The 67,552-nt window shown below is 45.9% G+C and overlaps 1 protein-coding gene and 1 pseudogene across 1 annotated transcript; both read left to right on the forward strand.

The window, feature by feature from the left end:
• Window positions 1-18,387: 18,387 nt before the first annotated feature.
• On the forward strand, window positions 18,388-38,482 carry LOC101761832 (annotated as a pseudogene).
• A 2,261-nt stretch (window positions 38,483-40,743) lies between these two features.
• On the forward strand, window positions 40,744-47,817 carry LOC101762252 (ribonuclease TUDOR 2-like). Its single transcript, XM_022828490.1, has 18 exons — window positions 40,744-40,873; window positions 42,131-42,279; window positions 42,381-42,455; window positions 42,562-42,678; window positions 42,756-42,857; window positions 42,956-43,162; window positions 43,234-43,458; window positions 43,558-43,665; window positions 43,761-43,931; window positions 44,953-45,153; window positions 45,247-45,576; window positions 45,667-45,897; window positions 45,970-46,155; window positions 46,233-46,310; window positions 46,380-46,515; window positions 46,753-46,829; window positions 46,983-47,357; window positions 47,503-47,817. The coding sequence occupies exons 1-18, from the start codon at window positions 40,744-40,746 to the stop codon at window positions 47,815-47,817; spliced, it is 3,213 nt and encodes a 1,070-aa protein (XP_022684225.1).
• Window positions 47,818-67,552: the final 19,735 nt, after the last annotated feature.

Genomic DNA, 67,552 nt, shown 5'->3' on the forward strand with positions numbered 1-67,552 from the left:
GGGAAGCCGGTTGGGGAGGGAGCTAGGGAAAAGAAGGAAGGAGAGGGCCACCGGGGGAGGAGGGGGGGGACAGAGAGAGGTGATGGGGGTAGGCGAGCTGGGCGTGCGAGTGGAGAGAGATAGGTGGAAGGGAGGGGGCGGACTTGAGGGGAGGCACCAGATTCCAATTGATACAAATTTTGGGTCCGGTCCCCCCTTCATCACCGACGATTTGTTACATGAGCCCACCACCGGTTCCAACATTTACGACGTCCATCCATTTAAAAACTGGCGGTGATACTTTATCACTGTCGGTACACCCAAAACCGGCGTGATAGGACGGCTAGGATGGCGAATTCTGCAGTAGTTAGTTTTTCAACGAATATATCGCTAGTATGGCAATACATCGTATTAAAGTATTATTGGTACTAATGTAGCATCACTAGACTACTACTCAAAGTAGACTATTAAATCAATATGATTTTGCTTCTATAGCAGTACTGTGAGTAAAGGTTAACTCTCATATTGAGATGGTAACTGCACAGATCGACCATGTTTTCCTTTAAAAACGCGACATGTTTTTAGTTGCTCATTGGTTTGACTTGAATTTCCCTGAACCCAATACCATCGTTTATATTCTTCTGTAACACGTCCATGCCTTGAGGCACGTGGTGGTCGGCTGCGGCTCCGATCCAGGGGCAGATCCAGAAATCGGCCATAGCCTGGGCTCAACTAGTTTATGCTATCGGTGTCTCTGGGCAGAAAGATCAAATCGTGAAGGCAACGAGCCAGCAGACTTAACGTTTCGAGACTATTTTTCTTGAGTAAACATCACAGAGTTTATGGCCTCCACATGATTAGGCATGGGGGGCTCTATATATATAGGGGTTGGACTCTGAGCTGCAGCACACCCAGCATGGGTCCTGGATCCGGCCCTGCTCCGATCTGATCTCTGTCGATCTGCTCCGATCGATCCGTTCGTTACTTTTTCGATGTTGTGTGGTTGGCTGATTCTGAAGCTTGTGGTGTGCAGTGCTAAAATAATGGAGCGTGTCAAGAGCCATCGGAGCCATGGCTTTATGGGTTTAGTCGCTATGGTTAGTTGGTTACTTAAAATAATTATTAGTCACCGGTGTGTCACGAGCGTGGCTACTTGTTATATATGTTACGAATGGTTTGCTCCAGCATTATATCTTGCCTCACATATCTAATCAGTAGCACACTTCGTTACAAATATGTAAACGAGGTATATTATGCATGGGTGCTAACTCACTAATGAGTAGCTAGCAACTCCCGTTTGTCAGTGCGCTATGCCAGGTAAGTTTGATGCTTTCATTCTACTCTACACACTTTCGGACCATACCTGAATATATGTTCATCAGTTGGTGAAAGAAAACCGTGCATGAAGGGGGAAAACTCCGGAAGATTTTTTTTGATAATGGATAAATATCCAGCTTCACCCTCCTCTTTCGAGACGGATCAGTTCGCAATTATTACAAAACATAGCTTGTTGCTACGTTCACACTATGGTTTCACTAATCAAACCGACCCAGAAACGAATCCTCAAATTAAAAGACCATCCATTTGAATAAAAAAACGAAGTGCTACTATCTCCAAGGACCGACATGCTGAAATGAAGAAGTCCTTGTCACTTTCACTTCGCTGCAACCTAGCCTAATATCGGAGCCAGTACGCTCCCTTGAGTAGTACCTGCAAATAAGGTTTTGGTCAGCACTTGTCAGAAACCACCTCATTTCTGGTCATCCAAATTGCCCAACAAAAAGTTGCAGCCCCATCAGTAAGTATAAATTTGGTTTGTACCCTCCTTTCCTAGCCCAACCGTAAAACAAATCACACATATATATTAGAAGGTGGGGACATACCAAATACTATATAAACAGCACACCATGGAAATTTGGCAAGATGCATCCGAAGAAAAGATGGTTAATGGATTCTGCAGATCTACAAAAGATGGTTAATGGATTCTGCAGATCTACAGAAGCTGCAATATTTATCACCAATCCAATTTCTTCTAACAAGATTATCTTTTGTTAAGATTACTCCTTTTTTCAAGTACCACATGATCTTAATCTTTAATGGTAGTCTCAACTGCCAAATTTCTTGTGTAACTTTAGTACCAGTGCTGAGGAGATGATTATACATGGATTTAACAGAAAATACACCATTCTTGTGATGAGACCACACAAACGTATCTCTTCCTTCATGAAGATTTACATCTACAATTCTAGTCACTAGATTATACCACTCGAAAAGCTTAGCCCCTACTAAAGATCTTCTAAAAATATATTAAGTGGTGATGTACTAAAAACTTCAGCCACAGTGGCATGCTTCTTTTGAACTATGTTGTGCAAGTTTGGATACCGAGACTTTAATGTACGGTTTCCAAACAATATATCTTCCCATAATCTAATTTGTTGACCCGAGTGCACCACAATCTCCAAAATTTCAGAAATTCCTCTTTCACACCCATCAATCCCATCAAAAAATGTGAATCACCTGATTTCTTATAGACTTGACCCAACAACTTATTCTTAAGATATTTATTCCGTAGCAATTCCTGCCAAATCCCATCTTCATTGCAAAGTTTAAATAGCCATAAACATTTGTTCTGCAAAACCAAGTTTATAATCCCCAATTCTCCTTGGTCCATGGGCTGGCATAGAACCGTCCATTTTACTAGTCTATATTTTCTCTTCTGCTGATCATATTGCTAGAAAAATCTTGATCTAAAATGTTCAATCTTTTTGAGGACTCCCCTCGGGACCTTAAAAAATGAAAGCATGAACATCGGTAAGCTGGAAAGCACTAAGTTAATTAATACTAGTCTTCCCCCAACTGATAACATTTTACCTTTCCACCAAATCAACCTTTTTTCAATTCTTTTATCAATATCCCTCCAATCCTTATTACTCAGTTTTTTAAAGTCCATAGGAACACCTAGATATTAAAAAGGTAGGAGCCGAGTTTAGAACCAAATAAAAGTGAGCATGTAGACTCATGCTCTTTAGCTTGCCCAAAGCAGAAGATTTCACTCTTATTAAAATTAATTTTAAGACCAGATAGTTCAAACATACACAATAAAAGCTTCATATTGTTTCCTTGTTCAATATCATGGTCCAAAAAAATTACAGTATCAGCCGCATATTGCAGAATCGAGAGGCCATCTTCTACTAAATGAGGAACCACCCCTTTTAATTGTCCTTCATTCTTAGCCCTAGCAATGATGATTGCTAGCATGTCTACCACTATATTAAATAGTATAGGAGACAATGGATCACCTTGCCTAAGTCCCTTCTTTGTTTGGAAAAAAGGATCCATCTAGTCATTAACTTTAATACCCACATTTCCACCTTTGGTGAAAGCTCTTATCCATTCACACCATATTGATGAGAACCCTTCATTCTAAGAGTCTGCTAAAGGAAGTCTCATTTCACTTTATCATAGGCTTTCTCAAAGTCTATTTTAAACACAACTCCATTTTGTTTCTTTGTGTGTAATTCATGCAAGGTTTCATGTAAGATTACTGCACCCTCCATGATATTTCTCCCAGGCAAAAAGGCTGTTTGTGAGGGTCTAATTATCCTTTGGGCTACTTTTGATATTCTATTAGTGGCCACTTTTATGAAAATTTTAAAGCTAAAATTCAGTAAACAGATTGGTCTGTACTGATGAATTTGCTTCGCTTTACTACTTTTAGGTAGTAAAATAATTGTTTCAAAATTTAGGCTGTGCAAAGGTAAGGATCCCCTATGGAATTCCTCAAACAAAGCCATCAAGTCTTTCTTGATTAAATTCCAAAAGACTTGATAAAACTTAGGAGGGAATCCATCAGGTCCTAGTACTTTATTATATTCCATCTGAAAAATTATCTCTTGTACTTCAGCCTCTGCAAATTCCCGAGTTAAAACAACATCTTCCTCCTCAGTTACCTGGAGGATATCACTTATAAGTGATTCATCCAAAGACATATGGTTTGAATCTGGAGGCCCAAAAGGACTTTTATAGTATTTTGTAATGCACTTTTTAAGCTCATTGTCACCGGATCTTGCCACCTCGTCTTGTTCTAGTTAGAAAATATGCATTTTTCTATGTTTGCCATTAATTGTTTATGACGTTTTCGCGGACCTTATATCGTCACAAAACTACCGTGTAACAGTGAGTGACGTTTTCTTTTTGGTTTTGGTGGCAACTTTTACGATGTTCGATAATTTTGTCACTAAATTTGCTTGGATATGAAATTTTATAACGTTTTCAGTCAGAAACATCATAGATCTATGACGAGAACAAATGTGTCATAAAATTTTCGTCATAGATCAACACATTTCTTGTAGTGAATCCATGTCATCCACTTCCTGGAATCTCACCTTCTGGCTAATCCTATTTGTATTGCTCCTGCAAAAACCAAACAATGCTAAACCCCCAATCTAATAGACTCTGGATGCCAGGCGAAATGTTTCACCAACACACTTTAAGTCCCAAATTGTATTGTAGTTGACCAGAAATTTTGTTGTGAGTTGTTTACCAGATTTCAAGATCAGCACGACACCCCATATATACTACTGATACTGCAGGCTGTCTGAAGCCAACAAGGGAACCTAGAAGCCCCTCCAAACCATAAAACTTTAGAACTGTATGTGCTGTTCCATTAAAAAACAAAATGTACTGTGAACTATAAACTCGTATGGTAGTTGACTATAATAATTGCGATGTGAGTTATTTGCCAATTTTCAACACCACCAAGCCTCCATATATATTTGCCAAAACAGGCCATCTGTTTGAAGCCAAGGGCACAGGAACCTAAAACACCACTTCCAATAATCCTTAATACTTTAAGAATGGGGGAGTATACAGTGAAAAATTGTTTGGGTGTGTTGAGCTTCCTTTGGCATCATAATCGTCTAAGTAGGAAAGGAAGGCATCAAGAAGTCAAGTTTAACTTTGAGGGTGGCGATCCGTCGTTTGCAAACGAAGAATCGAAGAGAAACAAAGACTTCCTGTGTGTGATCAGAAAACAAAGACTTCCTGTGCAGTACATCACCAGTGTCTAAAATGTCATGCTGTGTGATTCCGTGGACTGATCGATCACTGCAGTACAGTACACCATTCGAGTAGAAGTGACTTGCTGCCATGCTCGAGTCTCTTTATCCCCTTTGGCTCCATGCACCGCAACATGATTGACAGCTTATTACGTAAATTATAGTTCAAGTGATTCGTTGAATATTATACTTGGAACTACATCTGGTCCTTGGTGCCTCCAGCTGAAATTAGTTGCTACTTTAACATGTCAGCCTTCCTTGGTTCGCATGTAGTTAGTGTGTACACACCAGTATATATATGTACAGCAGTACAGGGGTAAAAAGAAGTATATTTCTCACTGAGATAAATTTCACAAATAACACTGATTTGTTTCTCAAAGTGTACTAGTTTCTACATTTCGGTTCCAACAAGCAGATCTCTTAACTCTTGGATTTTTCTTCCATGCATGGGATAGCAAGCAAGAAGGGTAACATACGGGTTTATGCATCAAAAAACATTTTTCTACCAAGTAAACAAATTAATATAGGATTTTCATGCTTTTGGTCAACACCAGAGAAAACTGGGCGTATTTGGATGTTATAACCTACTAGGAGGCCACAATATTTGAAAATCATGAGTTTTTAGTTAGATGCAAGAAGTATTACAAATTATAAAAACCAACTAGAAAAATGTCATTTCACTCCCTATAAACCATGACTTTTCTGTTAACAAAAATCCTGATGTTTTCGATAGTGTGGCTAACGAAAATCATGGCCTTCCGATCCATGCCTTCCAGTTATTTTGGACCTAATGAAATTTACTGGGTTAGCTATTCAATTCCACGGAGTGTCACACCTTGCTCCTACAAAATCCGAAAAATGCTAAACGCCCAGCCTGATAGATCCAAATACTACAGTACCCATTTTTTGTGTCAGGCACCTATGGTGACTTGTGCCATTGACAAAAATTGACCTACTGTCACTTGTGTAATGCCTTCTTCAGCCGATGCTATACTTGCACTTTACCATGGTTCTTAGAGTTTTTAGTACAAACTGATGAACCCGGCCAATAATCAACAAAAAAGTATGTCATGTCTTTTGACCCTGACAAATTGGCAAGCGCCAAGGCTCAACTGGTAAAGCCATACAGGAGTACAACCAGCATATCATGTAAACAAGAGTGCACGCATGGATTTTTCTTCCTCCTCATAAAATGAAGTCATTGTCTCAATAATTTTTTGGCATCAGTTTATTAGCAGGCCTATACTGTAAACTGAAGCTGAAACTGTGCGCGGTCCTCACATTCAACATAGTGGTGTGGAGGACGCGTTATGCGCTGGGACTTGCACTTCATTGTCTCTGCTCGAGAGATGGTCTTTCCAAGTTTCAGCTGAGATATACAATTATGACTAATTTCGCAAGATCTAAAACTCCGCCCAATACTTTTCTTACTCAGGCGTGCTCTACCCACATCTAAAACAAGCACAGAGAGGTGGACCCACGGTCAACTTGAACCACGCCAGGTCATGGCCGGGTCAAAGCCGACCCTGCCGGCCTTGACCGGCGATTTCTCGCGGCGGCGAGGGGTCCAGCCTAGATTCGAGAACTGATCACACCCACACGGCTCTCATGCACAACACAAACTATTCGGGAAGAAGAACACTAGCACACAGAGTAGCTATTCGGTGCTGCACACCAGCACCTGCACTTGCACTTATATTCCCCTTGTGAACAAACGCTGATTACAAGTCTTTAAATAAACACACGCATGCACCACGGCCGGCTGCACAACTCGGGCGATCACTCCGTGCATAGCTTCACCACTAATCCACCCCCCTACATGCAAGCCACAACTACCTGCATGCTGGGCACCACTAACCAGCACGCTAACAACTTTCCCAACAGCAAGCACTGATCCAGTCCACCAACGATGCATGCGCCCATGCAACTTGACTGGTCTCCTCTTCTTGCTGCTGAACTAGTGCCACGACTTGACCAAGCACCTGGCCGCACATATATACCTTCACTCCCATCATGGCTGCCACTCCTGGCCACTACGCCATGCAGCATGATGAGCACGTACACAACTAGCACAAACTAATCCTAGACACCACTAACTCACACAAATGTAAAAGCTAGCAACAAGATTAATTCTAACAGGGTCTCCCCTAGCTCGACAGGGTGGTCATGGACAGCTGCAGTGGCTGCTCCTTGATGGCCCGCTGGTGTTCGTGCTTGGCGTGGCACGGCACAGCGTGGTGGAGCGCATCTCTTCATCGAGCTCCAGCTGGTGGTGCGAGCAACATCGGCATCACCACGGGAGGGAGGGAAGAAGGAGAGAGATTATATTATTTTATTATTATAGGCAGGTTATATGCTTATATATGGAAACCTGTAAGCATGGATTATTGCTACGTAGACTGTTTGCACAACGGTGAGTCAAGCCATATAACTTTATAAGGACTATTTTACTCCCCATTGTGGCTGCCCTAGGAGAAGGAAGGAGAGAAGTGGGCGAGCTCTGGCCGTGATCGTGGCGCCGGTGCAGAAGAACGGCCCCCGCATGTCGGCCTTGGCCTGACATCGGTCGGCCATGACCGATGCCGGAGCTGATTCAGTTAAGCTCGCGACTCAGCTCCAACTAGCCAAATTTGAGCGACGAAAACTCTAAAATCCTATGCATAACCCGTACTTCAACTTTATACTAAAGTCATAGACCAAACATTACCCTGCAACTTACAATAAGGGAGTCAGGTCCAAAAGTCTAAGGTATGAAAGCTACACAGGGTCGAAGTTTGGGAAAAACTTGAATTAACTGAACTTTTCAGAGGTTGGAAAGATGGGTTTTGGCCGATTTTGATCTTCAATTTGAGGGCCTAAATGTTGATTACAAGGTTCAAATTCGATGTACATGTCACTTTTGAACATAGTGCTACAAGTTGTAGAAGGAAGTTTAAAAAGTTTAGGTAGAAAACTTGGTGTCTTGGTGTCAACATTGAGCTTCTTTCCAAGACTTGACAATTTCTTGAAGCTGAAAACAGGGATTCGATCTGAGTTTGACAAGGTTTTTGAGCAATTAATATTTGTTTTCACTCGACCACAAGATACCTAGGTGAAACTTTGTACAGCAACTTTAATGTTGGTCAAAGGTCGAGTAATTAGCGAAAATAAATTTGAACTGTTAGTCAAACAGGGCTAAAACAGGATTTACCAACTCTAAGAGTTTTCAACCAAAGAGGTCGAAATGTGGAATTTCGAATTTGATTTAGCATTCAAACATGTTCCGGTTTTCAAATAGATTCATATGACATTTCCAACTATACTTGAGCATAAGTTTCATATTTCTCATATTTATACTTTCTAAGATCTTTTAAATGCACAAATAGCATAAACACTCCATAAAATGCATTTAAATGACAAAGGCATATAATAAGTGTTCAATTGCTACCAACAATCATTAAAAGTCAAATGCACATGTGAGATGCTAATGCTCATGTTATGCAAGTGATTAAGCTTAAACACAAAGGTTAAATTTATGTTCCTATTTTGATCAAAGAAGAAGAACGAACTGGCATGCTTCTTGATGAAATGCTACACAAAATTTGTTTTTGGGGCAGTTTTTTTTTTATCCTACACAAATGTGTTTGTAGCAACACATTTGTTCTGGAGCTTTGTCTCTCTGCTGGATATGAAGGTGGTTATTTGAATATATTTGTTCAAATTTTTTCAATTCACAAAATACATGTGTGGCCTTGGAAACACATATCGTGGTCATAATGAACTAATAATTCTATAATTGCTAATTGTGAATAAATATTGAAATTAGATAAAGATGTAGGAGGATGTATGGAGGATTAAGAAAAGGTACGCTTAACAAGATTGTAAACTAGTGGCAACACATTTTTTCTGGAGCTTTGACTCGCTGCTGGATATATATCAAGTGTTCAGTGCAGCAAAAAGTTTCAAAGGAGAATGCTGTCATGGGCTCCTGGCAGACGAAGATGAGATCACTATGAGATGGAAAGGAACATCATACTTAGCTACAGACATATATAAGAAAGCACCCCAATAACCCTGCACGACTTTTCAAAAATTTGGAAAACCTCGTTGTTATTTGATTGATCTGTGAACCTCAAGTATGGATTAAAAAAATGTGATTGATGATATGACTGACATGCTGCCATGAGAACTTTAATTTAAGCACAACTCCGATCCCAAACTTGAATAATCTACACTCTTAGAATTTATTTCATAATTCACCGATACATTATGTGATATATTGAGGAAAAGGATATATATGTTTGTGAAGCATTATAGCCTCGATCGACACGGAGAGGCTGCACGTTGAAGGTTGAATTGGTGGGGGCAATCATACGGCACCGGCCGTCGTCCAACTATGAGCTACTGCAATGCAATAATACGTACGTGCCGGTGGCCTGGCGACCATGTCGTCTCTCACGCTTTTCTCACCGCACGAATGGCCGACGCCGATCAACTGCGGCCGTCGGCCACGGCGAGCGCGTGAATGCGTGGTACGGTTTGCTGCGTCTCTGCTTCATCTTCGTGTGCGTGCGATTCTGTTTCTGCTGTCGTCGTTCTTGATTCGTCTCTGCTAGTTGTACAAGTTGATCGCCTCCTCCTCCTGCACGGGCAATGAAATTGTTGGCCAGCCGGACGAGCAGCTTGCTACCGCGAACGCACGATCGACACATCAGCAAGCAGCCCGAGATGAACATGAACATGAACATGAACATAGCGTGGCCTTGTCTGAGTCGTGTCATGTAACAGAAAGTTAAACGGCGACGTACACTTGGATGCAGTCGCCTTCTCCGATCCAGCGTGGGATTGATTCGATTCATGCGCTCGTCGGCTCCACGTCGATCGGCCGGTCACTGGGGATGGCCTTGCTTCTTCTTCGTCTTCCTATGATCCTCTCCTATGTAAGAGAGCGTGCACTGCAGTGGGTGTGTCCATCACAGCTTCTCACTTCATTCACAGCAAGCTAGATATAGCTTCCTTCGTTCACTGCTTCAGAACGAACGAGCCAACGCCGCGCTGCGCCCACCACTGATCGTCTAATCCAAAACCATCCTAGTGAGGTAGAGGTCAGTTCTACGACGACCTAGAGACTACGAAGCCAGCACGAATCCATGTCTCTCTCTCCGATCCTGGTCTCCCCTTTGTTCTTATAACTCGGTCCTGAATATTCAAAATAGTAATGAACTGTAGCAGTGAAATTAATGGTTCAAGGATGCACTTATATTTTCAGTGTGGAATAAAATCTAAAATATTTGCAGTTCATTGTGCACTAGCAAAACCACTCTGCTCTTCATCCTCCTCACATGTGCTTTGCTCTTAGATTGTTGACGCGGCCAGGATGCGGGCTCAGACGGGTGGTGATGGCGGCAATGGCCATCGCTTCTATCAGCACCCGAGCCCTATGACAGTTCGTTACGTCTACGCGGTGCTCTTCCTCCTTGCCAATATCCTCTTTGAGGGACAGCGCCGTAGCGGCTGTCACGGCGACCATGATTGCCTTGCAGCAGCGTGTTCCTACATGGAGCCACAGCTAGTGGGGGCGTACAGTGTGTTCCTATGCTTTGCAGCAATTACAAGGTAAAAATTAAAATATTCAAACTGAATTATATATGATTGATGTGGCTAGCCGCTAGCAATAATCTAGGTCAACCCCCGTTTGTTTCCCTTTGTATTTGAAATTTCGCCTCAACAGTGAGCCAGAGATAGACTGCTACAAGAAAGGAAAAGCCGTTGTAAATTGGAAAACCATGATAGTAAGTGCACTCTTTATGCTGCCATGGTTCCTATCTACAATACATACAGTGATATTTTATCAAATAATTTGATTGATATTTCAACATTGGCAGAGTTTTGTGTTTGAGCTCACCAGCACTGCTGCATCTGCTTTTTCAACAGGCAGTGACTACAAATGTATACAGGTATGAAGTTGTTCATTCCAACTGAACAAATTGTCAAACCAGTAAAACTTAGAAATAATGACTCGTAGCACTTAAATAAAAGAATTCTTCAAACATTTGCAGCTCAGGAACGTAGCAGAGTCGGAAGACGACGTACCATATGGTTACGGGTTAGTTTTTCCACTTTGTCTTTGCTATATGGGCTCCATGTACTTTGCTATAAGTTCATACAGAAAAGCTGATCGCAATGAAGAAATCGAAATAATGTGTTGGTTGATTCTTGGCTGCATATTTGATATTTTGCATGAATTCATGTCAGGTGGACGAGTGCATGGGTGCATATCGTCGTGGGCAGAGGGCCGACACCGTCGTCTTGGGCAGGAACAGGAATAGGAACAGGGAACCATGCAGATGCAGCAGGACCGTCATCAAGCAGCGCTGCTGCTGGCGCCCGCGCGGATTACTAGGAAAGTAGGGTAAGCAAGGACGCAGCTGGAGGATCACGCCTACAAGGAAAGTGATGTCATTTTGTTTGTGCGTGCAAGCAATCTTGATGATGGTCCTTTGCGTTATATGCTCCATCCATCCAGTGAATAATGAAATCATGCATTACGTACTCTCCTCAGTTGATTATTTGCATGTCCACCGGGCCTCTGATCGTGGACACGCCCAACGCCACTAAGGAGGACAGTAGTGAGCTATTTCCATGCATGCAAACGCCTTGCAACGGCAGACTGGATATCGATCTGCCCCGAGGACGTTGTGCGTGCATGATGCCAAGGTCATGTGAGGCCTAACTTCCTCTCATCTGATGATTATGATGTTGTTTTTCCTGATGTGTTATTTATTCTAGGGAAACATTATACTGTTGCACCTTCGGGAGGAGTAGAGTACATATATCTCTTTTTCAAGTATTAAGGGTGCGCTCAGTTCCTGGGCAAGTGTTGCCTCGATCGCCTCGCCTTGCTAGCCCAGGCGAGTGGAAATCCCTCTCCCTCATAAGCAAGCTGAAAGCTTACCGGCACAAACTTCGTGGGAAGCTTGACGGGAAACCCAACACTAGTTTTCTTGCTTGCTCAGCTAGGCAAAGTAAGGTGGGGCAAAGGATCCAAGCACCATCGCTAGTTTCATAGAGAGAGGTACAAGTAGTGCTCCACGTGGGCCAGCGTACATGGGCTTATCCAGCGCAACACAAAGGGCTCGCAGGCCCAAGTACTATCACAGTCAAGATGTTCTCGATCGAGGCACCAGATGGAAAATTACGCAGCTCCAGATACCCCTTGTCCCCATGATGTCTTCCCCAGCTAGCAGCAAGAGGTGGTGGACGAGAAGATCGAGATGGAAGAACCACAATCCTGGTGAATGGAAAATGGTCAAAATGTACTAGTGATCTTCATTCGTTTAAATTTGTTGCTTCTATGCATAGTCACCATCGATAGATCCTCCGGCGAATAATAATAAAATCATCACGTACGTGATCTTTTTCTTTTCTTTTTTTTTCTTCTTCTCTTTGCGGAACACTCAGTATCGTCATCTGCTCCGCTACTATAGTATAGTGCGTCTCCAATGGTTCGTACTGTGGTAGGAACGAAACTAAGGCCATGTTTAGTTCACCCCCAACTCCCAACTTTGGCACTATGCAAAAAGAAGATTCCCCATCACATCAAATTTGCGGTACATGCATGGAGTACTAAACGTAGACGAAATCAAAAACTAATTGCACAATTTTGTTGTACTTTGCGAGACGAATCTTTTAAGCCTAATTAGTCAATATTTGGACAATAATTCACAAATACAAACGAAACGCTACAGTGTTGCTACAGTAATTTGGGTGCACCCAAGTTGGGCAACTAAACAAGGCCTAAATGGTGCGTGTCCAATCGCTGTAGCAACTCCAACCGATTGATTTTCCCAATCCCTATACCCTATAGGGAATCATCTTTCACAATTCAAAGCTATTGGGGAGAGGTGCTACAGCATATTGATTTTCCACTTTTCCAATCCATCTCCCCAGCCATGTGGAGCTTACCTATCAATGACCTACTCCATCTTCTTCATCTTCTCTCCCTCTCATCAACCTTGCCTCTTGTCAATTTTTTTTATTTTTAACCTTTTTTCAAATTTATTTTTAAAAATAACCTCAGCTGAAGTTTATTTGCGGCGGGTAACCCTTTTGCCTGCGCCAGACCGCCAGGCACGGCAGGAAGCCTCTGCGCGCCACGTGCACTGGCACGGCGGACCCCTACCACGTTGGCGCGGCGCGGCGCCGGGCCAGGCGGGCGCTAACGTGGGCGGGCGCTTGATGCGCCAGCCCGCCTGGCGCGGCAGGGCTGCCGCGCCTAGCCAAGCGCGCCGGCTCCTTCTTCCTCCCTCCCTCCTTCCTTCTTCCTCCAAAACACCCGTGCCCAAGCTCCTCGCCGCCACCGCCCGCCACCCCACCCCAAATCCACCCAAAATATGGCGATTTCGGTGGGGGAAAGTTGAGGATTGGTGATCGCTTTGTGTGGAAGGTATCCCCTACTTTTTCCCTTGGTTTAGTGTTGCAATTGGTAGATCAGAGGATGTTTAGGTGACTTAGGGTTAGGTTTATGATTTCAATTTTGAATGAAATGCAAATTTGTTATGTGTTAGATGATGCGTAGTTCAGACGCAATTGAGTCTCTGCCCACGATATTGACATGTAGAACTTGTTTAATGCTTCGATTTAGGCATATGTTCACCAATTGTATAGTGTAAATGACATGTGTATTTTTTTTATTTGCAATATGTCCAATATGTTTAGTTTACAATATAGTTTATATGGTGAAGTGTTTGTATTGTGCAGATGGATTGTTTAATTTGTATGTTTGATGGTGGGATTGTATTTTTTTGTATGCAATTGTGTAGTGAACATGACATGGTGTACATGACGTTTTTTTTGCAACATGTTCAATTAATTTGTCTCATATTTTTGTTCCTTAATATAGTTGCTATAGTTGATATGGTTAAGTGTTTGTATTTTGTAGATAGAGTGTTTGTATTTTTTAGTATGTAAAGTTTATTTGTGTATTAATTTACTTGCACTTGATGTATAGATGAGATGACGTGGTTTGGTTGTGAATACAAGTGGCATAGGTGGTATGTGCGTTACGTGGGCGAGTCCAATGCTACTGGTCCCGTACCTCCTGCCCTTCCGGTACCTCTTTGTAGATGTGGCGTGGAAGCAGAGGTGAAACAATCAAGGCATCCAAAGACAGCCGGAAGAGCCTTTTATGTGTGCAAGTGGACTTTTGATCCAATGGCTGCCGCACCTTGTGATTTCTTTCAGTGGATCGATGGACCCGACAAATATGATCCTAGGATCCGCCTATTCCCATATCATAGCACAGAGTTTAAACCATACCATCAGTTTAGGCGTTGATGTATAGGTGAGATGACGTCGTTTGGTTGTGAATACAAGCGGCGTAGGTGGTATGTGCGTTACGTGGGCGAGTCCAGTGCTGCTGGTCCCGTACCTCCTGCCCTTCCGGTACCTCTTTGTAGATGTGGCGTGGAAGCAGAGGTGAAACAATCAAGGCATCCATAGACAGCCGGAAGAGCCTTCTATGTGTGCAAGTGGACTTTTGATCCAATGCCTGCCGCACCTTGTGATTTCTTTTAGTGGATCGATGGACCCGACAAATATGATCCTAGGATCCGCCTATTCCCATATCATAGCACAGAGTTTAAACCATACCATCATTTTAGGCGTTGGGTTCCTCCTCCACCAAACTCACCTAGGATGATCGAGGAGGAGAAGCAGGAGGCTGCTTGTAGGCGTGTGAGGGATCCTCCCATATGCAAGTGTGGTGTTCGTGCTAAGCTTATGCATTCTAACTTAGGGCTTCCACCTAAGTTCACTCCATTCTTTCGATGCTCGCTAAAGATTCATGTAAGTTTATTATGAGAATGTTAGTATGACGTGTAGCTAGCAGTGATAGTTTAATTGATATATGGTCACTTTTAATGTCGTCACCGGTTTTTTGCAGGATGGGTGGCCGTTGTGTGATTTCAATGAGTATATATATGGCCCAAAGGCGATGTGGCCAACGGAGGAGCAAGTGCGAGAGTTCGAGAGTGGAAAGGCACCATGGCCATGTATGTCCTCTCCTAGTTGTAAATGCAAGTGTGGTATATTGGTAACAGAAGGTGTGGTGCCTTCTTAGCTTGGATATGGTTTTTTTGGCAATGCACATGGCGATTACTGGGTGAGTAACTACTCATCTCTTTTGTGTTATTGAGGTTGGAACTTGTTTCAAATTTGTAAGAATATGAAATTGTTGTTGCTGGAGGGAAGGACATGTGATTGGGAAGATTTTTCTGGTTATTGTGATTTGTTATTAAAGTTGGGTAATACATCAGAACCATGGAAGTCAAGAAAACTAGAAAGGAGTATGATGTGACTATCCCTGACGGCGACTTGCTTTGGGGGAAAATATACCAAGATATGGTTCATGAGATTGGAGTGGAGCCTGAAGGACTTTATGCGAGGGAAACTATTATTAAGTATTGGAGGCAGAACAGAACCAAGTATCCACGACCTCTAACTGAAAATGAGAAGAGAGAAAATAGGAGGAAGTTGCAGGAGGAGAGAGAGTTGGAGAAACAAAGGTTGAGGGAGGAGAGAGATCGCTTAGGTTATGTGGTTGATCCGAATGCGAAATACCCTAAGGGTTCATAGGAAGAATATTTGCAGCAAGTTAGGGTAAGGAAGAGAAGGATTGAAATGGAAGAGTTACAAGAAAAAGCGGAAGAGGCACAGATAGAGACGATAAAGGCTTTTGTTGCCGATTTACCTGTTGGTAAGGTTAATGTCGATAAGAAAGGGAAGGGAGTTGTTATTGCCAGGGATGATGATGATGATGATGAGTTACTATATGAAGGTGACTCGGACTAGATGAACGTGTTGATTTAGCTGGATCATGTTTCTCTTTAGTTGTCAAAACTATGTTCATTTATGAGACAACTATGTTTATGTTTATTATGAGAACTACGATTACTTGTGAAAAACTATTTTCATTTGTGAGAGAACTATGTTTATTGTGACAATTATGATTATTTGTTAACAAAACATGTACTATGTTATTTGCATTGAGTGTGCGTGCATGGTTGCAGTCAATGTTTGCATTTTGATAGTATGTTACTTGCATATACTATTACAAGACTCGCTATTCTCGATTGGAGTCCGAGGGGCAGCATTCTCAAAAAAGAATACAATAGATTAGAAAATGGATTAAATTCGAAATTTCTAATTTTGTAATGGGTTAATTCGCCTCTGACCATCAAATCAAATGTGAATGACCCGGCCTCCTCCCGTCAATTTTATTACGACATGCTATTTTTTGCATTCAGGATCAATCATGATCACCTTGACGTGGTGGAAGTCACGAGTTCGCGCCTGAGAGATTTTCTTTTATATATATCGAGATATAGACGTGGTGGAAGTCACAAGTCCTTTTCCTTTAGGTTCTCCCCCAAATAGTCCGAATTTTCCTCCATTGATAAGGAGCTAAGAGATCGACCATACGAAAAAAAGAGTTAATTAGGAATAAAAGATGGGAGTGTCTACTGCTAACCCGAGTATTACTGTGTCCACAATCAACTAGGTAATTTGAAGGTGGAGAACACCCTGTTTTGTGGCAAATATTTCTGTCACCCGAAAATTAAAAAATTAAAAAATCCCTCAAATGCAGGTGCTGCAAATATTTCTGTCACCCTGTTCTAAATGTGAGAAACCCCTCAAATGCAAACATACAAATCAAATTTCAAAATTAAAAAATTGCAACTCATTTACATGATAAGATTAAACAAATTACATGCACTAAAGTACTGTAAATTAATAAATTCAAACTGTAAATGCTAAGTCGAATCCCCTCGCCTGCATACTAGGAACTAAAGACGAAATGAACCAAGCCTTGCCTACCCAACCGAGATCCGAATATAATAATGGGCACGTTCCCCAAAAATTGAATACCTGGACACAGATAGCTAGGTCCCCCAGAAAAGTTGAGAGAAAACAATGGGGACCAACCAAGCCATATCCAACTGATAGAAACGAAATCAACAGGCCATCTAACGCCCACAAAATCGGGTGTTGGGTGCTCCTAAAACACCCGAGCAACATATAGCTTTCCCCTAAAAGATTGACCATACGAAAAAAAGAGTTAATTGGGAGAGTGGTGGGGGGGGGGGGCTGCCGCGCCACTCCGCCTGGCGCGTCAGTAGTTAGCTGCCGCACCAACTGTATAGAACTTTCAGTAGGTTTTGGGCGTGTGGGCGGGGGCTGCCGCGCCACTCCGCCTGGCGTGGCAGTAGTTAGCTGTCGCGCCAACTGCACATAACTTCCAGTAGGTTTCAACGGGTGGGAGGGACTGCCACGCCACGTCGTGTGGCGCGGCAGGGGTGCTCTGCCGCGCCAATTGCATAGCACTTTCAGTAGGTTTCCAGCGTGTGGGTGGGGGCTGCCACGCCAGGAGTAGCGGCATGGCAGATCACTCCTGCTGCGCCAGAGGCAGTGATGCGGCAGGGGTGAGCTGCCGCGCCAACTGCATAGCACTTTCAGTAGGTTTTCGGCTTGTGGGGGGGCAGCCGTGCCAGGCGTAGCGGCGCGACAGATCACTCCTGCCGTGCCACACGTAGTGACGCGGCAGGGGTGAGGTGCCACGCCAACTGCGTAGAACTTTCAGTAGGTTTCGTTAGTGGCTGGGCTCAAGACAATAGCACGATAAGTAGGAACACATAGCAGCTAGCCCAGGTAGCCTCATGCACAAAAGGGACATGTACAGCCCTCCAAAGGCTAGGGTGAACTTACCCAGGGCCACTATAGGTAAGCTCGCATGGGAGGTTGGCTAGCGAAAAGCAGGGCGGCGCTAGAGGTATTTGGTTGTGTCATGGGATACCAAAAGAATTTGCAAAGCACTATAAAAAATGAATGATTGTTAGTGTGAATTACCGAAATGACAACATGATTTTACTGAGTGACACCAATGATTTTTCTGTTTGACCCACCGTAGCAACGAGGCCACGACATGGCACGAGCAAACACCCTACCTACACAATGCGGAGCATGACGAGTGCTAGGAGCGAACGAGTCGAGGCACGAGGGTGTAGGGGGTTGAGGCATAGATCAATGCAAGGTCGGATGAGAAAGGGAGGGACTGGAGGCAGTGAAGTTGGTGGGTCTCAGTTGCGACATCAATGGTACAGCATGAACCCAGCTTTGCCTCTACGCATGACGGCATTCCTGGGTCGTCGGGCTTTGTCTTGCAAGAAGAGGGACAAGGGGATAGCTTCTCCATATAAGAGCGCGCGCCAGAGCCTGGACTTCACCACTCTGTTGCTCGCCACCCCAATGTTGTGGGCTCTAGGTGAAATGATGAAGCCCACGCCAGCACCAGCTGTTGTCACTTTTTGACACCATGGCAGCGGAGGTGGAGATCAAGGCACACGCGGCGGAGTGGTGCGGATGTTTCTTCGATGGTGTCTGCTCGCACCACCAGGGGATGAGGAAGAAACAGAAGGCGGTGAGCGGGTTGGTCAACATTGGCGTGGAATAAGGATACGACCGTCGTTGCCACCACCCACGTTCTAATGCCGCGACGCACAATTTGATGGGGAAGTGGTTGAGAGAGGGAGAGGGAAGAGAAAGTGCATGAGGGAGCGAGATGAGAGATAGGGCCTATGAGCCCTAGATGTCAAGTCTATGTCATATCACTATCAGCATACCACGCAGGCATCTTAACTCAAGTTATGAAGATTTAGAACTCCCTAGCAAACATGCCCGTACGTTGCTACGGATCTACAGCTGAAGATCTTGAAATATTATCTATAAATAATATCTAGACCCTGTCTAAACGTATGAACTTTTTACGTACATTGATTCTTGATCTACTATGTCTGTATGTCAATTTTTTTCTACAACAGTGCTCGTGGAGATGTTGAAGTCACAACAAAAAGTACTGTCATAACTTGTCTTTTCAAACTTAACTGATGCACTTGTCCACGGAGGTGGAATCTTATTATATGAGTTTTGATTTCAGGTTTATGATTTTTTTAAATAAAAGGGTTATGTAAAATGACATCAAGAATGCAGCAAAGACATTACTTTACTGTTCCACCTTATTTTGTGTATGAGCACTCAGATCTTATCAAAGGTGAAATAAAGCTTATGAGTGACATCATGTGAATGAGAGCTAGTTTAGAAATTTTAGGCCCATATTCTACATGAGATTAAGACAACATTATTATATGGTTGCTTTGTATCCGGCGAGACTAAGGATAAGTATAATTAATTATGTTTATTAACAGCAAGTATTTATCTCCGACTTGTACAGGCAGCCATATGCTTTTCCTAATTAGAGAGACATGTTTCCTTCAGCTGAGTCGCCATGGAACCCAGTTGAATGTTACCATTTGACACGAATTTGAGCAATAATCATTTCAACAAACTGAGTACCACAAAAGAAGCACAATATCTTGAGAAATAATTAATATAAATGGTAATTTATACAGCACAGAAGAATAGTTCTAGACTTCTAGTCATTTCTCAGTGAGTAATGCTAGTAATTGCTGTTTTGGTTATGTCCACCTGCTGGTAGGAAATTGGTGGATATTGAATTCAAATGAATATATATTGTGGATAGATTAATACCTGCCCGGGGGCATAATCATGTACAATATTACAGGCTCCTTCTTCCGTTCTTGTTATTAGGCATTTCTACAAATAACTTGTGTGCAGTAGAGACAAGCTCGTCAGAGGGTGCAACGGCCATATGCACGGACAGAAGGGAGAGCTGCAGAGGCTGCTACCGCCGTCGGCGGCGAGAGTGCGTCTGTGGTTGAGGCGCTGCGCGGCTGCGTTGCCGCTGGCCCCGCCCGCCCCGTGCTCCAGGTGCTATGGCCGCCAAGAGGGCATGCCGCCTCCAGTGGCGGGTACACCGTCCGGGGACCTCGCCCCCACTGGCCGCAGGTCCCAGCCGCACCGCTCAGGACATCACCCCCGCCGGCCTGGGGAGCTCACCCCCGTCGGCTTCAGGCACTGGCCACACCGTCAGGGGACTCCCTCCCTCCAATCGCCGCCGGTTGCTGCTCGACGCTGCCCCTGCCTCGCCTTCCACCGGCGCCCCACCTCCAGCGCCTCCTTCGCTGAGGTGAGGAGGGGAGAGGACCTCCCTTCACACTCTCCCTTCTCCCCCTCTCCACAGCGGCAACGGGGGCAGGGGCATGGGGGCGGCGGTGGCAGCAGAGGCGACGCACCCTGAGTAGGAGGAAGGTGCGGCGCGGGGAGTAGGGGGGATCGGCCAGCCTCTCTGTTGAGGCTTGGGGTAGGGTCCGGGGGCGCGGATGAGGGAGCGCAAGCGGCGGACGGGTGGGAGAGAGACGAAAGAAAGGAGAAGCTTTTTCCCCTTTAACCCCCTCCCTTCTCCTTTTTCCACCCAAGCCCCCCTCTTTAGAATATGGACTGCCCAAGCCCCCCTCTTTAGAATATGGACTGCGGGTTGATTCTATAAAAGTTGAGGGACTTTTTTGCAAAATAACTATGGCAGATGCAAAAAAATGGCAGAACCATTACTTGCTTTAATATTAGGTATAGATATGGTACAATAAATTTGGAGACTATTATGTATTTTTTGAGTTTAGAAACATGGAAACACAACATTATAAGTTCAAGGACATGCGGTGGACTTTACTCTTAATGTAATCTCATTTGAACTCAGATGTAGCAGGGCACCTCAAGCAAATCCCTCTTTTACCTTTATCTGGCTATACATGTGACGGGTTCATAGACCCGGGGTCCCCAATGGGCTCGCTTTTCGACAAATACCTTACCCAACGAGAGGTGCAGTGATAATGCACGCCTGAGCCGGCCCAGATATGCAACACCAGGTCGAGACTATGATCCGGCCACCCACCGACGCCTCCGACCAAGAGGCCTTGTCGGGGCCGGGACCACAGTCCGACTCCGACCGAGCTCCCCCGACCGGGGATATGCCGGACTGACTCACACCGCTCCCCCGACCGACACGGTCGGGATCGACCAGGACAACCGACCGGGGACGCCCGCTCGGTATGGGCCCAGGGAGTAGGTGAAACGGATAAGGAAACACACTTAGGTCAACTACCGTATAGAAGACCGTACCTCGCCATGCCCTGCGCACGCACCGCACAGTGCTGTCGTGCGATGTCAGGTAGACACTGTGCTACCTGCCTGTGAGGGCGATGGTCATACCGTACTCGGCGACATAGGCAATGATAAGACTAGGCAGCGCCCATGCACCTTTTCTCTCCCTCTCTATGACTTGTAGGGTCACCCCCTTGAACTATAAAGGGGGCGCGATCTCTCTCCCTCGGGGGATGGGAGACTCTCTGGCTCTCTCGAGACACTCTGACGCTCATACGCACTCAAACACTCTCTCTAACACTTAGCACATGTTCAAACTCCCGTCACTCTTCTCTACTCGGACCAGAGCACGACCGGGTCTCGGACACCCTCTTCTCATCCCTTACTCGTTTGTACCCCCAATGCAAACTTCGAGTACCCTGGCTCAGGAATACAGTCGACCGACCGACCTCGAACTGGACGTAAAGCACGGTTCCTGAACTAGTATAAATCCTGTGTTATTGTGTGCTAGGCCATATCCAATCTAACGCATGGCAACACTATTAATATTTACTTATCGGTCAGATTCCGCACTGACAACATGTATCTCTTTTCATAGTTTTAGGATATTGGGATGTGTCCTATAGCAGGTCCTCTTTGCCCATTTTCCCTTTTTATCTCTCCGAACTTGTGAGACCAATATGTAGGTGGGTCAATCTGTTTTTACTTCTACTTTTCCTCCCACTCTTTCTTATTTCTCTCGCCTCTGCTCCATAGCACGAGATTGTAGATAATGGCGCTGGTGCAATGCAAGTGCTGAGGCTAGCCTAGCGCGAGATGAGGTGTACTTGCCCTGCCACAGACTGTGGCCGATAGGGCCACGCTGCCTGCTGTGGAGGGGCATTGAAGCATAGTGGAGTGTGCACGCAGTCGATGCAAACGCATTGAATGCAACAACAGTGGCCTGTACTTGCCCATAAGCCCCTTCTCTGAAGTGCAAAAAGGAGGGCTCGGGGCGAAGCAGCTAAGGGGGTGTTTGGCACGGAGGGGCTAAATTTTAACCCCTATCACATCGAATGTTTGGACACTAATTAGGAGTATTAAACATAGTTTAATTACAAAACTAATTGCAAAATCCCTAGGCTAAATCGCGAGACGAATCTATTAAGCCTAATTAGTTCATGATTTGACAATGTGGTGCTACAGTAACCATTTGCTAATGGTGGATTAATTATGCTTAATAGATTCGTGTCGCGATTTAGCCTAGAGGTTCTGCTATTAGTTTTGTAATTAGCTCATATTTAGTTCTCCTAATTGGCATCCGAACGTGTGATGTGACAGGGCTAAAGTTTAGCTCCTGACATCCAAACATCCTCTAAAATCCTTGGCCCACGAGGGGTTCGCTTGTACCACACGGGGCTAGGGATTAGTGTACGGGAGCATGGCCCCTTAACACGAGTTGTTGGGGGATTTACACCTGTTTCTCATAGTCGAACACCATGTGTGATTCCCTGAGGACCGAAGGCTTGCTAACATGGTGCCAAGTAGACATGAGCATTTTGCGGGTCGGGCTGGGTTGGCAAAAAAGCCCGATTCATTTCGGACCGAAAATTTGTGCTGACTAACTACCTATGGGTGTTGTCGGGTTGAGTTTTTGGATTAGGCTCGGGTCGAGCTCGGGCCACCTGTTCTTTTTTAGTTGGAAAATAAATAAAATTAATTGTTTGGGTGGGCTCGGGCTGGCCTGATTTTTTTCGGGTTTGATTTTCTCTGATCACGTCTGGCCTGGTAGATGGCGTGGGTGGGCCACGACCAGGCCAGGTCGGGTTTAAAATGCTCAGGTCTAGTGCCAAGTCATGAGGACTTGCCATGTGGCAGTTCATGTATCGTTGACAATGAGAAAAGGAGGAAAGCGGAGAGGGTTTCCCATTCTTTCAAGGAGAGAGGAGAATAAAAGAGTCTGAGAAAAATAAAGAGAAAGGAGATCCGAACCCATGATGGTAGATTATAAAGGAGTATAGTTTCTTAATCGACTGCAAATGCTCTATTGCTGCAAACACGTTCCATCCCGTCGATTGAGACAACCAGCAGGGCTGCTCACTCCGCCACAACCCGCGAGAGGCTACTCATATTGCTCAAGAGGCCGCATGCCATTGGCCCTGCTCGGATGCCGCGGCCATGGCTGAAGTCATGAACAACGGTGCCCTCTCCTGCGGACATAGAGAAGTGGCGGCAGAAGGCCGTATCCGGAGTGACGACGAGAATTTGGTAACAGCTCGTTCTCTCCTGATCTGTGAGCGGCGAAGTGTTGACGCAAAAAATCGGCCGGCGATCCCTCGCGCGCCACACACGAAGGCTTGGGAGATCTACTTAACTGAAGTGCAGATCCTAAGCTTCTTGAGGTTCGGGTGTATCAGTCAGTTTGACCATTCAACTGACAATGTGTGCGACGATGTTGTATCGTCTAATTAATAGAATCACGATGCTGAACCGATACAACACTTGGGCAATGTATGACGGCCTGTCGGTTGGATGATGGTATTAAAGTGCAATGAGCCGACGGCTAATGGTCGATGCGAGATAAAACAACAACCATTAAAGGCAGGCTAATTAAATCAATTAGATCTAGTCAGTGTCATGAGACGTATATTGAACTTAAACAAGGCAATACGGCTAAGAGGGCACTAACTTTAATCCATTAATCTAAACATAACAATGAGGACCACTTACAAGACGATTAAACTAACGGATCTAATTAATCATCATGAGATGATGATTGGACTTAACCAAGACAATACGGCTGAGAGGACGTTAACTTCGACCCATTAATAAAACAGACTAGTAGGTGGCAGCAAGACCAAGAATAAGAAACTACTGGCTATTGAAGCATGCTATGTTAATCACTTCATAATATGGCAATTAAAGCAATGTAACAGAGATCTTAATCAAGTCAAGATAACTTTGATTCTACCACATCTAGCAAAGAGGTCCTTACAAGACATGATGAGAATCGATAACTGGTAGGTGAATCTAGACGAAATCACAGTGATGCGCACGGTAATTAAAGCCTAGAACACCTGGTAATAGTTATTGACACTCACTATTGACACACTTTTACCCCTGTTTATCATCAATAATGACATGAATTTAATACCTAAATTATTAATTACATCTAATAAACTAGTTATTTTCACATATGCAATGTATTTTGGAGAATGTTATATTTTTGCAGGAAATTGGGTTTAAAAGCATATTTTTGGATAAAGCTCTGAACGAGCATTGAACCAGACGAAGACGAAGGTCAAAGAGCCCAGGAAGGGGCTAGGCTAATCGGCCTAGAGGAGCCCAGGCCGATTGGCCTTGCACCCTCTTGCGCCCCTGGTGCCCACCTTTGGCAAGCAATCCTCCAAAGTTACTTACGGACTAAGTTTATGAAGATATGACAAAGGCCAGCTCAGAATAAAAGAGAAACTAAAGAAGATCAAGCGAACATTTGGAAATTCATTGAAGATCAATCTCATCCCAAAACTATTGACGTGCTAGGCCCACATGCAAGTGAAAAGAAGATTCCAGAGCACTAGAGGATGCTTGGAGACGAAGCAGGACGCGAGGGGCCAAAAGGAAGGCCCAAGCCGATCGGCTGGACCCTCCTAGGCCAATTAGCCTGGGGGTTTCCTTCGCCCCCTCGCCTTTCAATTTGCCACGCGCTCTCTAGACTATAAATATCCTGAAAAATCCACCGAGTCCCATATGAAAGATGATGTACTCGACGTGAAGCAGCAGAGAAGCAGAAGGAGCTTGAAGGACACCTCTCCGGAGAGCCGAGGGCCGAGGAGTTATCGGGGGTTAGCGTAGGCAAACCTCTGCCGGCATGATCACCCTGCGAGGAAGATCACGCTGGAGTTCTGGAGCTAGAAGTCATCAAGATCAAAGTAGGATCCCGGTGGTGATCTTGTGATGTACAATCATTCATGGTGAAGTAATAGATGTGTTCATGTTCTTAGCGATCTAAGTATCTCATTTGATGGTTTTATGCTTTATCGGGTTTGCTTGCTTTTCAATCTATGAATCGATGATAGATTGCCTAGGGTGTTCTTGTGGTCGTGGTGACCAGATTTGCATGCCTGTTCTACCGATGAGTACGACATGTTCTTATGATCATGCCCTTAGCCTGCTTGCGCTGATAGAGGTGATCCTGATAGGATCTTTCTTGTGTAAGGTGGAGGGTTTCAGGATCCGGACCGGAGATGTAGATTCAAAGACGCTTTTTACTAAGATCGTATCTGTGTTGCATTACTATCCATGCTCAGAATTACAACATATGCATAGTCTAGGTTGTTATAGATTGGTTACCTTTGCTCTATGTATTATCTATCTGTACATGCTTAGTAGATTGGATCTGAATCTTTCATAAACACCAAGTTAAAACTAACAATGCTAGTTGAAATAGATCTTGTGCTATAAGTTCCACGGATTGATAAACCTTGGGGGAATACTCTGAGGGAACAGCTACAACTGATCCGTACGCTTGCGGTTTACAAATTATCATGCAAACAACCGTCAACAATGGTGATGCTTGCAAGCGAACCGTAGATCAATGCAATGCAACCATGTTCATCGAAGAAGTCGCCGGTAGAAATGGATCTTAGAGCTTGCTGGAGATCAAAGTCGATGCAGCCCCGCTTGCCAGAAGAAACTTATCGAGAAGCTACATTACTCCTACTCCTAAAGGTGGCGCTAGGCCGAAAAGGATAAGTGTGTTTGTGTATTGATCGAGAGATAACCCTTTACAAGGTCTACAGATACATATTTATACCGTGAAACTAACAGAGTCAGAACCAAACATGACTAGCTAACTATAGAAATCTTAACTAAACAAAGGAAATATTAAGATACATGCACTCTATTCACTTACGTAGAATCCTCGCTGATGAAGCTTCCTTATCCGACTCATCCGCAAAGAGACTGATCCACATGCATGATAATCTTAGTAATCTTCTTTATTTTAATCACCTTGCATGCATGTACTGACCCTTCATTCTAGCACCGTGGCCAACCAACCCACGACATCACCACTACCTTGGCAGCCTGCGGTGTTCCGGAAGTATCATAGTATCGGCGGCGACGGGAGCGTCGTCTTGCCATCCTCAACAGCACCACGATTTTGCCCTTGCCGTTAGCCATGAAGACAATCTCGTCGTGTCGTGCCCGCGCAAAGCCCCATCTTCCTCAATATATCGGCTCCGACTCAAACCCTAGCAGCCTATGGTGTCGTTGTTCTCTTGGTGCCGTTCTCGCATTCCGGCGGCCTCATGGTGATGTCGTCATCAGTTACACTGCGTACACCTTCTGCATGCACTTTCTTTATTCTAGGTTTTATGGGATTTTATCAGCTAAAATCCGGTGTCAACACAGGTCCCCCTAGTTTGGAGTATGAATGTTCATGCTTCAAACTTTGTAAGTCCAACGTCTTGAATCTTTTGGCCAATAAAATCTTTTTGATCGCTTCATGGACTTGATACCAAGACTTTTCTATTGCTGCTCTTTCATAGCTAATGTTCCTCTTCAAGCTTCTTCTCAAGTAAATTCAATCACTTAATTTTTCCTCCTCACTTTTTAACCCATTATGCTGCCCAGGAAGAAACCGATGATGAAATCCCAATTGTGAGTAATATCGGCCGTCCAATTGATTTTGGTCCGCCGACTCGTACGCCGATCCTGGGAGCCGATGCCCCACCTGTGTCTACTCTCCTCAAAGGCACCTCTTCTTTCAGCAAACGCAAATTGCCCCAAGGATAGAGATTAAAGGAAGAAGAGTCTGCCCATTGGATCAGCATTAGGGGTATGTCCTTTATATTCTCCATATTCCTTTAAATGTCCTTCTTGCTAAATCTTCTTTTGCTCTAGAAACTTATGGACCCAGCATCGGCCTCCCCCGTAGAAGATGAAATCTTGAAGGGACAACATGATCCAGTCCAAGAGGAACCAATTCATGTAAAAATCCATATTGAAATAATCAACATTCACTATTTTATCATATGTCAATTCATAACCTTTTTTGCGGGAAGAGACAGACCACCAAGAATCTACCAGCCATCCAGAGGCCATTCCGTCGGCTTCGATGTCACCTAGGAATCCTCCCAACTCCCCAAGGTTTGCAGCCCGATGAAAAAAAATCTCAAGCCGATGTCCTCTTGCAGTAACAAATCCCTACCTAGGTATGAATTTTTTGCCCTTAACAGCAACACTTTTTCAACAAACAGCTACTCATCCTGATCAATCTGCCAAGTTGACAAGCTATCAACATCAGCCCTCTTTTCCTTCAGCATTGATGAGTATGTTGACGATGAAGAGGTTAGTTCAAGCCAAAAGAACACCCAATTGTCGTCGGATGTCCAGAACCAACTATACACAAGATGCTTCAGTTTTGTTGGAACACTCAAAGCCGATTCAGAAGCTGTATAGGCAAATTAGAAACCATCTGGCCCCAGACTTAACAGCAATGCTAACCCCAGCAACTTTTATTGAGTCAAACTTCCTCAAAGTTCATGCAGCTCAGAAGCGCATAGCCGACAGGCAGGCTAATCAACAAGCTATGCTCCAACTTGAAACCGGTCGTCAAAGGGTTAAAGAACTCAAGCAGCAGGCTGACAACCTGGCGGCTTCTTCTTCTACTACTGCGGGGAGAAATATTAATGACCTCCTTACGCTCCCTAATCAACGGTCATAAGGGCCAGGGCCCACCCCCGGCACTCGTAATCTCCACTAACCAAAACACACCCCGGAGGTACCTCGCTCCGCCTCGCCCGACCCCAGGCGCAAGGGGTTGGACGCGCCGGACCCCTCGAAGCAAGTTTCCACCTTGCCCAAAGGCATGTGCAGGCATCAAATGGAGGCACAGGTCCTGTGGATCCCCATGATCTCGCCAAAACATAACCGATGGGACGCGCACGCTCCAAGATACGGTTCTAACACATGGAGAGGTGTCGCATTCTTCGACGTGACCTGTCGGAATGATGGGCTGCACATTGCTACCACGACAGCACAGGACTATGACTGCACCGCCTTATCCCTTTGCGACACCTGTCATAGGGCACTCATCGCCTATGCCGTCTACCGAAGGAGGGCAAACCGCCTGGTTTCCTACGCAGCCTGGCAAGAAGTGCCCATCAACCGTACCGCCCTGTCAGAACATATGGCTATAGTGGTCGGTCGCCTCCTGCCACTTACACGGCTACAGTGACCGGTCGTCACCACCAACTTGCACGGCTACAGTGGTCAGCCGCCATATGCGACTCGCGTGCTCGGCTACAGTAGCCGACCGCCGAATCATCGATGGGACCCAGAGGGAGAAGTTGGGCTCGATCCCCAAATATCCCTCGCACATCGCGACAAACGCCGTGATGTGTTGGACGCTGTTGGGGTTGAGGTGCTGCAGCTCGATGTCGTAGTAGTGCAGCAGCCCTCGGAAGAAGCAGCTTGGGGGAATCGCGAACCCCCTCTCATGGAAGTGCGCGAAGGAGACCACGTACCCGTCCGCCGGGTGCAGCTCGGCCTCATTCCTGGGAAACCGCCACTCATTCATGGCAGTCCTATCCCAAAGAAGACCCTTCTTCACGAGGCCGGTCGCGCGCGCGGTGTTGAAGCTTGACGGAGACCACAAATCCATCGCCGAGAATAGGGAAGTTTCATCGGCGGCGGCGAAAGAACGACTGCTTCGGCTCGAAAGGAGACAAAGAGTAGGCAAGGAAGCGAGAAAGCTAAAGGCAAGTGCGGGGTGAAACCAGCAAGGAAAGCTCTTTCGCTTTATAAGGGGCGCGCAGCGGACGAGAGACGAACCGATTGCATTTATTGCGACGTCAGGTACATCCCATCACCCTCATATTTTTTTCAAAAACCGTGCGCACGATCCCGTTCTAACCGTAGGGAACGCCGCGCCTCCTCACCCCACGCGCCCGGCATTATCTGCCGCTTCGCATCCTGGAGGTCATGTGCACAAACATCGCCCACAAGCGGCACAAGGCCCGCTTCAGGTAGAAAAGGGATATAGAGCTAAAAACGCTCTTACGGCCCATTATGATCCAGGGGTTCGAAGGCTGGCCCTCCCGAGGGTTCGACATCCACCCCAGGACACTTCCCGAGTAAGGGGTGAGACGGGACGGGTCCGCTAGCAGCCTCTACCCTGGCGAACGAAAGCCAAGGGCGTCCCAACCTCACGTTCGAGTCCCGAGTGGCAATTAAGTTCATGGTTTTTCCCCGAAGAAAGGCAACGAGCCCCCGAATCCAGTCGAACGGACCCGGTAACTATATGAACTGGTCGTCCGGAACCAGAAGTACGCCACCAGCTTGGCCCAGGCCGGATCCCCCCATAACGGGGACCCGGGCTCCACTCGAACTGACCCGTTAGCAGCTCACCGAGCACCATGGTTCGTCTGACGAGGATAACATGGCACAGCTCAACCCCTCCATCCAACCGAACGGACACTTGAGGGGCAACAATTAAAAGATGATCCGACCTCTCGATCGGTCTCCTGCAGCGCGCGGGGGCTCAGGGGCTGGAATCGCAAAGAAATGGCCATGCATGTGGTCACGTTCGGTCATCAGGCAGGAGTGATAAGTGGAACGATGGGAATTTGCCTGAAACTCCCCGATCAGGCCAACAGCGAAACGTTTTCCCTGACCAAACCCAGCTACGGGTTAGACAAAGACTCCAAAGAAACACTCTGCCCAAAGCCAATCACAGCCTCTGGAGGAGCACCTCGCTCCACCAGAGGCTCGGGGGTTACTATCGGGGAGAAATATTAATGACCTCTTTACGCTCCCTAATCAACAGTCGTAAGGGCCAGGGCCCACCCCCGGCTCATTTTGTAACCCCTGTGTCCTCCTTACACTATAAAAGGGGGACCAGGGGGCCCGAGGGAAGGGGTCCGGACGATGGAAACAAACGCACACAACAACTCTCATAGAATCCTAGCGCTCAAGACACTTTGAGCATCGGCAAACACTCATAGAGACCTGGGAACCAGCTTCCCTCTCTCGCCTGTTTGTAGCCCCTACTGCAAACTCGGTACGAGTAACACGAGCAGCCACCCACACTGGACATAGGGCTATTTCTGCTAGAACCAGTCTAAATCCTCGTGTCCTCCCGTACAACCATCCGAGCCTAACGCGCAGAGAAAACAAATTTACTAAGCCGGTAGTCTTGACCCGTGATTCTTGACACCGATAGCTGCATAATAGACTATAAAGGAATTGGAAATCACACAAGATCGGTTGATGCAAGAACTAGATCAAGTCAACCGAGACATTACAGCCACCAAGAGCCAAATTAATATTTATCCCAATGCAATCCAGAAAAAGAAACAGCCAAATTGATATTTATCCCAACGCAATCACGAAGAAGAAAGAAGAGTTGACGGCTTTTATTAAGCAAGTACACCCTCAACACCAAAGCATAAGCCAAGTGTCAGGATTGGATGAGGAAGACCTTAAGCTGATAGTATAGCCAACATAGAACAAATCCACCTGCGTGCGATTGAGGCCATCGAGAAGGTCTTGTAAAAGATAATTTATTTCCCTTATATCAGCCTTCACATAACTCTTGTGTGTTTGGCTTACTTTTAATGTCTTAGCGGTAAACAAAATCACGTATCTACCCAAATGCTAGGATAGTACTTTTGCAAATATCTTCCATTTAAGGCCTTTGCAAACACTTCTTCTTCAAGGGTCTCTAGAATTTATGCATTTTCAGAAACACAACGATTCACTCGATAGAGTCCTTCCCAATTAAGCAACCCTTTTCCAAATTTATTATCTTTAGTTCCTACCGGTAACACCATTTTCCAAATTAGCTCCCCTTCTTGAAAACTTTTAGGCACCACCTTCTTCTTGTAATATTTGACAACTCGAACCTTATCTACTTCGATCCGTTCCAATGCAATCAGCCAACGATGAACCAAGTCTTCCAATGCATCTTTCATTAAACCATAATATTCATCGGCCGATAGCTGGTCTTGATTACCAATCTTTCTTGATCCAGTCTTGATTTTCCAAGGTGATACTGCTTCATGCCCGTAGACCAACTGATAAGGCAAAACTTTAATGGCTCCATGATAAGCCATACGATATGCCCATAATGTGTCATTCAAAGTTGTGTGCCACATTCTAGGAGTATCGTCAATCTTGCACTTTATTACTTGATCATACTTTTATTGGAAGCTTCTGCCTGACCATTAACTTGAGCATAATAAGACGAAGAATTTAATAGCTTTATCTCCCAATCCATCAGCAAACTCCCCAACCTCTCCGGACATAAACATTGATCCTTGATCAGTTTTAATAGTTTGAGAAATGCTGAATTGATGAATAATATGTTCCTTAATAAAATCTATGACATTGCTCGAACTAGCATTCTTCAAAGGAATTGCTTCCACCCATTTCGTAAAATAATCCATAGCCACAATTATAAACTTGTGACCTTAGCTTGATGATGGATAAATTTGGCCGATGAGATCAATTCCCCATCCCTTAAACGGTCAAGGTTTGATAATTGGGTTCATAGTCGACGCTGGTGCCCTCTGAACATTTCCAAATTGTTGACACTCTTGGAAACCCTTATCATATTTGAAGCAATCCTCCAACATCGTCGGCCAATAATATCTAGTTCTCAATATCACCCATCGCATTTTATGAGCCGATTGACGGGAACCACAAATTCCCCCGTGTACTTCATCCGTTGTAGACTTAGCTTCTTCTCAACTTAAGAATTTCAAAAGTACTCCATCAATCGTCCAATAATACAAGGACTCATCAAGCAATACATATTTGTTAGCCTTGTAAGGTAACTTCTTGGTAACCTTTTGGGAATGATTTTTCAAGTAATCAATTATCTCTTTCCTCCAATCACCAACTCGATCATCTGTAACATCCATAATTTGTTCTGTTGGTCGGTATCCTGACGCCATCTGAGCTAGCCGATTGGTGTCTCCATTTTTCTCTCGAGGGATGTGGTGCAATGATACAATCCCAAACTCCAATAATTGTTTACAATCATTGAAGTATTCTTGCAACAAATCAACTTTGCATTCATAAATCCCTAGCAATTGATTGATAACCAACAATGAATTGCCAAAAATCTCAACGATGTCGGCTCTTGATCCTTTCAATATATGGAGTCCCTTCAATATCGCCTCGTACTCAATCTGATTGTTGGTCATGCCCTTCTTAAACAAAAAAGGAAACTCAAATGTTGCCCCCCGAGGCGACACAATATATAAGCCGACACCATATCCTTTGTCACATGATGATCCATCAAAGAATAAAACCCAAGGCACTAGCTCAATCATGTTCTACTGATTCATCCCGATGATGTACGATAAAATCAGCCACAGCCTGAGCCTTAACAGCCTTAGCCAATTCGTACCGTAAGTCAAACTCCGTTAGAGCCAAAATCCATTTGCATATCCTTCCTTTCATGATAGAAGCCGACAACATATACTTAACCATGTCTGCTTTGCATACCACCATACACTCGGAGGTCAGTAGATAATGACGTAACTTCGTGCATGAAAAAAATACAGGCATAGATATAATTTCTCGACAGGTGGATTCCTGGTTTCAGCATCTAAAAGTCTTCTGCTTAAATAAAAGATGACTCGTTCCTTCCCATCAACTTCTTGAACCAACACCGATCAGATTGTTTGATCATCAGCCGATAAGTATAACTTGAACGGCCGGTCCGGTTGCGCCGGAATCAAAACTGGCGTTGATTTTAAATATTTTTTGATTTTGTCTAGCACAACCTGTTGCTTCTCTCCCCAAACAAACTCTACCCGGTTTTAACTTCAACAACGGCATGAATGGCTCAATACATGTTGACAAGTTAGATATGAACCTCCTGATAAAGTTGACTTTTCCAATTAGAGATTGTAACTCTATCTTGTTTGTTGGTGGAACAATAGTATTGATAGCTTTGATGCTCCTCTAGCCAACTTCAATTCCTCTTTCATGCACCATGAAACCCAAAAATTCTCCAGCGATACACTAAAAGCACACTTGTTTGGATTCATGTTTAAACCATGCTTCCTTGTGCATTCCAATGTTTCGCGTAAATCGGCTAAATGTTCCTCAGGGGATTTAGATTTGACCACCACATCATCAATATATATCTCCACAATTCTACTGATAAGACTATGAAAAATATAATTCATAGCTCGTTGGTAGGTCGCACCAGCATTCTTTAAACCAAAGGTCATAACTACCCCCTCATAAAGTCCAAGAGCTCCAGGACATAGGAATGCAGTCTTTTGAATGTCTTCTTCTGCCATCAATATCTGATTGTATCCTGCATTTCCATCCAAAAACTCAAAATCTTATGACCTAACGCTACATCAACCATTGTATCCGCAACTAGCATAGGATACTCATCCTTTGGTGTGGCTTTATTCAAATTGCAAAAATCTACATAGGCTCTCAACTTTCCATTCTTTTTGATGATAGGAACAATATTCGAAACCCACTCCGCATACATGCAGGGTCTGATAAATTTAGCTTCATATAGCCGGGTAATTTCAGCCTTAATATCCTCCAATAGCTCCGCTTTAAACCTTATAGCTGGTTGTTTGAACGGCCGAGGTTGTTTGAACGGCCGATAGCCCGGCTTAATAATAGGTAGCCGATGTTCTACGATCGACCGGCTTAACCCTAGCATTTCACAGTATTCCCAAGCAAAACAATCTCGATATTCCTTAGACAATGCTATCAACTTTTGCTTGAATTCAGGATGTAATTTGGAACTTATAAACGTCGGCCTTGGCCTATCACCTATCACCTGGTCCTATTCAATCTCTTCCAAAAGGTCAGTCGACGTAAAACCTTATCCGAACTTTCCTTCAATGTCATCAGTTGCAGCATCCATTAGGACTTCCTTTGACGAGTCGACTATTTGAATCGGCTTAATTTTTAACGATTGGTCCCACTAGGCGTGCCAAGAATGTGTTGATGCGAAAAATCAGCCGGTGATCCCTCGTGTGTTGCACACGAAAGCTTGGGAGATCTGCTTAACTCCAGTGCAGGTCCTAAACTTCTTGAGGTTTAGGGCGTGCCAACCAGTTTGACCATTCAACTGACAAGGTGTGTGACGACGTTGTATCGGCCAGTTAATAGAACCACGATGTTGAACCCATACAACACTTGGGAAAATAAGATGTATGATGGCCTGTCGGTTGGATGATGGTATTGAAGTGCAATGAGCCGATGGCCGATGCGAGATAAAACAATAGCCATTAAGATTCCCCGTTTATCATGCGCAGGCTAATTAAATCAATTAGATCTAGTTAGTGTCATGAGACCTATATTGAACTTATTGCAATATGGCTGAGAGCGCACTAACTTTAATCCATTAATCTAAAAGCCTATCACGTAACAATGAGGACAGCTTATAAGCCGATTAAACTAACAGATCTAATTAATCATCATGAGATGTACATCGAACTTAACCAAGACAGTACGATTGAGAGGACATTAACTTTGACCGTTAATAAAACAGACCAGTAGGCAGCAGCCAGGCCAAGAATAAGAAATTATTGCTATTGAAGCATGCTCTATTGATCTCTTAATAATATGGCAATTAAAGCAATGTAACAGATCTAGAAAATACGCTCGTCGATAGATCTTAATCAAGGCAAGATAACTTTGATTCTACCACATCTAGCAAGAGGATCTTACAAGACATGATGAGAATCGATAACTGGTAGGTGAATCTAGACAAAATCACAGCGATGTGCCCGGTAATTAAAGTCTAGAACACCTGGTAATGGCGACGCTTGCAAGCGAACTGGAGATCGATGCGATGCAACCATGTTTGTTGAAGAAGTCACCGGTAGAGACGGATCTTAGAGCTTGCTGGAGATCGAAGTTGATGTTGCCCCGCTTGCTAGAAGAAACTCATCAAGAAGCTACATTACTCCTCCTAAGGGTGGCGCTAGGCTGAAAAGGATAAGTGTGTTTGTGTATTGATCTATACCTATTATTAAAGCGAGTAAGGTCTCTGCCAGCTTTTTTCGTACGTTGTGGTCATTTTGCAAAAAAAAACCCTTAACTTTTTAGAAATCAACCCGCAGTCCAAATGCTAACAGATTGGGGGCTCGGATGGAAAAAAGAGGGAAGGGAGGGGGTTAAGGGAAAAAGGCTTCTCCTTTCTCCACAACAGAGAAGTGCAGGAGGGGATTGGGCGCGGGCGGCGGCCGGAGCGGGGCGCCCCGCTACTGCCCCTCGCGGCCTCGGCGGCAAGGTCGGCCGGGCGCTTGGCGACGGTGGCGGAATCGCATGCTACTACGGGGGCGAAGGCCCGTAGCCGTGGTGCGGCGGCGACCACGCCTGATCCTGCGGTGGTGGAGGCCCGTAGCCCCGTGGCGGTTGAGGCGGCGCCTCCTTCTGCGGTGGTGGAGGTCCGTATCTGTGGGGCGGTGGGGGGTGGTGGAGACCGCCACAACGTGCTCCCTGAAGACGAACTCTTCTTTCCTCAGATCCGCGGCTCTCTCCGAGATCCAGTCCTTCTCCACGCGTGCACACGTCGACCTTCCTCTCCTGCTAGGTCTCTACACCGCCGCCTCCTTCCCACCTCGTCGCACAGAAGGTCTGCGTTGGCGTCTACAGGGGTGTCATCACCAGCTAGATCGACGAGCTCACCGCCGAGACCGCCACCGCCATGACCGCCTCGCACCTCGACTACGCATCGGTGACTGATCTGCTCGTTCCATAATTCAATCGTCTGCGAGATTTTTTTGATCTGCTGCTAGAGCAACTCGATTGGATAATTATTGACTACTTTTGCCTTTTCCTCCTTTGCTCTGTGAAGCTGGCAGGGAGGATCGCCATCTCCAACCTGCACAAGAACACCATGAAGTCCTTCTCAGAGACGTACGATGACTTCATTTTTCTTGTCTACTCTAGGAGGAGAGTTTGATTATCTGTGTCATGATTTGTTCTATTAATCTCTGTATGCAGGATAAAGGTTTTGTATGTGCATTGCGATGAGAGGTCTGGCTTGATGGCTCCCATGATTGTTGATGATGTCTACGAGATCATAATGAAGGTGCGATGCATGGGCTAAGGGTCCAACAATTTATTAGAGCAAAAAACATGTATCATCTTTCTTGCCATTTCGATAGTTTGTGTGTTTTACTGTTTAAACTTTCTGCGATAGCTTATCATTGGAATGCTGTAATTATGATCCGATATGGTTCTTTTGGTGCTTAATTTTATGCAAAAAAACAATGAAATATAGATGAAATACTATTTGTGGTTGTAATTTACACTGGTGCATCTGTGTACTTAGTTTATTTTATTTCTGACTAACTCCTCTTTTCTTATAGTCTGACTCATGGAACTAAGCACTCAACTTTTGACTTCTGCATAACTTCGGAATGCTGCTTGCTTGGACAATGAGATAAAATATGACCAAGATTTCGACTATGATTATTTTGGTTTTAAGACACTTGAGAGGTCTTATCTGTTGAAACCTGGTGGAAAGGTCGCGGAAAGGCCGCAGGATATGTTGATGAGAGTTTCTGTTGGCATAGATAAGGATGATATTGAATCGGCTGTCAGAACATACCACATGATGTCTCAGCGCTGGTTCACTCATGCTTCCCCGACCCTTTTCAGTGCTGGCACTCCAAGGCCCCAGGTACTGCAGTGCCACCTTCAATCAAAAATGTTTTCAGTGTGGAGTGTGGACTGTTAACTTATGCATTTAATCTCATCCTTCTATTTAATGTTGCGCAGCTAAGTAGCTGCTTCCTTATCTGCATGAAAGATGATAGTATTGAGGGAATTTATGATACTCTCTCAGAATGTGCTATGATAAGCAAATGCGCTGGAGGAATTGGTGTCTCAATTCACAATATTCGAGCTACTGGGAGCTACATTCGAGGAACAAATGGTACTTCTAATGGAATTGTTCCTATGCTACGTGTTTTCAATGATACTGCATGTTATGTTGATCAAGGTGGAGGCAAGAGAAAAGGTAGGTAGCATCAGTAAGTCAGCCTGGTCCTATTTACATGATTGCTGAGGATTTCTTACAAATACCTTTCGTTAGGTGCATTTGCTGTTTATTTGGAGCCCAACATCTTGATATCTTTGAGTTTCTTGATATAAGAAAGAACCATGGAAAGGTAAAAGCTCTTGAACAATAGCACACATTCTTGAAAATTGCCAGCTGCGATTGAATACATTTTGACAATTGATTACTGTCGAATTGCACTATATATAAGTGCTTGGCATGCGATTACATTAGATTGCCTCATCTGTGAAAAGTTTTTTATGTGATATTTATAGGAGGAGAATCGTGTAAGGGATCTTTTCTATGCTCCGTGGGTTCCTGATCTGTTCATGGGAAGGGTACAACGCAATGAACTGTGGTCACTGTTTTGTCCCAATGAAGCTCCAGGTTTGGCCGATTGCGATTGCTAGGGAGATGAGTTTCAGAATCTGTACGATAAATATGAAAGAGAGGTAAGCTGGATGCTGCACCTGTATATACAATTTTTTCAAGGTGACCAAAGATATATAATAACCCAGCTATGTGATTTCAGGGCAAGGCAAAGAAAGTGGTTGCAGCACAGGCCCTCTGGTTTGATACTCTGAAGGCACAGATAGAAACTGGAACGACGTATAAGCTTTATAAGGTATTAAATTCATAAGGACACAATTGTTCAAATCATAAGGGTGCAATTGTTCTCCTCTAAATATGCCATTCTTTTATCACATATGCCCTTTTTTACTGAAAAACGTGAAGATCTGGCTCTAAAAAGTTTATGATATGCAGGATAGTTGCAACAGAAAAAGTAACCAACAAAATCTTGGCACAATTAAGTCTTCCAATTTGTGTACTGAGATAATTGAATACACAAGTTCTGAAGAAACTACCGTATGCAATCTAGCATCAATTGCCTTACCACGTTTTGTGAGGGAAAAGGTACATGCCGGCATCTTTTCAATTATTTGGTTTGTTAGTTGTAATTAGCTTAACTTACACTTGCGCATGTTTCAGGGTGTTCCTATTGAGTCCCATCCAGCTAAGCTTGTTTGTAGCAGTGGGTCAAAAAACATAGATAATTCGACTTTGATAAACTAGCTGAGATTTGTCTACCTCACATTTCAAGTGGATGTACGATTCCGCCTTACCAATCTGAATAATACGAACATAATGTTGACTAACAGATTACTTCGATGGTTACATGTAATCTCAACAAAATCATTGATATTAGTTATTATCCCCATTGAGAATGCAAGGAGGTCAAATATAAGGCGCAGGCCAATTGGGATAGGTGTTCAAGGATTGGCAAATACTTTTATTCTACTTGGAATGCCATGAATTGGTGATTGGCGAGGAGATATTTCCGGGCTCGCGAATGACGGAACGGTGATTGTGAAGCGAAGACAACATATTACGAACAATCGAATAATAACGTGAGAGCAAGTAAAGACCCGTAGCAACGCACGGGCATTTCTGCTAGTCAAGACATAATCCTTTACAAGCTCTACAGGTACATATTTATACTCTGAAACTAACAGAGTTCGAACCAAACTTGACTAGCTAACTATAAAAATCTTAACTAAACAATGGAAATATTAAGATACATGGACTCTATTCTCCCTTACGGGGAATCCTCGCTGATGAAGCTTCCTTATCCGACTCATCCGCAAAGAGACTGATCCGCATGCATGATAATATTAGTAATCTTCTTTATTTTAATCACCTTGCATGCACATACTGACCCTTCATTCTAGCACCATGGCCGCCCACCCCACGACATCACCGTCACCTTGGCAGCCTGCGGTGTTCCGGGAGCATCGTAGTATCGGCGGCGATGGGAGCGCCGTCTAGCCGTCCCCAGTAGCACCATGGTTTCGCCCTTGCCGTTGGCCATGAAGACAATCTCATCGTGCCGTGCCCGCGTAAAGCCCCATCTTCCTCAATATATAGGCTCCAATGCAAACCCTGGCAGCCTACAGTGTCGTCGTTATCTTGTGCCGTTCTCACATTCCGGTTGCCTCATGGTGACGTCGTCATCAGTTACACTGCGCACACCTTCTGCATACACTTTCTTTATTCTAGGTTTTGTGGGATTTTATCGGCTAAAATCCGGTGTCAACACGAAGGCCTCGAGTAAGGAGGCTTCAAGCAGAGGAGGCGTTAGGCGGGGAGGCTTAGCTGACGCAACCTCGGGCAGCGCCAGCTTAGGCCACGTGGATCTTTTGTGACTAATGATGAGGCTTGCTCTAGCGGCGGGTGGATCTTCGGCAGGGGAGATTGATGCCCAATAGAAGAGGGCAAGCGTGAGCAGGGAGCCAAGAATGATGTGGTGGTGAGGCTGAATGGCTGATAGATGAGGTGGGAGAGGGTTTGGGGTGCTGGTGGTGTCTTGGGACCTTGGGTTTGAGCTCAGCCTAAAGACACGTTGCAAGACACTACCACGCGCCACACCTCGGTGATCCTTGGTGCGATAGAAGCTGGGGTGTCCTCCACCTCTGACAGGCTCAAGTCCGCTAGCCAAGACATCAACAACCTTGGTGCCCCTGACGGGCTTGTGGGAGCAATGACAGTGTGGTAGAGGTGGGCGGCGCTAGGCTTGGGGCGCGGTGTGGCTCAATGGCGCTCAGCTGCTCGGGTGGATGTAAGAGAGAGGAGGCACGAAGAAGATAGGTGGACCTGACGTACGCACAGTCAGTATGCCACGCAGTCAGTTTAATGCGAGTAACAATGATTTGAATCTCATGTGAGCCTATTTGCAAGTTTGGGGATCTAATAATGTGCATTTGGGAGTTTGGGAGCTGGATGGCTCTCCATGCCAATTTTGTGAATCGGCGGTGCACTTTACACTTAATATTACTAACGCATGTTTTACGTCTTAGCTATGTGAATTCAAAGATACCGAATGTAGCCTTTTTCTTATCCGGGAATAGTGTCTCTTGCGTGTTATACACTACCCGGCACTTTGCCGTGTGTTTTTATGTTTACCGAGTGTTTTACCTTGAGCACTCGGCAAGGAACCTTGTTGTCGAATTCTATCAAAAATACACTCGGCAAAATAATTACACTCGGCAAAATAAATTTGCGGAGTGTCTGTCTTCAGCAAACTGTTGCTTTGTCGAGCCTCCTAGGTTGGACACTCGCTAAAGTTTGATTTGCCGAGTATTCCATATTAGACACAAAGGTATTTTACTAAATATCTACACGGACGGCCCCAGGCCTCAGCTCATGCAGAGCCGCCCCCCTTCCCCTCCCTCACGCCCTCAGGCCTCCAACGATCCGCACCCCCCACCCTCACGCCAGAGCCGCCCCGGCCCCCTCCCCTCCCTCCCTCACCGGCGGCGCCCCACCCCTCCCCTCCCTCACCGGCGGCGCCGCCCACCTCCCCTCCCTCTCCGCCGCCGCCCCCTCCCCGGATCCGGCGGCGGCGGGCTGTTGGTGGCGGCGGGCGTGGTGGCGTCGGCGGGCTGGTGGTGGTGGCGGCGGCGGTGGTGGTGGCGTCGACCGTGGTGGTGGCGTGGCGTGGCTGGTGGTGGTGGCGGCGGCGGTGGTGGTGGCGTCGGCGGGAGGCAAGGGTGGCGGCGGCGGCGTCCTCGCCGGAGACCGTTCCGGGGGCCATTTCGACTAAGCTCGGGCATGAAGGCCGCCGTCAAAACCGACGCCAAGGAGGAGGACAGCTCCATCGACGCCACCAACGTCGTCGCCGAGACGACCGCGGCCGCCGAAGCCGCCGAGGACCAGAGCGTCGAGCAAGCGTCGGCGGGAGGCAAGGGTGGCGGCGGCCGGTGGTGGCGTGGTGATGGGCGTCGGCGGTGTTTTTTTATTTTTTCCCAAAAAATGTTTGCCGACTAGGCAAAGTCGCAATGTGCCAGGGCCGCTCGGTAAAGTTCCTGAATCCCGTAGTGATACGTACTAACGTACAATCTTTAATTAGGCACCAGCAGATTGAACTACAGTCCTTCTCCTTGAAGGGAAGGGAAACGAAGTATCCCGAAAATAAACGACCTGGCCGCAATCCTAACGAACACTTGAACCCGCCCGCCCTACAAATACAGCTATTCCTCCTGCCCCCGGTCTCTCTCTTTCGCTAGCTCCGCTCGGGTTTTAGCTGGCCACCTCCGTCCCCAAAACTTCTCTCGGCTCTAGCCCGTCCGTTTCGTCGTTCGCCCCAGCCGGCGAGTCCTCACAGCAGGTTCGTTCTCCAAGGTGTTCCTCGCGCCAAGCTAGGTAATTAGCTTCTTCCCAGATAAATCTGCCTCGCGATCAGGACGCGGATGCTGTTTCTCCGGATCGATCGTTTCCTGGATGAATCTGCCTCGCGATCAGGACGCGGATGCTGTTTCTCCGGTTCGATCGTTTCTCGGATGAATCTGCCTTGCGATCAAGACATGGATATTGTTTCTCCGATTGGATCGTTAGGTTCCTGGGTGTTACATCCGTAGATTTTGACGTGGAATAATACTCGCTCTGCAACTTAGTGTTCTTTTTATCGACTCGTTGGATTTACTTCTTCTTAGATTCGGTACAGTGCACACGTGTTTTTCCTTTTCTCCAGCTGCACGATGCTGGGGTTTGCGTCGTCCCTATGAGAACAGGTTTCACGACAAGTTCGTTAGGACTTCGATTCTCATGTACACTATGTGTTAAGTTTTAGATCTGGTCATGGCACGGTCGGATTTATTTGGTCAGTATAAAAGGAGAAAGAGAAAAAAAATATGGCAAAGTTCAACCAGAAATTTTGACACGGGAGCTAGCAGATGGTTTCTATGCCTTGATCTATGCACTCGTGCAAGTCGTAGACAACTGAACTCTCTAATGATCTGATAGAGCACATCACAACGTGGACACGTTGCATGTACCGCATGCATGCTTTCTCTTTTTCGTTTTCTTGTTGGGAAAAGGAAGCGACTGTAGGTTCCCTCGTGCAGTGAGGGAGAGCTCGGTCTTGAATTGGACTATGGTGTCTGTTTGGAAGCTAATGGTATTTTTGTGTCTCAAATAATGGTTTTGCAGTGACCTGCTGCTTCAGCCATGGCAGCGTCGGGCTGGCTGAGGGGGAAGGTTAAGGCCGTGCCCTCCGGCGACACCCTGGTAATCATGTCGATCGCAAAGGCAGATACGATCCCACTGGAAAAGTCGATCACCTTGTCATGCATCATCGCTCCGAGGCTGGTAAGATCTCCGGCCTGTACGTCCCATAGTCAGATTTCATGCATGTTTGCCCTTACTAGTTACTACATTGATTTGATGAGATGCTTTCTTTGTACATATAGGCACGGCGTCATGGAACGGACGAGCCGTTTGCCTGGGAAAGTAGAGAATTTCTGAGAAAGCTTTGCATTGGACAGGTCCCCTTACGTTATTTTATTAGTGAATAGTACATACATACTCTCATGGGTTTCCCTACAGCATCCAACATTTTTAACAACTAATATGAGTTCAAATTGGAAGCAGGAAATTAAATTTAAGATCGACTATGTACTTCCTGGATCAAGCCGTGAATTTGGCACGGTCTATCTTGGTGGTGACAAAAATATCGCAGGCCTGGTAGTTGCCCAGGGGTTCGCCAAGGTCTGTTACTTTGGTGAGGTTGCCATATTTTGTTTCATGTGTCATATTGATTCTAAATTTCTTTGGTCGTTGATCAGGTAAAAGAACAAGGTCATAAGGGTCATGTGAGTCCATATGTCACTGAATTGCTAAGATTGGAGGAGATTGCTAAAGACCAAGGTTTAGGTCGTTGGAGTAAGGTTAGTATTAATCTCCATGGTTTCCAAATTATAGTTGCGTGATTAGAAAATACTTGTTGTTGTGTTCAAAATGTATCTCTTATTTTTTATCTATTTAGGAACATGGCGCTGCGGAGGCTTCAGTAAGAATTCTTCCATCATCGACCATGGGAGAAGCCGGCCCTTCTGATGTAAAGGGTTTTATTTCTGAGATGAAAGGGAAAGCTTTGGAGGCCATTGTTGAGCAAGTGCGTGATGGTAGCACTATCCGTGTCTGCTTGATCCCTAGCTTTCATTTTTTTCAGGTTTACGTTGCTGGTGTTCAGGTAACATATATATACCCCTTCCCTTTGTGCCTTTTTTGTACGACAAAATATTGATTCGACTCAAATCATAGGCTCCATCCATGGGAAGACGAACATCTATTCCAAGTGCAGTTGCTCAAACAGAAGTAACTAACAATGTTGATGTGAACGGTAAAGCATCTGAAGAAGCTCAAGCACCACTACTGGGGACATTACAGAAGGCTGTAGCATCTGCAGTTACTTATTCTGAAATTCCACCAGATAGGTTTGGTAAGGAGGCCAAGCACTTCACTGAGACAAAAGTTCTAAATAGAGAAGTAAGTTTGGCCTGTTTACATTGAGTTATTACATACGATACGATTTCCAGAGTTTAGTAATATTTTTCTAATAATAATTTTCTATTATAATTTTTGTAGGTGCGGGTTATACTGGAGGGAACAGACAGTTTTGATAACATGTTTGCTTCAGTGTATTATTCTGATGGAAATACTGCCAAGGACTTGGCGCTTGAGCTTGTAGAAAATGTACAGAATACAGATAACATGTCCTTTGAACAATTAAATTACAGCAATATTTCTGAATTTTTACTCATGAGCAGTTATTGTCATCTTTCTTATAGGGGTTGGCAAAGTATATGGAATGGAGCGCAAACATGCTTGGAGCTGAAACCAAAAGAAAGCTTAAGAATGCCGAACTTCAGGCTAAGAAGGAACAGCTAAGGATATGGACGGGATTTCAGCCACCTGTTACAAAGACAACACCAATACACAATCAGAAATTCACAGGAAAAGTTAGTTCCGTTTGCCATGTTTTATAAAAAGTAGCACTGGTGTATTCAGTTCTTTTTGTATTTTTAAATTAAAGGTAGCATTAACATATTTGCATCAGAATTGGAACATTGGTTCCATACAAGGTTTATGCACTTAGAAACAAGAATACCATCCAATAATATAAAGCGTACTTTGATACAATATACTTGACATTATAAGTTTGACAAACAATAAGTCAAAATTCTATATGTTTTTAGTGTGAGACATTTCATTAATAGATCTGCAGTCTGAATATTTTAATATTTTGTAACAATTGACTATATCGTAAGAGAAATTAAAGGTCAAAATCTACTCATCAAGACTTTTCTTTTGTGAAAATACACATGAAGGGAGTAAAGGAGTGTTTTTTCTAGTTTAATATCTCTGATTCATGTATGTATAAAGAAGCAAATTCCAATCTTTGGCCTTCTATCACATATTATCATGGTCTAGGTGACTGGATGATGCTTGTGAAAGCTGTTGAGAAGTCACTGATGATGACTGCACAACAATTTGGGCACCAAGATTTGTATGTTAATAGATCGATTTAGTGCTGGGTAATTTTACTAATTGAGCACTGAGAAGCTAGCAGTGTCAGCCGTGTCATTTATGTTATGTTGTATGTGTGGAAAATTGATCCTACTGTGTGTGCTGAACTGTGGCTATCGATAGCACCGAAACTGGGCAACAGTGGGGGTAGCGAACTGACTGACTGCTGTAACCTTGGTCTAGTGCATCAATTTGTAACAGTACGGGGTGTAATGTGTAACCAAAACAGTGAGTTTTTATTGGCATTTTAACTTCTGGTGGTACAAATGAATCGAAGATTTAATTTGTCTCTATTATCAACAATTGTGGTTAACAGATTATATAATCTTTTTCTAAGACTCATGTTAGTTGTTATACATGTTTAATTGCAGATAGCATCTGTTTACTTGGCCATGCAATACAACTATGCATATCATCTATACACATGGTTTTAACTAATTGATATCATTTCAGGTCATAGAGGTGGTGAATGGTTACTGTATAGTTATTGCTGATGATATGGTGCTTGTTGGAAGTCCTTCGGCAGAGCGCCGTGTAAATATTTCAAGCATCAGACCTCCTAAGTTGGTTGATTCTTCTGGAGAAAGCAAAACTATTGAACATTTTGCTCGTGCAGCTAAGGAATTCTTGCGTACACGGCTAATTGGAAAACAGGTTCTTAGTGAACTATTATAGTTTCTGTTCATAAATTGATAAAGGACATAGAAATTCAATTGATCTTAGCATTTGATTTTTTACAATGTTCAGGTTCATGTCTCAATGGAGTATTCTAGGAGAATCAATATTTCAAATGGACATGCTGCAGATAAAACCAACATAGTTGACACCAGAGTTTTGGATTATGGATCCGTTTTTCTACCCTCCCAGAGTGGTAGCCCCGGCAACCTATTTGGAGCCAATGTCGCTGAGCTCTTGCTTTCACGAGGATTTGCTGATATCACAAGACATCGAGACTATGAGGAGAGGTCACACCACTATGATGCACTATTGGCAGCATATTCGCATGCTGAAAAAGCAAAGAAAGGATATCATGCTAAAAAGTATTATCCTGCGACTCATATGAATGATTTGACAACAGTAAGGATTTATTTTCACTCAAGAAGTCATTTGTGTAGCCATTCTTTCTTTCCCCTATTTAATTTTTTATTTCAACTTATCATATTTCAGGTTCCTGCAAAGAAGGCTAGAGATTTTTTCCACTTGTTACAACGAAACAAAAGGCATTCCGCTGTTGTTGAGTACATTTTTAGTGGGCATCGCTTCAAACTAACAATACCTAATGAGACAAGCACCATTACCTTTTCATTCTCCTGTGTTCGGTGCCCTGGTAAAAATGAGCCCTACTCGGATGATGCCATTGCTCTAATGAGGAGAACGATACTCCAACATGATGTTGAGGTTTGCTGTTTTCTATTCATTTTTTCAATTTTAAGCTCTTTACATTTTTCTAAAAGATTAATGTTTATGTAGATTGAGATTGAAGCTGTGGATAGGACCGGGACATTCTTAGGTTCCTTATGGGAGTCCAAAAACAATATGGCTTATGTTCTTCTTGAAGCCGGCCTAGCCAAGCTTAGTTCATTTGGACTTGATAGAATCTCAGATGCTCAAACCCTCATAAGGGCAGAAAAATCCGCACAACAGAAGAAATTGAAGGTGATTTAATTTTTCTTTATAGTAGAAAATAAGGAAAATGTTAAGATAATTATAACAATTCTATTTCTATTTTCTAGGTGTGGGAGAACTACAATGAAGCAAAAGTGATTCCCCATGGATCGTTGATGGGACAAAATGGAAAGGAATCTTTCAAGGTTTGTCTACTCTAGAAAATGTCTGCTGTTAAACTTTGAGGCACACACAATACAAAATGTTCTAATTAATTTTGTTCACTTTTTAAGATTGTTGTAACTGAAGTCATTGGTGGTGGAAAGTTCTATGCCCATATAGTTGGTGATCGTCGCTTGGACAGCATTCAACAACAGCTTGCTTCTATGAAATTTAATGACATACCAGAAACTTTGATGGTTACTAAAGATTTCCCAGATACTTTATCAAATACCTTGGAAGTTCAAGATCAACCAAGGCATTGTCCATCGAACACATCAGAAGTTCAAGCTGAGCCAAAGAATCATGTGGTTCCTCTTCCTTCTAGGTGGTCTAGTTTGTTTAAAGACAAAGTAGATACTTTGAAAGATGAAGTTCCATTAGATACTTCGAAAGCTGAAGTTTTTTCATCTAATGGTCCATCTGATGTTGTTCCATTTAATCCAACCAAGGGAGATGTGGTACTAGCCCAATTCACTCTCGACAATTCATGGAATAGAGCTATGGTATGGTGAAATCAATCTTTTTTTACATTTATAAGAATAGAAAAAAATAATTCTTATATCCTTTTGTTTTACACGTATAGCAAAACATTAACAAAATATCTGTTATTTTTATTTCCCCCTAATAATCATACTCATGTATTCTTGTTTTTGTAGATTGTGAGTGAACATCAAGGACCCATGGAAAGGGAGTTTCTAGTATTTTATATAGACTATGGAAACCAAGAAATAGTTACTTACAGTCGCTTGAGACCTGCACATGCAAATCAATCTACTTCCTTGATTCCTCCTCTTGCGAAGTTATTCCGCCTTGCATTCATCGCAGTTCCTAACCTAAAAGATAACCTTGGTGAACAAGCTGCAAGGTATCTAAGCATGGTTTTGCTTGATAATGGGAAAGAGTTCAAAGCAACAATTGAAGAGCGTGCCACTGTGGAATCTAAGCAAGAAGGACAAGGTACTGGAGAAGTACTTGTTGTGACTTTGTTTGATGAGGATGCTGAGAGCAGCATCAATGCTGCAATGCTGGAGGTATGCATTTAACTACCACAATGGTCGGAACAACATATCACCTCCAACTATTAGCTATCTCTGCATATATAATGAATTTACAATATACTAGCCTACTATGTAATTCTTTACTAATACTAACCGTTACCTTTTTGCTTATCTACAGAATGGCTTGGCTCAAATCGAGACACATAGATTGATCTCACGGGAGCATAGGGCTGCTGTGAAAAATCTAGAAGAGTTCCAGGAGCATGCAAAGAAGGAGCATCGTGGCATTTGGCGTCTTGAGGGTGTGGGTGTGCCAGATAAATCTGCAAAAGACAGCAATGCATGTGACATCAATGATGATGAGGATCTGCTAGCGCCAGCTCGAGCTCAGCCTCCTAGCAGGGGCTTTGACCTCATCGATCTCATTGCTTCCAAGTCCACCGGAACTCCGAAACCTAGTAGGGAACACGTCATGGGCGATTCATTGCCTTAATGTACGACAATGTACAATGAGATTTGTAATGGTTTTATGCGTGGCTTTTCTTATTTATGCTTGCTTATTAATATGGAGCTTTCAACGTTTTAAGATACATGTATAAATTGTCAATATACTTTTGCTCAATACAATGCTAGAAAGATATATGATGAATAAATGTTCCTAGAACTAGAAGCAAACTATCGGCAACGAGAGACTGGTCATGAGCCAGCTAGAGCTGAAGACTTGATCAATCTGAACACGCCTGGACCGATTGCTTAGGAGAACAGCCATCAGGCCATCTGAAGCAACATCCGGCCGATTTCACTGCTGTTTGTGTAGAGGGGCCGGAATGACATCCGATCGGAGCGACACTAGCCAGAGATTGCCACTCGCTGGCGACACTATCTAGGCCTGCAAAGAGGCCGGATCGACACACTACTACACGATCCCTCATCACCGCCGGCCTCAAATCCGGCATCACCGCCGGACTAAGAACGGCGGTGACGCCTATTAAAAAAATAAAAAAATTCCGGCGGCATCCTGCAGGCCGCGCCTCGTCCGGAAGGGAGAGGAAGGAGATGAAGAGGGAAGGGGAGAGGAGGACCGAGGCTTACCTCGCCGCGCACCGCCAGATCCCCGCGCGCCCGTGTCGCCACTCGCCGCCGCTCCCCTTCTCCGGACGCCGACGCGCCGTTGCTCCCCGTGCCTCGTGGGGCATCGCGCCTCCTAGCCCTGCTGGCCACAGCCGCCGCTCCCCGCCCCGCCGTCGCCCCTCACCAGCGGATCTATTCCAGTGAGGGGCGAGCGAAGGGGAGAGGAGAGGGCAGCGAGAGAGAGGGAGGACAGGGCGGCGGGAGAGGGAGAGAGAGAACGAGGGAGGAGCGGGCGGCGGGAGGGAGGAGAGGCCAAAAGAAGGGAATTTTTTTTATTTTTAACTTTTTCTAAATTTAATTTTAAAAATAACCTCAGCGAAGTTTATTTGCGGCAGGTAACCCTTTTACCCGCGCCAGACCGTCAGGCGCAGCAGGAAGCCTTCGCCACGCCACATGCACTGGAGCGGCGAACCCCTGCCACGCTGGCGCGGCGCGGCGCCGAGCCAGGCGGGCGCTGATGTGGGCGGGCACTTGACGCGCCAGCCCGCCTGGCGCGGCAGGGCTACCGCGCCTAGACACGCGCGCCGACTCCTTCTTCCTCCCTCCCTCCTTCCTTCTTCCTCCAAAACACCCGTGCCCGAGCTCCTTGCCGCCGCCGCCCGCCACCCCACCCCAAATCCACCCAAAATCCGGCGATTTCGGTGGGGGAAAGTTGAGAATTGGTGATCGCTTTGTGTGGAAGGTATCCCCTATTTTTTTCCCTTGGTTTAGGGTTGCATTTGGTAGATCAGAGGATGTTTAGGTGACTTAGGGTTAGGTTGATGGTTTCAATTTTGAATGAAATGCAATGTTGTTATGTATTAGATGATGCGTAGTTCAGACGCAATTGAGTCTCTGCCCGCGATATTGACGTGTAGAACTTGTTGAATGCTTCGATTTAGGCATATGTTCATCCAATTGTGTACTGTAAATGACATGTGTATTTTTTTGTTTGCAATATGTCCAATAAATATGTCCAATACGTTTAGTTTACAATATAGTTTATATGGTGAAGTGTTTGTATTTTGCAGATGGATTGTTTAATTTGTATGTTTGATGGTGGGATTGTATTTTGTTGGTATGCAATTGTGTAGTGAATGACATGGTGTACATGACATTTTATTGCAATATGTTCAATTAATTCTTCTCATATTTTTGTTCCTTAATATAGTTGCTATAGTTGATATGGTTAAGTGTTTGTATTTTGTAGATGGACTATTTGTATTTTTTACGTGCATAAAGTTTATTTGTGTATAAATTTACTGGCACTTGATGTATAGGTGATATGATGTTGTTTGGTTGTGAATACAAGCGGCGTAGGTGATATGTGCGTTACGTGGGCGAGTCCAATGTTGTTGGTCCCGTACCTCCTGCCCTTCCGATACCTCTTTGTAGATGTGGCGTGGAAGTAGAGGTGAAACAATCAAGGCATCCAAAGACAGCCGGAAGAGCCTTCTATGTGTGCAAGTGGACTTTTGATCCAATGCCTGCCGCACCTTGTGATTTCTTTCAGTGGATCGATGGACCCGACAAATATGATCCTAGGATCCGCCTATTCCCATATCATAGCACAGAGTTTAAACCATACCATCAGTTTAGGCGTTGGGCTCCTCCTCCACCAAACCCACCTAGCATGACCGAGGAGGAGAAGCAGGAGGCTGCTTGTAGGCGTGTGAGGGATCCTCCCATGTGCAAGTGTGGTGTTCGTGCTAAGCTTATGCATCCTAACTTAGGGGTTCCATCTAAGTTCACTCCATTCTTTCGATGCTCGCTAAAGACTCACGTAAGTCTATTATGAGAATGTTAGTATGACGTGTAGCTAGCAGTGATAGTTTAATTGATATATGGTCACTTTTAATTGATATATGTCATCACTGGTTTTTTGCAGGATGGGTGGCCGTTGTGTGCTTTCAATGAGTATATATACGGTCCAAAGACGATGTGGCCAATGGAGGAGCAAGTGCGGGAGTTTGAGAGTGGAAAGTCACCATGGCCATGTGTGTCCTCTCCTAGTTGTAAATGCAAGTGTGGTATATTGGCAACAGAAGGTGTGGTGCCTTCTGAGCTTGGATATGTTTTTTTTTGGAAATGCATATGGCAATTACTAGGTGAGTAACTACTCGTCTCTTTTGTGTTATTGAGGTTGAAACTTGTTTCAAATTTGTAAGAATATGAAATTGTTATTGCAGGAGGGAAGGACATGTGATTAGGAAGATTTTTCTGGTCGTTGTGATTTGTTATTAAAGTTGGGTAATACATCGAAACCATGCAAGTCAAGAAAACAACAAGAACTGATAGAAAAGATTAGGAAGGAGTATGATGTGCCTATCCCTGACGGCGACTTGCTTTGGGGGAAAATATACCAAAAATATGATTCATGAGACTGGAGTGGAGCCTGAAATACTTTATGCGAGGGAAACTATTATTAAGTATTGGAGGAAGAACAGAACCAAGTATCCACGACATCTAACTGAAAATGAGAAGAGAGAAAATAGGAGGAAGTTGAGGAGGAGAGAGAGTTGGAGAAACAAACGTTGAGGGAGGAGAGAGATCGCTTAGGTTATGTGGTTGATCCGAATGTGAAATACTCTAAGGGTTCATGGGAAGAATATTTGCAGTAGGTTAGGGCAAGGAAGAGAAGGATTGAAATGGAAGAGTTACAAGAAAAACGGAAGGGACACATATGGAGATGATAAAGGCTCTTATAGCCGATTTACCTGTTGGTAAGGTTAATGTCGATAAGAAAGGGAAGGGAGTTGTTATTGCCGGGGATGATGATGACGATGATGAGTTACTATATGAAGGTGACTCGGAGTAGATGAACGTGTTGATTTAGCTGGATCATGTATCTCTTTAGTTGTCAAAACTATGTTCATTTATGAGACAACTATGTTTATGTTTATTGTGAGAACTACGATTACTTGTGAAAAACTATTTTCATTTGTGAGAGAACTATGTTTATTGTGACAATTATGATTATTTGTTAACAAAATATGTACTATGTTATTTGCATTGAGTGTGCGTGCATGGTTGTGGTCAATGTTTGCATTTTGATAGTATGTTACTTGGATATACTATTACAAGACTCGCTATTCTCAGTTGGAGTCCAAAGGGCGGCATTCTCGAAAAAGAATAAAATAGATTAGAAAATGAATTAAATTCAAAATTTCCAATTTTGTAATGGGTTACAAATCAAATGTGAATGATCCGACCTCCTCCCGTCAATTGGGAATAAAAGATGGGAGTGTCTACTGCTAACCCGGGTATTACTGTGTCCACAATCAACTGGGTAATTTGAACGTGGAGAACACCCTGTTTTGTGGAGAGAAAAAATTCGGGTGCTGCAAATATTTCTACCACCTGAAAATTAAAAAATTAAAAAATCCCTCAAATGCAGGTGCTGCAAATATTTCTATAACCATGTTCTAAATGTGAGAAACTACTCAAATGCAAACATACAAATCAGATTTCAGAATTAAAAAATTGCAACTCATTTACATGATAAGATTAAACAAATTACATGCACTAAATTACTGCAAATTAATAAAATTCAAACTGTAAATGCTAAGTTGAATCCCCTCGCCTGCACACTACGCAACTGAAGATGAAATGAACCAAACCTTGCCTACCCAACCGAGATTCGAATATAATAATGGGCGCATTCCCAAAAATTGAATACCTGGACACAGATAGCTAGGTCCCTAGAAAAGTCGAGAGAAAACAACATGGACCAACCAAGCCATATCCAACTGATAGAAACGAAATCAATGGACCATCTAATGCCCACAAAATCGGGTGCTGGGTGCTCCTAAAACACCCGAGCAATATATAGCTTTCCCCTAAAAGATCGACCATACAAAAAAAGAGTTAATTGAGAGAGTGGTGGTGGGAGGGCTGCCGTGCCACTCCGCCTGGCGCGTTAGTAGTTAGCTGCCACGCCAACTGTATAGAACTTTCAGTAGGTTTTGGGCATGTAGACGGGGGCTGCCGCGCCACTCCGCCTGGCGCGGCAGTAGTTAGCTGTCGCGCCAACTGCACATAACTTCCGGTAGGTTTCAACGGGTGGGAGGGACTACCGCGCGCCAGCCGCCTGGCGCGGCAGGGGTGATCTGCCGCGCCAACTGCATAGCACTTTCAGTAGGTTTCCGGCGTGTGGGTGGGGGCTGCCATGCGAGGAGTAGCGGCGCGGTAGATCACTCCTGCTGCGCCAGAGGCAGTGACGCGGCAGGGGTGAGTTGCCGAGCCAACTGCATAGCACTTTCAGTAGGTTTTCGGCTTGTGGGGGGGCGGCCACGCCAGGCGTAGCGGCGCGGGAGATCACTCCTGCCGCGCCAGGCGCAGTGGCGCGGCAGGGGTGAGGTGCCACGCCAACTGCGTAGAACTTTCAGTAGGTTTCGTGGGGTTGGGTGCTGCCACGCCACTCCGTCTGGCGCGACAGGAGCTTGCCGCCGCGCCAAATCAGGCCAACTTTTGAAAGCCTGCGCCCATTTATCCTTATCATCTATTTCACCCTTCAACCATTCTTTTGCGTCATCATTCAAGTCCTTCACTAGATCTTCTAACTTCTCACTAAATTCTCTCTCCACATGAACCTTGCATAAAGTCTTCAATTTTCCAATCACGCGGTCGCTCTTCTGCCGACGCGACATGTTGGCAGCAAAGTGCCTCGTGCACCACCTATGCACAAGTAGTGGGAAACCATCCATGTGGTCCTTCGCACAATTTAGGAGCCCATGGTGCCTATCTGATATCATACACACTTGCCATGAAGGTCTAAGTACATGTCACCGAACAAGTTTCATAAACCATGACCAACTCTCATTATTCTCACTCTCGGCCAAGGCAAAAGAAAGAGGCACAAGTTGTTGTTCTGGATCTACACCAACTGCAATTATTAGTGTACCCTTATACTTTGTAGTCAAGAATGTACCGTCCACTAGTATCACAGGATGACAATGTTGAAATGCCTCACCACATTGAGGGAAGACCAAAATTGCCTTTGGAGTATATGCTTCAAAACTCCATTGTCAGGATGCATCATGCCACATGAGTCAACGAACCATTTAACCTCAGGATTGTAGTAGGCTATAGCTATGAGTACCCTAGGAACCATGCCATATGACTCCTTTCGGTCCCCCCAAAGCAGGGCAACGGCGTGTTGCTTCGCCCACCAAGCCTTTGAATACTTGACACGGTACCCACTAAAGGCGAAGATGGACTCCACGAGGGATGGCACCGATGTCTCGCTGTCTTTACGGATAATGCCTAAGATACGCCATCCAAGGTACTTTATTGTGCACTGGACGTGCACTCGCTTCGGCTGTGACGAACGACAAGTATGCAGTTGCACAACATTTGAAATTCTCCATTGTCCGGTGCTTGATATTACCCGAGACCATACACGCCAATGGCATCCTTGCTTGCACATCACATTGTACCTTAAGTTCTTGTTAGAGTGAACTACGCTAAAAGGTCTATGTAACCTCACTGCGTAGTCAACCAAGAAAAACTTCAGCTCCTCAAGACTATTGAACTTCATTGCCTTCTTAATCACTGGACTCTCACTAAAGGGCATCCTTCGGAATTCACCATACTAGATTCACATATGGCTTTGTGGACCATACTGATGTCCTTATCATTGGGAACGGGTGGCAGTTCGACATCATGTTCTTTTAACAACTGCAACTCGTTCTGGGTGTAAGAGAAACATTCGTCCATACGACCAATGCCTTCTACATCATGCACGGTTGCGGTGTCGAACTGCGATCCATCCTCTTCATATTCTATCTCCTCGTCCTCATTTTCATGCCCACCACTCTGAGATAGTGACTCCTCCTCTGCCTCGACACCTACTACCCCATCTTCCTCGAATTCACTACCTTGGAACCCATAGAGACATTATCATCATCTATATTTGCTTCATCCCTCTCAAAAATGTTATTGGGGGAATAGCCAAGTCAAAAGCACATTCTATTTCACCTAACACGTGATGCAACATTTCTGACTCCTAGGTACCATTACGATTCACTACCACCACTTCCTCCCTCAAGACAACATTTGGGCCAGGCATACGAACAATTTCAACTATAACCTCCAAACATGCAACATTTGCTTCGTGAACTACATCCTTATAGTGCTTCCAATTTGAATTGGATGCCAAGTTCATGAGAACATAATGAGCTCTAGCTTTCCCACAATCAAAACGACCTCTCAAACTCATCTCATCCACTCTACATCCATACTTTCTCATTGCACGATCAACTAAATTAGTAAAACTTGGAGGACCCTCGAAGAATTCAATTGACTCATTCATATTCTCTAACTCCCCATTTTGTTTCACAATACCACCATCAAAAAATTGAACTAAACGATCCATCTACAAAATACAAACATTTCACCATGTCATATACACTACACATTGCACATATTCGACATATCAACTCGACACATTCCACATATTGGACAAATTGCAAACAAAAAAAATATACATATCATGTACACTACACAATTGGATGAATATATACCTAAATCAAAACATTCAACAAGTTCTACACGTCAATATCACGGGCAGAGATTCAATTGCGTCTGAACTACACATCATCTAACACAAAATACCATTGCATTTCATTCAAAATTGAAATCATCAACCTAACCCTAAGCCACCTAAACATCCTCCGATCTACCAAATGCAATGGTAAAACATGAGAAAAAGTAGGGGGATACCTTCCACATGAAGCAGGGATTGATTTCCTCAACTTTCCCCCATCGAAATCGCCAGATTTTGGGTGGATTTGGGGGTGGGGTGGCGGGCGGCGGCGGCAAGGAGCTCGGGCATGGGTGTTTTGGAGGAAGAAGGAAGAAGGGAGGGAGGAAGAAGGAGCCGGCACGCATGTCTAGGTGGGATGCTGCCGCGCCAGGCGGGCTGGCGCGTCAAGCGCCCGCCCACGTCAGCGCCTGTCTGGCCCGGTGCCACGCCCGCGTGGTAGTGGTCCGCCGCGCTAATGCATGTGGCGCACAGAGGCTTCCTGCCGCGCCTAGCGGTCTGGCGTGAGCAAAACGGTTACCCGCCGCAAATAAACTTCGGCTGAGGTTATTTTTAAAAATAAATTTAAAAAAGGTTAAAAATAAAAAAAAATCGCTTCTTCTCCCGTGAACGAGCAAGCAATAATCTCCATGAACTATCTTACTCATTTACAGCAATCAATAATCTCCACTTGCAAGCAACCGGCATGGTTGCAGCTCTGCTCCCCATCATATGACCACAGAACTCCTGCTCCTTTTCTCTAAAGATTGACACTACCACAAAGCCCAATAGCCCCAAGAAGAACAACAACACCACCAAATTTCTTTCTGCAGGAATAGCAACCACGTCACCCGCAGGATGCACTACCATACGACCAGCAGAAGGGACAAGGGAGGACGAGGCACGCCACGGGCAGCGCGGCGCCGCTGGCTTCACCACGCAGGTGGCGGGGGGGTGGCCTAGCGACAGGGCAGGCACGCATGGCTACCAGCGACGGTGCAGGGGTGGCTCAGCAGAGGCGCGGGGGTGGCTTCAGCAGCGCGAGAAGAGGATTCGCTGGGGACGAGAAGAGGATTCGCTGGGGACGAGCAGTGGCGCGCGGGCAAGAAATGACGTAGCAGGGAGAAAAGGAGGAAAGGGGAGAGGGTATTGATTCGCCTTTCTAAAGGGGATTAGGAGATGGTTTTCCTTAATTGAAAAAAAATATAGGGAAAGGGGATTGTTTTCTCAATCTCTTGGAGAAGGTTTTTTCTACCTCAATCCTCTTTATGGCTATTTATAGTTTACAAGGAAAGGGGATTGGTTTTCTCAATCTGTTGGAGTTGCTACAGCAGATTCCCTTCTCGCTTTCCCCTTTCCATCTCCTTACACATGGGGCCTGCCTGTCAGGGGGCTAATTGATTTTTTCCTCACCCATCCTCTCATCTCCTTCCTATGGCAGCTTGGGCCCTACCCCTAGGTGATGGACGCCAGCGATGGCCTACAATCCGACCATGGTCGGGGTGGAGCAGCGGTAGGCAGCATGGAGCAAGCTAGCTCGTCTGCGTAAGGCAGGCCAGCGGCACTTGCGGGGCAGCACGAAGGGCCAAACGGGTGCAGAGGATAGGGAAAAGGGCGGCGCGGCCAGGATGGAGGAGGCCAGCCCTTCCGTGGCAGGGTAGGCTGGTAGTGCGCGTGGCACGAGGACGCCCAGGACGACGGTGGCAACTAGCTGGGCACGGATGGCGCACGGATGCCACTGCGGTTGGTGGTGGCAAGCGGACGACTAGGTGGCTGGCGGTGGCGGACGACGAGGGTGGCTAGCGGTGCACGGATGGCAGACGGGGCTGTGGACGGTGGGGGCGCGTGTGGACAGGGGACGAAGAGGTGGCCAGCGCAGACGGGGGATGGTGAGGTGGCTGGCAATGAACGGCAGGGGTGCGTGCAAACGATAAGGCAACCAGCAGGCAGGTCAGGCGGCCAGCGTTCCTCGCGCGCCTGTAGATCATGCGGTTAGAAAGGAGAAGTGAGCGAGGAGAAGGAAAGGGAGACGTGTGAATTCGTCTTTGTAAAGGGGAGAGGGAGGGGGAAGGAGATGGAGAAAAAAACAAAAGGGAAAAGGGATCTGCTGGAGCTGGTTTTTCTCCCTTAAATCCCTTTTATGGCTAAAAGGAGGAAAGAGGAAAGGGATCTGCTGGAGATGCTCTAAAGGTCAGCTTTAAATCGACACTAGCCCAAATTTGGTTAATAGTTTCTCCTTTCTCATTCACAATAACATAGAGGTGCCAATATTGGACAGCAAGATTGGAATTCCCAAACCAATGGTCCTCCCAGAATCTAACCCTGCTCCCGATTTTCCACTGCTAACCTATAGAGGCTGCCTATGCTACCAACATGACTCCTTTCCAAAAAGGAGAGACATTTCGCGTAGGGCAGCAAAAGAAGTTGGGATGTTCAGTTCTATATTTTTTCTGAACAATTAGAGCCCAAAGGACATTTTTATGGAGGTGATATATGTGGATCCACGAAGCTAAAATAGTAAAATACACATGTTCAGGGTTCTCAAATCTGGAATTACTAGATCCCAGAGTCTTTTTTGTGGGCCATCATCTGCCAGAAGTCAGCAATGTGATATCTATGCCTCTCCTCTGCAGCTCACAAGGCCAAACCTTCTCATTTAGGGCCTATTTGGCAGAGCTTCACGTAGCTCCAAATCCTAAAAACAGCTTCGCTCTAGATTTTTTCAGCCAAAAGGTTTTAGATCTAGCAAATCCACCACAAATCTGCTCCACGAAGATAGTGGATCTACCCCCAGATCCATGGATTTGGTGGAGCATCTCAGGGGTAGCTCAACGAAATCAAATTTGGTGGAGTTGGAGAAAATTACCCACCACTGCCACTCATTAGTGGAAAATGATCGGTTCGTTCTATTTCTTCTTTCTTCTTCTCCGTGCGAAACGCTGCCATCCTTCTCTTCCTCTGCTATGCCGTCGTTCTTCTCTGCCCCGCCGGAGTGCCGCCCGCCCCTGCTCGCCCCTGCCCCCCGGAGCCCCGCTCGCCCTGCCCACCGGAGCCCCGCCCGTCGGAGCCTCGCTCGCCCCGCCTGTCAGAGCCTCGCCCGCCCCCGCTCCACTCGCTCCGCCCGCCTCGCTCGCTCTGCCCGCCGGAGCCCCGCTCGCACCTGCCGCCGAAGTGCCGGAGATCCTCTACGACGCAGTGCCTCTACGACGAGGAGGAGATGCTCACGGATTAGAGATTGAGAGAGACAGCAGCTGCCGACGTGATGATGTGGAGCTTGGACTCCGACCGCGACGAGCCCGTGGCGCAGCAGCAGGAGCAGCCATCTACGCCTCCGTCGCCGCCTCCTCCCTGCTGGCGTTGCCACCAGTGCGCCGCCGCCTGGTGCCGGGCCAACTGCCGCGCCATGAGCACCGGCGTGGTGGTAGCAGAGGAAGAGGAGCAGGAGCTTCCCGTGGAGGTGGAGGCAGATGACGTGTGGTGTGGGCTACATCGCCATCTCGCATGCGTCGCTAGCGCGCAGCGAGGCCCCACCCGCCGGAGCGCCACCTTGCCCCACCCGTTGTGGCCTCGCCCTGCCTCGCCAGCATGCGTGAGGTCGCACTCGTCGCGTGAGGAAGAAGTTTTTTTTTGTTTTTTTATTCTAATGCATGGGCCCAAATTGACAATAAGACAAAGACAAGAGTGGAGCTATACCAAACGTTTCCTGAGATCTCAGATCCACGGTGGAGCAGCTCTACGGTGGAGCTAGCTGGATCTATGGATTTGAAGCTGTTTTTTCCGAGCTGGAGCTCTGCCAAATAGACCCTTATGCTCGTCCCTTCTCTCTCCTGCTTCTGCTCCCATGGAGTTTTCTTCACCATACCGTGGTCATTGAAGACACACCCTTGACGGTGCGGGTCATTTCCGATTGTTGAATACTACCTACAACTTGCTAAGGACGGACATGCACGTCAAACATCGATTTCCAAATTGCATCAATTTTCAAATTGCTTTGGTCTGGATCATGTCGGAACTCCACGTTACTGCACCATCTATCCTTTATTCTCTCCTACATTTTTCTATTCTCGGTGGTCCACTGATCACAATGCTACACAGTAAGACATCACCATCTCTCTAATTCTCATTGTCGCTAGTGTTAATCACTATGCCTCTGTGGCCGCATTAGGGGGATACTTAAACATGGTGGCTGGGCTAGGATCGAATTGTGTGGCTATGACACGACAGCACCGCCATGTTGTCGTTGTTGTGTCCTAAATTTTGGACTGATGCTCATGGCTTTCTAGATTGTAATCGCGTCTTAGCTCTGTAACTCTTCTTTTCTATCTTCTGATTACGCATTTGTTCTCCATATTCTACTATCCGGCTAAACATTGTCATGACTAACCCATAGTTTTTCTCCATGGTAGTTATCACCCTCTTACGCATATGTGCCTCTTCTGATCTTAGGGCCTATTTGGTAGGGCTTATTGGATGGCTTCTCGAGCGGCTTCTGGAGAAGCCGTACCAAACGCCCTTCCAAAAAACAGCTTCTCTCGCGAAGAACCCGTAAAGCTGTTTTCCAATTTGTACTGGGGAGGAGAAGCCAGAAAAACCAGCTCCCCACAGCTTCCCCTCCATCCGCGCCCCCCATGTTACCAAACTACCCCTGAACTTCGCCAGAATAACAGCCAAATTGCCACCACTCCTTCCTGAACCGCTCCTCTCTCTCGTTTGGTCTTAGGATCTCACGCTCTCGTGGCGGCGGCGGCGGCGGCGGAATGGATGAGGGGGATGCGGCTCCGGCGGCTGGAAAATGGGCTCCGGCGGCTGAAAGGGGCAGATCCGGTGGTGGGCTTCAGGATGCAGCTAGCGGAGGGCCAGCAGCGCGCTATTTGTGTCCAACGGAGGGGCTGGTGGCGCCCCGTTCCTATGGCCGGGACGTCCTCCTGGCCGCCGCGGTAGTGCCTCCCGGCGTGGTGGCGGGCGCATGGTCCGGACTCCCCAGTGCGCCTGGAGCCGCAGCAACCGCGGGGGCGGACAGTGGCTGGTGATGTGCGGAACGACCGGGGCCTGGACGCGGTGTCACAGCACCGGAGGGGGTCGGGGTGGCAAGCAGGCGCGCAGTGCGTGGTTGGCGGGCTGCGCGGCGCAGGGGGGCCGGGCGTGGTGGCGAGGTGGTGGCGAACGGGCGGACAGCGGCGTGCAGGGGCCTAGGCAGGGGCGCGCGCGGGGTGTCCGGGTCGTGGTGCTGAGCGGTGCCAGGGAGCGGCCAGGGAGGGGGCTCGGGGCGCCGGGAGTGGTGCTAGGGGGCAGGGGGTTAGGTGCCAGGGGAGCCAAGGGCCGGTGGCGCTGGGAGTCAGGCGCGCAGGGGCTAGGAGGCAACAGGTGTGCACCAGGGAGGAAAGAAGAAGAAGAAAGGAGAAGGAAGAAGAAAGAGAGGAAGAAAGAAAAGGGAAAAAGGGAGACTGGGAGAGGGAGAAAAATGAATGGAAGGATGTGGACCGGATTAAGGAAAAAGAAAAATTAAAGAGTAAAAATAATCCTTTTTATTATTTCTTAAATAATAATCCTTTTATTTTTTAAATTTCTAATAAACTCAAATTTATAAACAAATGTTAAGTATGCCATTCATCTATTCAAACAATCCATATAGTAAAGGGCAACATTTGATTTATCACAGCTATTCCTAAAGACACAGGAGAAGTTGTTTTGCCAAATACTTTCTAGAACGGCTTCAGCTTCACCAGAGAAGCTACTTCACCGGAGCAGCCACAGTCGTCCCGTTTCAACCATAGCCACAGCCGTCCCGTTTCAACCATAGCCACAGTCCTACCAAACAGGCTCTAAGCTGCCGTGGGTAAGAATGAAAGCGGATAGAAAATATCCCGTTCCCGCCACCCGTTTTCCCATATTTACCCTATATTTTGAGCTATATAAAAACGAGGCGGTATAGATCGGTAACGACACGGAAAAAGAACCGGGATGATCCCGTTTTGGATTTATCCGGGATGGATCCAAATATACTAACTTCCCGGCCCATGAGGCAGCAGGCCTGAGCAGCGTGCGTTAGAGCCTTGGGGCAAATACATTGGTGTCGTCTAATAGGCGGTCTCATGCATTGACACGTAATCTTGAGACGATTCAACAGGCAACCCATACAATGGGTTATCCTATAAGTTGTCTGGTAGTGGTATATAATTCCTTAATTTGTGCATAAGAAAAATAAAATATTATGAGTTGCATGGCAACAATAACTCGTACAATGGTTGTTAAGTTGTCTCGTAATCCTACAATTTAGCTCATGAGGTGGTTGTTTCGCGAAGCAACGACCTCTTTCTCTCTCCTCGCTCTCTCTCCTCCATATCATCAAAAATCCTACGTGGCACTGCATGAGTCGACCTACGAGACCGCTGACGTGTAGCAATGTACTTGCCCTTACAGGAGTCGACCGCGCACTAGAGCAGGCTCGCTTGCACCTTGCTGCCACTATCACTACTCGCTTGTCGCTTAGCGTTGCTATACTTTGCTAGCTTTCTAGCGGTGCTGGGCGGTGGCTGCTGTAGAAATCATCATGTCACCTGTTCTAGTTGTAGTGCTGCACTGCTTTTTTGCATGGTTGTGGGCGGCTCAGCTTTGGAATGTGGCATCATGCACGCATGACTGCAGGTGCAGACATACAATAGCTAGCTTAGCAATAGCATTGTAGCGTGAAACAAGATGTAATTTCTTTAAAAAAAAGAGAAAGAGGATAATGCCCTAGTGTTCCGATCCTCCCTTCAGTTCACGCACTAGTAGAGAATTGGCCTTTAGTCCCGGTTGGTAGGGTGCATATCTCTCGAAAATCCATCCGGGATAAACCAACTGGGACAAAAGGGGGGTCTTTAGTCCCGGGTCTTTTAACCGGGAGTAAAGGTCCCCCTTTAGTCCCGGTTGGTGTCACCAACCGGGACTAAAGGGCCTGCCACGCCAGGCGCGGGACAGGCACCAACCGGGACTAAATGGCGCTTGCATGGCACTGCCGTGACGCCTGAATCTTTCATGCATGCATCACGTATACGTAGTACCGCGGCCCTTTTAATTTGTTAACCTTTAGTAGTTGAGATTTTTTTAGAACGAAATCAACTAGTATTTAAACGAATGGGATTTGTAATTATACAATTACTATATATATACACAATCCTTATACACAATTCATATACACAATTCAACTAGCTTAGTACAAATCGATCATAATTAGCGCGTATTATATATACAAATAAATCAAAGTATCTTCCTACAATCTTCCCGTCGTGGTGTTGCTGATCGGAGTGTCTAATTGTCGTCCATCGTAATAAAATTCTCCTTTTGGATTTACCACCTCATCCATTATGAATCCAATGAGACCTTCACATATTGCCGCTACTCTTTCTTCCTTCAAGAGTCCTTGTTGAATATTTAACATCTATAATTTGGAAATTTGTGAATGTTACATGAACAAATACATATAACGAGCTAGAAAATAATTAACTAGTAATAGTTTTATTTTACGTACTTTAAAGTTGTGCGGCGTCATCTTCGGTCCCTTGGGTCCCATAAAACTGGGCATGTGCTCACAGATGTAGTAGCCACATAGATTATTCCCGGGTTCCTGTCTTAAGCACTTCAGTACGGAAAAAAATAAGTTATGAAATATTCATGTTATACAATGTAATAAATGTGCAGACTGCATACGTACCAGGAAGTTTGTGTTCCATGTAAGTTTTTCTTTGAATGGACCTTTGTGTGTCCTTATGAATTGTTTCCATGCGCTGCGGATTAGAATAATGAATGATATAATGTAACAGGGATAAAATTTAGGAAATAAATTTTTGCATAGAGATAAAGGTCCAGAATTATTACAAGCCTAGCATGTCTTGCAATTCTTGGTAGTCCACCGGATCTTTCCTTAACGAATCGAAGACAGTGACGTGGCTTCTTTCAGGCTCAATTATAATAAGGATCCAGTGGAAGCTGCGTGCGTAAAATGTTCATGCATATTAGAGCTAACTAACATGTAGAGATAAGGAAAAAGACATCAAAAGTAGACGGTATACACACACTTACTTGAAGTTGTATGGAAGTAGTATGAAATCCTTGAATGTTTGTTTGTCTAGGAAATTGTATATTTCCGCAAAGGTTTTTTCCGGCGCTAATTGTATCTGTTGTTGGTTAACTACAGATGGATCCATGAAGCCTATATGTAGGTACGCCTCTCGGCGGCATGTCTGAATTAGCATCCTACATGAAATGGAAGATGAAGTTAGTACGGTGACGCACGCCAAAATTTACATGTAGAGATAAACGGATACTTACAGAATCCAAGCGCTGATCAGAGAGACGTCCAGGGCATCATGATGGTACACTTCGTATATATCCTTGAAGTCTAGCCACAGCACTTTCTCCCCTTCACCGTGAAAATCTATCGATTTTACCTTCATGCCGATCATCTCCCTCGAGTTGGCGGATGCCATCATGTACCATTGATGGAATGCGTAAATCTTTGTTGATAGCTTCCGTAGCAATGAAGGCTTTACTAGAGGTTTGCCTAGCTCATAAGGCCACTTCAGCTCAGGGGGCGGTGCAGTTGGCGTCTCAACTTGCCCTATGCATTCATCAAGTCCCAGACCTGTTTCTTCCATGAACTTCAATACATTTGCTTGTTGATCCAAGGGCATTGCTTTTACCCGTTGAGCATCTTTTTTTGATAAATGGCTGAGGTCGGGAACTGGAACGCTGGAAGATGACTTTCCTTTCCTTTTATCCTTTTCATCAGCCTTTACTAGAGCCCGTTCATAGTTTGACAAGAGTGGTATCTTTTTCTTGGCTCCTTCTTCCATCCTGATAAAAAAGTTTAAATCTCGCCGACTTACTGGCGGTGGCTCCATCTCCCTTGGCTTTTTTTCTTCGGCTTGTTTCTTGAACCACTCACTGGCCTCTCGTTGGATATCTGCCCACTGTTCTGCATGAGACATTGCCTCAAAGCGTTCCTTACGAGTCACTTCAGGCTCCTTTGTTTTCTTCTTTCTCTGTCTTTGCTTGGGAGGCGGTGCTCGTGACTTCTTTAGTGGTGGTGCAGGTTCCTTCAAGGGGCCGCTCTTGGTGCCGGCGACGATGATCGGGGAGGGGTGTTGTTATTGTCGTCGTCGCTCCTAGCACCAGGATGTGGTGGAGATGGAGACCTTGATATAGATGGAAGGGACGGTCCTAGAGCAGGAGATGACGGTCTCGAGGTATGAGAAGAAGGTCGCTGCTGGGGATCTACGGGGAGCGGTCTTGAGGTCTGAGGAGATGGCTCCGTGCCAGGAATAATGATGTAGCGTTTCTTCCATAGAATGATCCCATGAAGCGCATCTGCCAATGTCTTTTCCCCGTCGGCTCCCGGGAAGTCGAGCTCTAGACCTTCATACTGGGGATCAACTATTTTCTCTACGCAGATGCTGGCGTAGCCTGTTGGAATTTCCATGCCATGACTGCTCCGCCCCACCAGGGTTGCTAACGCACTCCCGTACGCTACCTGTACATATAGCAGAAGTAAACAAGTTGAACTCCGATCTCGAGGCCTGGATCAATTGACAAGATTGCATAAATATTATGTATAAGTATACCTTAATAGTGAGGTTGCCGACCGGTGCATGCAGCTCACATGAGGTCCGTTGTGTGATGGCATCCACGGGGAACCGTTGCTCCTCCACGGGTAACCTGGGTGTCTGCGCATCGGGGACCCCTGTAGAAGCACAACTGCTCAAGAGGCGTTGAGAAGGGCTGGCGGTGTTAGGATTCGGCAATGCTCTAGATTGGGCCAACTCCGCAACTGCGTGGGCCACCCGCCGATTGATTTCATCCATCATTCTTTGTTCTAGCATCTGCCGCCAGCTCTCCTCGATCTGTTCCTTTCTTCGCTTCCGGCTTCTGTACGAGGCGCTGTCGCCTCGGAAAGCGAACTTCCACGGAACCACCCCGAACCCTCGGCAACGTCCTGGGTGCTCTGGATTACCGAGGGCCAATGTGAGCTCATCATTTTCTCGGTCCACCTTCAACCTCCCAGCCTTAGAATCTTCAATGTTCTTCATGAGATGTTCGGCCTTCTCACGTATTGTGTCATTAAAAATCAACGTCCCATCCTCTTGGCTTAGGGAGCCTCCATGAGCGTAGTACCAATTTTTTGATCGTTCGGGCCATTCAATAGTTGCAGGTACGATTCCCCATTCGATCAGATCTTGTTCCATCTTCCTCCACTTGGGAATTGCTGAGCCATACCCACCTCGCCCCAAATGATGGTGGTAGCCCTTCTGACTAGCATTTGCTGTGTTGGTCGTGATCTTTTTCACACCTTCTTCACTCCTCTTATATTCAACAAATGCATCCCAGTGGTCCCTCAACTTTGGCCACGCGTTGAAGTCTGGAGTTCGGCCCTTCTTGATGTAGTGGGTATCCAGCATCTTCTTGAATGTCTGGAATTGAGTAGCCATCTTCTTAAGCATCCACGCTTTGACATCCTTCTCACTATATCCTTCGGGGAATGTGAAATGTCTCTTCACGTCTTCCCACAGCATATTCTTTTCTGTCTCTGGAAGGGCGTACGAATTAGTGCTTCTGCCCTTCCATTCTCTGATGCTGATAGGCACGTTGTCCCGGACGATTGCCCCGATCTGACTCACGTACTTCTTTGCTACTTTCTCGGGAGCAATCGGCCTGCCCTCTTCTGTCACTTCCGTGATGACAAGCCTCCCTTCCATCACCTTTGTACGACCTCGGGTCTTCTGCCCTTGTGTCGATCCGGAGGGCTAACAGTTCAAGATTCGTTAATTAGTATGTAGTAGTAACGGTGGCGTGAAACAATACAAGAATGGTTATATATACCTCGCCGGAACCTTCCGCCACGGCAAGTTGTTGCTGCGGCTGTTGCTCTTCATTCCCATCGGCGGACATGTTGAGGAACATGTCCGCCTGGGTGCCTTCTTCATCCGTGTATGATAGTGGAACGTTGTCGCCACTACCATCACCAGCGATTATCTGCTCCATGATATACCTTGCGGTCTCATCGTCTGTCATTTCAACTATTGATGGAAACATACATGGAATCATACATGACAGTCATAGAAATCGTCTTACTACAAATTTCTACAAAGTCCTACAAAGTCCGAAATCATACATGTATATAATGAAATCATAAAATAACATGAATCCTACAAAGTCCGGAATATTTATACAAATTTCTACGAATTTCTACGAATTTCTACGAATTTTGACGAATTTCTACGAATTTCTATGAATTTCTACAAATTTCTAGGAATTTCTACGAATTTCTACGAATTTCTACGAATTTCTAACAATATCCACGTGCGGTGCCTAGGTTGTGACGGCGGCGATCAGGGCGGCGGAGGCGGGAATGGTTCCCTGGAACCACGGGCGGTGCCTAGGTTGTGACGGCGGCGGTCAGGGCGGCGGTACGGCGGAGGCGGGGACGGTTCCCCGGAACCACGGGCGGTGCCTACTAGGTTGTGACGGGCGGCGGGACGGCGGCGGTCACGGCGGCGGGACGGCGGAGGCGGGGACGGTTCCCCGGAACCACGGGCGGTGCCTACTAGGTTGTGACGGGCGGCGGGACGGCGGCGGTCACGGCGGCGGGACGGCGGAGGGGACGGCGGTGTATCCTACGAATTTCTAACTTTATTTTCTAACTTAAAAATCTAACTTAACAAACTAACTAAAAAATCTAACTTAAAAATATAACTTAATTTTCTAGCCTAACAATCAAAATTAAAAATCTATCATAAAAATATAACTTAATTTTCTAACTTAAAAAAAAACCCTCCCGGCGCTGCCGGCCGGCGCGGCGGCGGACCTCTCGCGCGCGGGGCGGCGGCCGGGGCGGCGGGACGGCGGCGGCCGAGGCGACTTGACGGCGGCGGCCGGGCGGCGGGACGGCGGCGGCCGGTGCGGTGAGGACGGCAGCTGCCGAGGCGACGACGACGACGGCGGCCGAGGCGACGACGACGACGGTGGCGTAGGCGGGACGGCGACGAGATGGCGACGAGGGGCGACGAGGATGGAGCCGGCGACGAGGATGGATCCGGTGGCCGGAGGTGCGACGAGGTGGTCGGGGGCCGGACGCGTCGACGGACGAGGAGGGGATCGAGGCGGGCCGGCCGGGGGACGACGACGGCGCAATGGGGGACGTCGACGGCGCAATGGGGGACGACGACGGCGGCGGCCGGCGAGGGAGGCGGACGGGCGGCGACGGCGGAGAACGCGCGGGACTTGGCGAAAATTTGGCTAAGTGTAACTGGCGGGGGTAGAAGGGAGTACAGTGCCTTGTCCCGGGTCCCGTCACCAACCGGGATAAAAGGCTCCCCCTTTTATCCCGGTTGGTGACGGGACCCGGGACAAGGCACTGTACTCCCTTCTACCCGCGCGAGTTACACCCTGTTAAATCTTGGCCCAGTCGCCGCGCGTTCTCAGCCGGGGGGGGCCGTCTGCCTCCATTGCCGGTCGCCGCCGTGGTCGTCCGCTATTGCGCCGTCGACGTCTCCCATTGCGCCGTCGTCGTCCCCCGGCCCGGCCCGCCTCGATCAACATGGTCGATCGTCGATGCGTC

The sequence above is a fragment of the Setaria italica genome, chromosome VII (genome assembly GCF_000263155.2).
Source record: "Setaria italica strain Yugu1 chromosome VII, Setaria_italica_v2.0, whole genome shotgun sequence".
Taxonomy (NCBI): domain Eukaryota; kingdom Viridiplantae; phylum Streptophyta; class Magnoliopsida; order Poales; family Poaceae; genus Setaria; species Setaria italica.

Bases quoted from the DNA above. Each gene is read 5' to 3' on its own strand.
- LOC101762252 (XM_022828490.1), top strand. From the start codon at position 40,744: ATGAAGGCCGCCGTCAAAACCGACGCCAAGGAGGAGGACAGCTCCATC. The intron at 45,154-45,246 runs GTTCTTAGTGAA...TACAATGTTCAG, and splicing joins CACGGCTAATTGGAAAACAG to GTTCATGTCTCAATGGAGTA. The intron at 45,898-45,969 runs GTTTGCTGTTTT...ATGTTTATGTAG, and splicing joins TACTCCAACATGATGTTGAG to ATTGAGATTGAAGCTGTGGA.